The sequence below is a fragment of the Taudactylus pleione genome, unplaced genomic scaffold (assembly GCF_031769625.1).
Source record: "Taudactylus pleione unplaced genomic scaffold, aTauple2 ptg000788l, whole genome shotgun sequence".
Lineage (NCBI taxonomy): Eukaryota > Metazoa > Chordata > Amphibia > Anura > Myobatrachidae > Taudactylus > Taudactylus pleione.
The window spans coordinates 778,433-850,521 of NW_028285190.1; the positions used below are offsets into that span (position 1 = coordinate 778,433).

Sequence of the window (72,089 nt, forward strand, 5' to 3'; positions counted from 1 at the left end):
TACAGCAAAGTGCGCTTGCAAATGTTTGTAGACGCCCCCTTGCCACTTGCAACACACGTCATCTCCAGGAAATGAAGGTTTAATCGGGACCATCGTGAGCCATCAGAGCTGCTCGCAGCCCTTGGGGTTGCCTTACCCTGCCGCAAGCACAGCGATCAGTGCTGGCTGAAATACATGCAGGTGACGTGTACAATGATGCTACTTTGCTAACTATGCACACCCTTTAAACGCCGTTTTGGTGGTCAGACACGCCTGCATCCACAACACCACTCCCCCGTTTATAAGCACCTTCCCCTGTTACCTCTCACAATCTGTCACTCAAAGCAGCGACCTGATAGTGGCTTACGAGCTACCAAAATCAGATCGCAACGAATGGCTTGCGGATGCGCACTGCAAATTATACGCATGTGCAGATGGGCTCAAATCGCTCAGAGCGAGCGATCGCGCCTTAGCGAGCGGGTCTGAATCAGGTCCCCTGTCCTCTTGAGGCATAAGATTGCAAATCTCGGCTTTGTAAAGAGGGGACGGGATCAAGGTGTCACATTCTGTGTCCCTTTCTCATACATTTCACCAGGAAGTGACCATAAATTCAGGAGTCACCCAGACATAGGCAAGTAAGATAAAAATGATTCAGTCAAATACCCTATCAAACAAGCAATTTATAATTAAATTCTATGAGTTTTGATATAAAAATTGTGTTTTTATACATGTGTGCCTCCCCAGCCATTGACCTCACCACACATCACTGGGTTAGGGTGCGGGGAAGCTTAGGGGTAGGGTTAGGATACCTACCAACAGGTGTTGGTATCCTAACCCTGATGGGATGCCAGCATCTCGATTTTGACCACTCTGATCCCGACCCGAGCACAGGCATCTCTTACCCAACCTATAGAATTCAATTATAAATTGCTTGTTTGATAGGGTATCTGACTGAAGCATGTTTATCATACTTGCCTATGTCTGGGTGACTCCTGAATTTATGGTCACTTATGGTAACTTAGGGTTAAAGTTAAGGTTAGGTACTAGTGGGAGGGTTAGGTTTAGGGTGCAGGGAGGGGGTGGTTAGGTTTAGGCACAAGGGAGGGAGATTTAGGGCAGAGACGTGCAGTCAGGGTAGGCAGGGGAGGCAGAGCCTCCCCTGTCCTACTCCCTCCCCTATCATGATCAGTGAGATTGACAGAATAGCTCTTTTGCCTGTTCTCCGAAAATGGAATAAGCCAAGTGCAAAAGCACAGATCACTGCCGTATTGGGAGAGAAATGTTTGACATTAAGGGGTAAGTTTACGAAGCTTTTAAGTGTGTTTAAGCAGGAAGTGATTTATTATTTATTAGTTTATTAACAGTTTCTTATATAGCGCAGCATATTCTGCTGCGGTTTACAATTGGAAACATTAATAGAACAAAACTGGGTAATAACAGACAGATATATAGGTAGGAAGACCCTTCTCGCAAACTTACAATCTATAGGGAAATAGGCATTGATACACAAGGATAGGTGATGTAAACCGGTAATACTACATAAAGCCAAACATGTTTTTGCCAGCTGCCACTTAGTAAAATTACGTAAGACTCAAATCTTATTCTTTTAAAAGAAATGTTTTCCAATACAGGTGAATATGGAGCAACTATAACTACAGCTTATCCCTTCAACTGGGCCTAGACTGCTTCTTGAGTATGCCTGCCATGCGTCTGCATTTCTCTGCTGGTTAATCAAGGCATTATTACATATTACATATTGTATTTAGAAGCCCAATTGATGTATCTACTCCCACAAGGAACTTTGGCCCTGATTCAGAGCCGGACGCTCTGACCAGAGCGCTCGCTCTGAATCAGGGCCCACCTCCATAATTATGGAGCGTCCTCCTGGACGCTCGTATAGCTGTGGGTCACCACCCACAGCATATACGAGCGTGCAGGATGATGGTCGCGATGGTCTTGACCATCGCGACCATCGCCACTGCGAGCCGAATCCTGCGGTTGAGTTTCTCAAACGCAAGGCCCGGAGTGATTTTGGCTCTATCAGAGCCAAAATCACTCCCACTGACATCACTAGTGATGTCAGTGGGGCCGGCTTCTGACGGTAGGCGTTCCCTTGGGAACGCCCCCGTCTGGGAGGCACGCCCCCGGCACGCCCACCAAAGGGGGCGTGCTGTCAATCAACATCGACAGCACGCCCCCTTGGATCAGACACAACGAGCGAAGGAAAGTCCTTCGCTCGTCTCGTCTCGCGCATGCGCACCATCGACCCACTTGCGAGCAGACAGCCGCTCGCGAGTGGGTCTGAATGAGGCCCTTTGACAACACTCAGTGCTATTTTTCTGTATGTTCAGGAACACTGGGTCTGAGGGTGGAGCTAAATGATTAATATATATATACTGTATTTACATAGTATTTAGAGAACAAGGTAATGAAAAGGGACTTTAAAATAAAACTTATCTTAATGAAAATGTATTTTGCCCGTCCTGAATATGTCATAGCTAATGAGAGGTTCAGGAACAGCGTTTGTGGTTGTTCCTGGTAAAGAGCACTGACAGTACTCATCTGTGCATCTAATCAAACCAATGTTTTGTCTGATTTTATAATAACTGGATGTTATGATTTCAAAGTATGGAAATTGCAGCAATCCTACTGAATGGCAGTTGATTACCTTAAATCTTTAATTTAAAGCCCTACTTGCATCTTATAACAAACCAAGATGGTCGCCGTTTTGAACAGTCAGAGGGGGAGATGTATCAAACCTTGGAGAGAGATAATGTGGAGAGAGATACAGTACCAAACCATCAACTCCTGTCACTTTACAGGCTGTGTTTGAAAAATGACAATTAGGAGCTGATTGGTTGGCACTTTATCTCTCTCCAGGGCTTAGGTAGTACATCTACCAAAAAGTACCAACCAATCAGCTTCTAACTACCATTTTACAGGTTGTGTTTGAAAAATGATAGTTAGAAGCTGATAGGTTGGCACTTTATCTTTCTCCACTTTCTCTCTCTCCATGGTTTGATACATCTCTCCCATAGTAGTTTCAGCTCAGCTAATAATTTATTTCACCATTTAAAGCAGGACCTGGATGTCTTGTGCTTGGAGCAGACAACAGGGCGTAACTACCATACTGTAGGTGCAAGGGGTGCAGCGACTATGGGGCCCAAAGCTGAAGGGGGGCCCATCTTCTTTGTCAAAGTTACATGTATTATACTGTATACATTTCTCACCATTGGGTGATGCATAGGGGCCGTTACAAACTTTTGCTATGGGGCCATCAAATACCTAGTTACACTGCTGGAGCAGACTATGGGCCTGATTCAGATTTGGGAATAGAGTAAAATTGAACCAGTAACTGTGAACCTGGACAAACCATGTTGCAATGCAAGGGGTGCAAATACATACATTTTGTGGGGTAAATAGTGATTGCTTTTGCATGTAGCCCACAAATGCTGGACAGCTTTTTTTTTACACTGCAGTTTAGATGTCAGTTTGGACACACCCCTCCCAAATCTAAATCTCTCTGCACAGGGGCGTTTCTAGAGAGGAGGGGGCCCATGTGCAGTCTCCAACATGGGCCCCCTCCTCTCCGCCTGGCGGCAAGGCAGCGCACTGAGATGTGCGCGGCCAGCGCCGGAGTTATAGATTCTGGGCACTAGAGTGTGCCCAGAGTCTATAATGAATGCACAGGTCACCGGGAAAATGGCCGTGGTGGCCATTTTTCCTGTATTGCACATGCACAAACGACGGGAAAATGGCCATGACAGCTATTTTCCAGTCATTTTACAGCGCCGGCCCCCCGCGCCGACGTGGGACTCCGGATAGGTAAATAATATTATGGGTGCAGGGTGTCCGGTGCGGGGCCCCCCTCGACCCAGGTGCCCGTGTTCCCCGCACACCCTGCACCCATTATAGATACGCCCCTGTCTCTACACATTTTACATCTGCTCCACCTGCAGTGCAGCATGGTGTTACCAAGATGATCAGTTACTTGCTCCATCTTATTCTATTCCCAAATCTGAATCAGGGCCTATATATTGACAATTCCATGTCATACTTGCCGACTTTCTGGCAACCCCCTCCGGGAGGGGGCTGCCAGGTCGGTGCAGCAAGGAGGGTGGGGGTGGCTGTAGTGGGTGGAACGGGGCGTGTCTGCGTGATTGCGGCCCTGCCCCCCCGTTTTATATGCCGATATTACCGGCATTACATAGCAGGGGGCGGGGCTACAATGATGCCATTCTGCGCGAATTGCGTCATTGCCTCCGAACCACCCACTTTGACGTGCGGGCGCGTGGGGGAGGGGGGGCAGCGGACAATGGGGGAGACTTGCCTCCTCTCGCGGAGTGCCGAGAGTGACGCCTGATTTTCGGGAGGCTCCCGACAGTCCCGGGAAGGTAGGTAAGTATGTTCCATGTATGATATAACAGGATACCTTCTGGACACAGGCACAGCTGCTGATATAGTAGATAGGGTGCAGGGCCGTACCTGTCTAGTGATCATATCATGCACAGCTCATTATCCCAAGTTTGCAAATGTTATTTTAAATGGTTTGAAGAAAATCAAGCAAAGTCAGCGAAACCATTCCCATTAAATATATCCCTTGCAACCTTTGCGTCCTGCACACCAGTCTATGGGCCTGATTCAGCAGAGGACGCACTAGCTATCGCAGCTGCTAACATGGTAGCAGCTGCGATAGCACTAATATGGTAATGCAGCAGGAGGCGTCCTGCCTCCTGCATGCATTACTGATCCGAGTTGCGTTCTAGAATGCAACATTGGATCATCTGCAAGCCCATCAGCCGGCTAAGTGACCCAAGGGGTCACGCAAGCCGGTGCCGCAGATGGTAAAAAAAAGGCCAGGAAATCTCTGTGAGCAGATGGAGATCCTGGCCTCGTCACTCCCCCCCAAAGCGATGGCGACACGACTCCGTTAGAGAAAATGACCGGCAGAATGTAATTCTGAGAGCTCACTAAGGGCTGTGACAGTTAAACTCTTTCCTATGAGGTTTTCTCTTTAAATAGCCAGACGTTTAATAAGGGACTAAAACAAGAAACAATAGCAGAATAGATTCCACCACGACAGATTAGTTAAATGACTAAATATAGTAACATTGCAGCTCACTCAGTCTAAAATAAGGTCAACAAAATGACTAACTAATGTGTTTTGCTTAAATGCATTGTGAGTTGTAGCAAAAGGTGTCCTGTAACTAAATGCTTGGTAACTGCCAGCGGATGCTGACAAAACTGGATAGAATTTCCTTTTGGTTGTTATGTTGCTGTGATTGTCCCCTCCGGATCAAACTGTCGCCATGAAATGAAAAATTACACCACATTCCTATATCATTGAGATATTTATGGGCTCTATTCATTATGTTAATTATCGGGGTCACCTGCTTTTGTAGAAATTAAGTGATGATGAATCCCATCACTTAATTTCTATAAAAACAGGTGAAAATTAACATTTTCACCTGTAAGTGTAGAAATTAAGTTTTCGGGCCATTCATCAACACGGTAATGCAGGAGATAGCACAGATACTGTATCCCCTGCTTACCTTTCTCTCAATAAATAGCCCGTTGTCCATACACGAGCATGGGGACAGAAATTCATTAAGCTTCGAAAATATAATGTTTTCAGAGCTTGACTGCGAAAGCTTTCGTCATCTCCAGATGGCATTTGCTCCCACAACCCTCTACTTCCCTAAGGGAAGGAGTCCCGGGTTGTGAAGAGGGATCCTTCTGGATCCCGCTGCCTCTGTCCGGCTACTTCCACCGGACGCCGGGGCTTATGTTCGCCTGCGTGCCGAAGACATGTGAGAGGTTGGTGTGGGGGGGGACGAGGAGTGGGGGAACGGGGAAGGGGAAAGAATGCGGGGATGGGACACAGCAGAGGGGGGGAGAGACAGCAGAGTGCACACCCAGGCGCACAGACAGCTGCTCTGGGAGAAGAGGGGGCGTGACCTAGTAGCGTCTTCATTGGGGAAAAAAAATAATTTTTGCAGCGCTGCAAAGAGGGGAGGGTGGTGCTGCGAGCCCTCAGTCTGGTGCATAGCCAGTGGGGAGTGCAATCAGTGCGATGGCTTCCCCCACAGGCATAGGAGACTGCTGCGGCTGCTGCTTATCAGCTACGAGAAATCTCCCAGTGCTGTGATGTAAGAGGGAGGGGTGGGCGATGCTGTACCCGTCCACCCTCTCGGCTGAAACGCTGAAAACATGCAGGGGGGAGAAGAGACAGAGGACACCTGGAAGGGGACCAGGGGGAACGGAGTGAAACATGGGTAAGGGTACCAGGGTAGGACACAGCAGTAGGGGGAGGGGAGATGGGTGGGAGACAACTCGCAGTGAGTTTAAAACATAGGGCCTGATTCAGAGCCACTCGTAAGCGGCCGCTCGTTCGTTCCGAGCGATGTTAGCCCAACTGCGCATGCATACGGATCGTTATACGCATGCGCTAACCAGTCAGTGCGGACGAAATTCATGTGCTCGCAAAATAGCGAATGCCTGCTATTTTGAGTGACAGGAGGCGTATGTGGGTGGTAACAGGGGAAGGTGCTTGAAAATGGGGAGTGGAAATCAGAACGCAGGCGTGCTTAAAGGTCAAAACGGGCGTTTTATGGGTGTGCATATTTAAAACAGCAGCGTCATTGACCACGTCACTTGGTTATTTTATAGCCAGAACTGCTCGCAAGATTGTGGTAGCAAACACCAACCCCAAGAATAGCGAGCAGTTCATACCCTTGTCGATGTACTCGATTAATCTAATAAATAGCGGACATGATGTAGGATGCGAGCGGCCAGGGGGCGTATTTTGCCAAAAAACGACCGCAAGTTTTGTTCGCTCGTTCAGACATAGAGGCGTGAACAGACCTCAAACAGCGAACGGTTCATTTGAATAGCCACCCTTTGTTTTAGAACGAACGACCGCAAATAGCGAGTGGCTCTGAATGAGGGCCATAATTATCACAAGTAATAATTATGTCATGAAGAATAAACCCCTAACTTACACCCATATCTTGTAGCAAAGCCCCCCACCGATATGTCGTCTGTGTACATTTTATAGAAATCTCGGAAATATATATATATATCGAAAATAATTGTATTTTTGAACACACCATAATCTATGCATGCCTTCTGGATCACACTAAGCAAACAGCAAACTCTGCAATTAAAATGTTTGTTCACATGACAACTGTGTCTGTGCTACTAGGTACAACTGTTCCGTTGTCTATCAGAAATAAAAATAAAGTGGCCCTTAAGCATCTTAATAAGCACAAATGAAGGATGAATAAACCCCAATGTTGAACTTTGAAAGTAAAATACAATGATCTGTGTTACCCTGACATTACACTGTCTATATGGTAGGAATGGCCATCAACCATCAATGATTACCAATCATGGATGGTTAACTAACGATGGACGATGGTCTTGCCATCCAGTGGTTCACCGCCATCGATGGCAAAGAGCCCCCAAATGTTTTCTTTTCCTCATTGCGACGTCAAACAAGGAGCATAGGGCCTGATTCAGAGCCCCTCGCTAGATGCGATCGCTCGCACGATGTGTATGCAAATTCCATATGCAGTGCTACCGCACAACAATGCATTAGCACGCCCAGTATTTGTTAGAGAGCGATTACATAGTGTATGCAGACACCCACCAGCCTGTGTTAAGATGCCCACTTGTGCACGTCATGTCCAGGAAGTGTATGCAACCATCGGTACATCAGGTAACATCAGATGCGATCGCAGCGCTTGAGGCTGACCATACCCTGCCACAAGCACTTCGAGCACTTCAGTGTAAAAACAAGCCAGGTGATGTGTACTATGATGCTGTCTTTTAATTATACACACCTCTAAAACACCGTTGAGATGCTCAGGCATGCCCGCGTTTGCACCTCCACTCCCCCGTTTTTAATGGCCAGCCCTTGCTACCACCTACAAACGGCTGCACCTGTCACTCACTGCTAGCGAATGCATTGTGAACTTTCGCTAAGGTATGCACATGTGCACAATGCATTCCATCGGCAGCAGCAAAAGTATACATCTTAGTGTGGGGTCTGAATGAGCTCCTTTGCTCCATACCCCGGCGTGACCTGCGAATCCCCACCCCCATATCTGATTGGTCCTTTGCCCAGTGACTAAAAGAGCAGGGTTGGCCATTGGAGATTTCCCGATGATGGTTACCATAGGCAAACGCAGGGGGGGTTTCCGTCTGCCTGGAAACCCCCCTCCCCAGCCCACACCATTACCACAATAGAAATAGTAATATAGTAGAATATTAATAGTTCTGCATGTTCTTGGAATGGTGCCCACATCTAAAATAAAAACATTCAGCTCAGGCAGGATGGCCCTACTGCTGCATCTAATGGGTTACTGTGATCACTGGTCCTGTATATGCTGGAATTATGACACACAATACACTTTGTATGACACATTTTAAAGCTGGTTAAGTGCTAATTCTACCCTCTTCATGGACAGGTCACACTTACTGTAAAATCAAGCATTTGGAAACCCCCCTATAGAAATCCTGCGTTTGCCACTAGTTACACCCCATTGAGGTTAACCACTGATGGTGCAATAATGGTGACCTTTGATAGTTAACCTACTGATGGCCTTCTAAAACGGCTAAACCCGTCTTAATTTCTGGTTAGGGCGCATTATCTGTGGTTAGCGCACCCTAACCAGGGTGTTTCAGACACATTTCTGCTCGCGCACTACTGAGTGCGTGCAGAAATGCCGGCGCCGGCGGCTGTCGTGCCCTGACAGAGCAACAATTGAATTGCTCTGTCAGGCACCTTAAAAAAAAAAGCCGCCACCAGAACATTTGAATCGCCCCCCCCACTCAGTGGTAATTCTCTCATTGGTAACTCTCCCAGCAGCAGGTCACCCAGCAGGGTTCTCTCCTTCTGAGTTACTGAGGTGATTACTGACTGTGTAGGTGGTGGAGGATCCCCTTGTGTGGTTTTATAGTAGTCGTACTCTGAGTATTAATCCTACCTGTATATGTTGTATATCAGGGCTTCCCAACCTCGGTCCTCAAGGCACACTAACAGTGCAGGTTTTAGTGATATCCATGCTTGAGCACAGATGGTTAAATCAAAATAACTGAGGTACTAATTAAGACACCTGTGTTTAAGTGTGGCTATCCTTAAAACCTGAACTGTTAGTGTGCCTTGAGGACCGTGTTTGGGAACCTCTGTTGTATATATTGTATATATTACATAGTGTCATGACAATTTACATGTATGTTTAGCTTGTGTCTACTAAAGGTGCCTTTTGTTCCCTTGCTTTTGTATCCTTGCTGTGTGATCCCTAAAACCATAAAGGAACTGGGGTACCTTGCACAGTTATAAACCGCCACCTTTGTAAAAGACATTACTTGCAACCTGCAACAATAATGCACACATAAATCCTCACAAGCTGCAAATCTGTCTAGCTGTCAGCCATTGTCTGCTTATTTAGTTAGATATGTATAGAAAGTGGGTATGGGCGCCCACCTATCGATGGTTGAACACAACAGACAGCTCTCCTAGGGGTCTCCCAACACCCTAATTGAAAATTAATTCAGTAAGATAGATAACTAATGGATAGCGCCACAGTGTCTGTCCCAGACCAAAAGGACACACAATCCAGATAATCAAAATAATATTTTAATTAATTCAATGGTTAAATGTACTAAAAATGTACATATAAAATGAACATACAGGATGACAGCACAACAACAATTCAATACAGTAAATGTATATAGGTGTCAGTTTAGGATATTCGTCCTTATATATGCAGATTTACTGTAGTGTATTGTTTGTGTGCTGTCATCCTGTATGTTCATTTTATATGTAAATTTTTAATTCATTTGACCATTGAATTAATTAAAATATTATTGGGATTATCTGGATTGTGTGTCCTTTTGGTCTGGGACAGACACTGTGGCGCTATCCATTATTTATCTATTTAGTTAGAAAACCTATCCCTCATAATACGGCATCCTGCTACAGAGCAGAGAGCTTGTCAGACTTATTTAATTAAATATAGCCTACAATTATTTTGTATATACACAGCCATTGATATAACTTATAAATGGTCACTTTATTTCTATATCACTTCTGACATGAACTTGTCCAAAGGAAATTAGTCCATGTAAAATAACCTCATCTCGCTCAGCGTTATTGTACATAAATTGTGCGGGTGACAAATCTACAGCACCTGCGGGATCCTATCATGTCAGTGTGGACCAGAATCTGTTAGGAATGTTTCCAGGACCTTCTTGAATCCATGCCATAGAGAATGCAGGCTGTTCTGGGGGTAATGGTAGGGGCAAGGGGGCTGATGTCGACTGCTTTGATCACAGTCATTAAATTATGATTTTCTCCCCTTTATTCAAGACTGTTGAGTGCTGTCAATCATATATTTCATATATAAAGTGAACGATCTTAGGGCCCGATTCAGACCCAGTCGCAAGGCTTCGTTAGCTCGCTAGCCGCCGATGTTTTTGTTCTGCACATGCGCATAAGATGAAGTGCGCATACGCGAACCAGTTACTGCGATCGTGAAGCTATCGCAATCAGTACTCAGACTCCCCGCAAGCATGAGTCACAGGAAGTGGGTGGTGACGGGGGGAGGGGGTCGACTGTGCGTCTGAACACCATTTCATGGGCATGCATAATAAGATGCATCATCAGCCTATGTAGCAGAAGGTGTCATTACACACAGCGGCAGGGTCAGGTCAACCACAATTGGTGCGTATTGGTCAGATGTCAGCTGATGTTACTTATTATTAAGTGAACTTCCTATATATGACGGATGTGACAAACGAAAAGTGGGCGTCTTATTTCAGGCTGGTGGGCGTCTAGTTTCTTACCGCGATCTCACCGCAAAACATAGTGGGCGTACTAATGTTTTACTAGCGGTTGCCGGATTTGCATACTTTCACTGCGGACGGCTGCGTGTGTCATTGTATTAGCGAGCGGGTCTGAATCAGGCCCTTAATTTCAATTATTCACTTGCTTTATTGTTTAGAATTATCACTGTTTTGTCTAACCAAGAATGATAGGTAGCAATAGCCTTGTGTCCTGTCCGTGCAAATTTCTTTTTTGATTTCAAGTGACATCTGGTGGTTGATGAGATAAGTGCATTCCCAGCTGTATGAATGACATACCAACAACTTCTTGCTGGGAAAATGCTGCTTTTTATTGCTCACATTACAAATAGCACAGCAGAATGTTGTCAGAATGACATCAGATGACCCTCACGCCTGCTAGACACAATTCGGCTGCTTAGTTACCGGCCAACTAGCTGGCATCAGTGACGCTGAACACAAAAGTGGACAGTGCATTATTCTCCACCCAAGTACTACACACCGATCACAGAAAATGACAAATCAATCAGCCCATGTGGTGCACCTACTGTATGTGTGCTGCCAGTGTGAATTTAATCCTGTCTGCAGGCTTTTATGGATCCCCTCTTTGTCGCATGCCCCTCCCCTTAGCGCGTTGCCAACCTTGATGACGTGGACACCGCAGAGACCGCATCTCAGTGAAAAAGGACATTCGAATATTTATGCAGACTTTCTGGTCTATGGTCTCCTGCAAAATGGTAGGGCTGGGGCTTTTAATTTCCTGTCTCACAGCTCTACATCTAGCTTCAGGGATGCGGTATGACCTTACTCTCATCACTACCCCTGGAGCAGTAACTATATCGTGTTCTACAAGGGTGGTACGTCCAGGTACCTCAGAAAACACATCATGGTTCCTCTGAACCATTTCCTCTGTCGTCTCTGCTCTGGAGACACATCATCCCTTATGGGAACTTTGGTTTCCTGCACCACGGGAGAGGGAACTAGCGGGGCCCAGTAGTCTGGCTTTGGACATGTCCTCTGACATACCGGATATGTCCAAACAAAAACGAAAGATTGAATCACAACTACATACAGTACAAGGGCAGGTATTATTATTATTATCTGTTGATGGTGCTCCCCTGAGTCAGAATTAACAAGATTCATACATGGGAGAGGAAAAGCAGACTTTTTTTGGGGGGGGGGGGGGGGGGGCACTCTTATTGGTTTAAATGATTTACCTAAAATTTTACTTTTATTGGTATATCTTTACAATAAATGGTTCAAATATATTTGATAAAGATTAAAAGATTTGTAGTACACAAAAGTAATACGTACAATTCTCAATCACAAATAAATATCTGTGCCCCCCAAAAAAGAGTCTGCTTTTTCTCTCCCATGTATGATACCGGATTTGTCTGGCTTCAGCTTCAGACAACCCTGACTAATTAAATCTAAGTAATATATGCAGGGGCGCTGAGAGGGGGGGGGAGCGGGTACACTTTACCCAGGCCCGGGCTTCCAGAGGGGCCTGGCGGTGGCCCGGGTCTGGCGTCACCCCCCCTCCCTTCCTCCTGCCTCCCTCCCTCCCTCGATGCAGCCCAGCACGTGGGAGATTGCTAGCGGCTGCTAAGCAGCAGCCACAGCAATCTCCTCTGCCTGAGGGGGGGAGTGATCACACTGATCGCGCCCCCGTCTGGCTTTGCGGCGGGCTGAGGGTCTCACAGTGCCCCCTCTCCGACGCGCAGCGCCGCTTCGCGGAGTTGCAAAAATGTTTTGTTTTTTTATTGTCTTCTTCAAGGGGGCATGGCCACACCTCCCGCGATTAGGCCACACCCCCTCCTTACCGGGGCCCCGCGGCGCTCTCTACGGCCCTGAATATATGCTCCCGTGTTTTGTCTTCTCCCAAGCGTCCACCACACAGATTTGTGTGTGAAACTTTAAGTACGAGTTTTACATGGATTTGCGGCACCAACAATTGTTCTACAATTTTATCTTGATCTTTAGCAATTCTATACAGCAAATCATTTTTCAAGATACAGATGTGTTCACATCCATTTATCCTCCATGCGCTACAAGTCACGTTACACATAACGCGTGAGCGCCGCGTGACTTGGTAGCGCCAAACGTCTTTTTGTGCACATTTTTTCCTTCAAATGTATCTTAATCGCACAGCGATACAGGACGCACAAACAGCTTCTGCTGATTAAAATTATATGCGACATGCCTATGTTCTATGTGCAACTGTGGGCAGTGCTCGAAGTTGGAATTTTGAAGTGGGGGTATGGAAATTTTTGTTGAATCCCCCCCCCTTCCCTCAAGCTTTAGGGATATTGATAATGAGAATTAGTTTCTGCTTCCCTCTCTCACCCTCTGCACCTCACAGTACCTGCTTCCATCTCTCACCCCTGCACCTTACAGTGCTTACACTACCTCACCCCACAGTACCTCTCAGTCCATGTCCGTTGACTGCTCTGACAGAGACAAGCTGCTTCTCTTCTTCTCCATCACTCGGCTGGCAGTGGGCATTGCACCAATCAGAGGCACATCTTTGATCGGTGTTTGCTGAGACAGCTGCTGCTCCTATTCCCCTTCCCGCTGGCAGTGGGCTCTCCACAGCCACCTGGCACCAAGCAGAGGCACAGCTTTAATTGGCGCTGGGACAGAGTATCAGGTCTCAGCGCCAGGGAATGAGGGGGCAGATACAGTGACAGGTTAAGCTTTGATCTGGCCATGAACCAATCATGGTGCAGACCAGCAGCCAATCAGAAGCAGCGACGTGGCTGCTTCTGATTGGCTGCTGGTCTGCAAGCCGTGATTGGCTAGCGGTCGGTTCCAAATTGAAATGGCCACATCCGATGCTTCTTTTTGATTGGCTGCAAAACTGCGATTGGCTCACATGGCCGGCGACATGTTAAAACTAACGCCGCATATGCCCTGGTGCCGGCCGGACCTGATGCTACAGTGGGTCAAGCTAGTGCACACATCTCCAAGTAATGCGGATGCTCTTTTGGTGCTGGGATCCCATATTTGCTCCCAGCTCCAACTTTCAATCGGGACACTGACTGAAGTGGTGGTATGGCATACCGCCGTATACTGGCTCACTTCGAACACTGGGCCTAATTCAGACCCGCTCGCAAGCGGGTCAATGTTGGCCAAGTGCGCATGCGCACGACAGAGGCGGCTCCATCGTGCGCATGCGCGAGCCCCGAATAACGACGGCCAAGCCGTCGTTATGGGTCTCGCACCAAAGGGGGCGTGCTGTCGATGGTGAGTGACAGCACGTCCCCTTTGGTGGGCGTGCCGGGGGCGTGGCTGCCCAGACGGAGGCGTTCCCATGGGAACGACTACCATCTGGGGCCGGCCCCACTGACATCACAAGTGATAGAGCCAAAAGCACTCCAGGGCTTGCGGCAATGAGACCCTACTGCAAGGGTCTCGTCGCAAGCCCGATGGTCGCGATGGTCTTGACCATCGCGACCATCATTTTGGCCGCTCACTATAGCTGTGGGTGGTCACCCACAGCTATGTGAGCGGCCAGGAGGCCGCTCTTAAATTCAGAGGGACGGCCCTTATTCAGAGCGAGCGCTCTGTCAGAGCGTCCGGCTCTGTATCAGGGCCACTGACTGTGGGTGTATCGGCATGCAAAATGCTATGTTACAGTGTCAGCTTCACTTAGCGACAGCATAAAACCTCAATAAACATAAAAAGTCTCCATAGTACAGTATATTTTTGTAAAATATAAATATTTATTCACACCACAAGATATATATGGAAAAAACTTTCCAAAAGAGGTTTTAGCTTATCTGTGATGATCTGGTCATGGAGTATGTAGGTACAGTAGTCCCTTGTCAAATTCCATGAAAGTGGTTCCAAAGATGTCTCTTTCAGGAGGGTAGATTGAGGAGGGTTCATTTCAACGCGTTTTACTACTAAACACCTTCTGTAATTCAATTAATTTTGGCCTTTTGTTATTTCCTTTCATAATTGGTTCAAATGCCTTACACACCGTTTTCATCTATGGACCCTTGGCATGCTCAAACAAATACCACCTGTGGTGTCCATCAGATAGTTTTTACCAGCCCACATGGAAAGTTCACCAGCTCATTTACCAAAACGGGCGCCACTATCTCAGGGCATCCGTTCCTTTTTCGATGTCTTAGATTCTTATTTTGCCATCTTCTGTTCTTCTTATAGTATGTAGTGTCTTGCACACAGTTCCAGGACTTTGGCTTCTACCTCTTACTGCTTGGTCATCAGACTGGACCTGAGGCCATCATGACAGCTGGGATTTCAACAACCTGCCATCCTTATGATTTGTCTGGCAATGCCATTGTTGCTAAGCTGCCCGAGTGCTCCAGACCTGATCGCCTAGTGTCTATTGTCTTCCTCCAGCTACACCTGGTTTGGAGGGTCATCACTGTGGCCTCCTGCTCTGCTTTCTTGTAACTACAAGATTACGGGCAGACTCTCTGTAATTTTGCCAGAGCCTGCATCTTGCAGCCTATTACATAAGCCCCTAGGTCTTCACTTGAAACTTTGGAAAAATAAGTATTTTTATGGGTGCAATTTACATGTAGGATTGTTATATAAATTGCTCCCCACTCTACATGAGTGCCAGCATATAGAGTTATACACAATAATGCATAGTGATAAACAGTTGTACACTAATTTTTAATATATAATTATACCTAGTAATATGCAGTTGTACAGTATACACAGTAGTAAATAATCATACACCAAAATATACACTTATACACAGAAATGTATAGTATAGAAATGTACAGTAATAGAGAGTTAGCTATAGTTATGTAAAGAGTGCGGTGTGACTCTTACCTGATCCACCTGCTCCTACCTTCCAGGTGTTTGCTTGTTGGCCAGGTACCAAGAATGCAGATCTGTTGGCTCCGCAAAGAAAGAGATGCACTAACAAATGTTACCTTTATCCAAAATGAAGGGGGAATCTGGCTGCAATGTCCAAACTATTTAATCTAGTGTGGTTGCTACGTCATCACTGACAAGGTATACGTTTATGAAGCCGACGGACGGAATGCCGACCGCCGGCTGCTAGACTACTTAATCCCGGTGAGGGTTAAATGACAGGTGTCTAAATCTAGACGCCTGTCATTTTACCGACGCCGAGAGATCAGCACCCGGCATCCCAATCGAAGGGATGCCGGGGGCAGGTAGCCACGGGGGGGCGAGGGGGGAGGGCTTAGGGCTCCCAGGGGGGATTTAGGGTTAGGCACCCCCCTGGGAGGTTAGGGTTAGGCTAGGGGGAGGGAGGGTTAGGGTTAGGCACCCCCGGGGGGAGGCTAGGGTTAGGCACCCCCCCGGGGGACTTATGTTTAGGCGGCAGGGAAGGGGGGGTTAGGTTTAGGCACTTAGAGGGGGGATTAGGGTTAGGCACAGGGGGGGGTTAGGGGGTAAAATTAGGTTAGTTTATACTTACCTGGGAACGATTGGGATTTCCTCCTTTGTCAGGCTGACGCTGCCAGGATTTAAACCACCGGCGGTGAATCATTCCGATTCCACTGACAGAGACGCCTCAGATACCCATTTTTCGTCTATATATGAAAAAACTTCTTGCATCTATCCACTGATGCCCGGCAGGTACCTGCCTTTGACGCAGAGACTTACATTCATCGCATTGTACAGTTTTCTCCTGTCCATTGCTGAGGATGGGGATGATGTGACCATTGCCAACTATCGAGAATTGATGTAACTCCAGCCTGCCTTGTCTGTCTGTGTATGGATCTGCCAGCACACTCTCTCAATCCTGTGGATCTACCATCATCATAGTCTCTCTCTTGCCTCGCAGAGCCCCATTCTACTGTGAACAGCGTACTGGCTCTGACTAATTCATTTGTATGGTGAGTTCATCTTCTGACATGGTGGAACCTGTTTATTGCTGAGGTCTTTATCTTGTTTCATTAGAGCTGCCCTTGTTGCTCAATTTGATAGCATCCCTATGGTTTGTATGAAGAAGTCACTCAGCAATTGCTAACTACAATGAACTCTATCTGGCCTTAGTCACTAAGATTGCAGTTCCGATCTCAGTGGTCGGCTCGTGTACCTGCACTGCGATGCATACGCATGCGCAGAACGCAATAATCATCCCATTGCATGTGTATTAGCAACTGTGATCTAAGCTGAATCAGGCCTTAAGGCAGCAGAACAAACTGTGTGTTCACAAACGTCACATATTCCTTAGGAGAGGCTACGGGTGTCCACAAGGGGATGCAGTCAGGAAGCCGACGGTCGAAATGCCGACCGCCGGCTTTCTGACTGTCTAATCCCGGCAGGTGTCTAATGATAGACGTCAACATCCCGACGCCTATCATTATCCCTATGCCAGGAGCCCACCCACCATAACGAACGAAGGTAAGCCGAAAGGTGGGCGCAGACAGCTCAGCGGAGAGGCTGAGCTATTATAGTCCTACCAGGACGTATCATCTTACTAATACACCTCTGCCGGGTATCACGGATATCCCCGGACACCACGTGGAGAGGCCGTGCAATGCTGGGAAGCATCAAGCGAGCCGCAGCGTGGAGAGTGAATGCCACAAACAGAGCCAGTGGAGTTGGGGATTTGTTTCCTACTACCATAGGACATTACAGATACCACCCAGGGCAGCACACATAAGCGGTTGATTACCGGGTGTCGCAAGCCGGGACTGAGTTTGAGCGAGAGGTCTCTGCCAGTAAGGCAGTCAGGACCAGGAGGCTGGTGGTAAGAGCTTACATTTTTACCAGTATATGGAATAATTTTATTCTCAAAATATTCTCCGTGCAATTTGCAGTAAGATCTTGCCATTGTTCATTGGAATTAATCAATTTCTCCATTGGGAGATTTATATACAAAGAGGAACATTGAAACTGTGAAATTCATTGAGACTTTTTATTCCTTTGTGCTCGGATTCAATATAAATTATAAGACCTATTCAGTACGAGTTTGGGTAGCTGATTATCAGTGTTACAAGTGAATAGCAATCAGCTGCTGGCTGATATTAAGTCTCTGTGGTGTTTTAAACAATTTAGGATATTTGCTACAGTGTCATTCACTGATTACTATAATACAATGTATATTTTTTAGAAGTGTCTCATTGGCCAATGATGTATGTTGTTTACATGTTTATAATTTATTTTTAGTAAATAAAAGAGGTAACACTTTTATCTGCCATAACTGAATATTTTTTGTATCCATATATTATCAATTTAGCTGCAGGTGTCCCACAGCGCTGTTGTTTCTTCTTTTTTTGTATAAACAGAATTTATGTAGAATGTACCTGAAACCTCTCAGATTTCATGGTCCTCGTACATTTAAGAAATAATACCAGTCAAAAATAAACTGTGATAGCATGATGTGGATGGGATTGAAAAAGACCACAAATACTCAGACCACATAATGTAATTTTTTTCAATTTTATGTGTTTCTGCATAGGATGATCCAGTGGGTTTGTTGGGATAGACATAAGTGGCAGCATAAATATCTCACGATAATTTTATATACTGATACAATACATGCATGTTATACAAGGTTTTACAGGGGGGAACAAGTAAAGGTTGGAGCCATGTACATATACTACAGTCATCTCAATTGGTCTGTAAAATGCCAATTTTCAGGACTAATAAGTGGTGGATCATTGCAATATGGAGGTGGACATACAGTATCACGGGTATGGCCTAAATGTCCTAATTCACAAAGCAGCAATGTATAGAGGAATACATAAAGCCATGTGATAATGGAGGAAGTGTGTGTGGGGGGGCGTAAGTTTTAATAATAAAAAAGTAATAGTAAAAGCTCAATAAGTACATTAAACACAGCAATCAAACAAGAAATAATAACTTAAAAATGACAATGTGAAAATCAGCAAATTAAAACATTAATGGATTTCAATAAAGAATGGTTGGTACAGCTTGTTCCCATGGCCATACCAGTATTTCTGTAAATGGTTGCATGGAGTTGTGCTTTTTCAGGAACTGATGTTCATGGCCTTGTAATGGGTACCATAAACAGTCCTTACAGTGACTTGTGCAGTCATTATCCTTGGACAATGAAAATCCATTAAAAAAATCTCTAACGGCACATTCCAAAAAGCTGCAGCAGAAGCAGGAAGAGATTGATAATGTCCACGTAAATGTTGAGCGCTGCAAAGACATATTCCTCAGGGCTCACAGAGTAGCGGTGTTTTCCACCAGTAATTAATTGTGTATCAATAACCAAGTACTGGAAAGGAAACACAGTTATTATAATGTAGGTGCCAGAAGATTTAGATATATATGTTAATTATGAGTAAAAAAGACTTCTAAATATATTAAAGTTGAACAGTTTTAAATTCAGATTAAGACAACACTTACCATTCCGAATACAAATGTCCCAATACATGCATAAACAATACTCAGCCACTGGAAGAGGAAAGACAAAGGCCAAGTCAGGAACCATCAAATAATACTGATCATATCATTCACAGGTATGTAACCTTGGGTATCCAGCTGATATTCCCCTACAAGTCCTGGCATGCAGGGCAGATAAAGACTTATGGGACATTACAGGTGCTAGAGAAGACAGAACTGGGTATATTACAATTATCTGCACTTTCAATTATAATATAGAAGAAGGCAATATGCTGTATAATAAAATAGAAAGATTAGAGTACGCTTGGAAATAAGCCTAGAAAAAGGTAATTTAATGGTGTTACTTTAATGATACATTGTATAATCAGTAGTGATAAAAGCAGAATGTAACTAGATAAATAATGACTTTCAGTGATATGATTAACTGTGAGTACATCAGGGGTTAATGAAGAATCAAACAGGGAATAGAGAAATGTTTATAGAGAGATTCGTCAGTCTCTCAGCTACATATAAGATCACCATGTCATATAAGGTTTATAGCAATGACCACATGTTGTATCCTCAGAGGACAATGGTTGAGTTTCTCCCCAAGGTATCTATAGTATTCCGACAGGTTACATAATCTATCAAATTCATATTTGAGGAAATTTCTGTATAGATTTTTATTCTGAAAACTCAGGCCCATTACATATGTTTCAACCACAGGAACTAACCTATATATCTTCACAAGGAATAGAGATAACATAGTCCTGTTTCATGTGCCTATATGCAGAAATTCATATTCTGTTCATCGGATTTAATATTCCATTTCCATAATTTTCCAATAAAGAAACGTGTAGAATATATTCAAAATTAACCTAGTTTTGCCTTGAAACTAATTGCTGTTTTAAATCCAGCTGACATTACTGTTGTAATCATGATGGGACAAGCAGATCGGAGGCTATTACATTTGGGCCATAGTCTGCTGATACCTTCAGGTTTCTTATTGTACAGACTGACTGTTTCTTCACCTAATTTTGTTGTATGGAAACATTTAGTTTTGGTTCAACCATTGGAACTACATTAGTTGGTTTACCTGTCAAATGTGTTTCTCCCACACACTCAGTGGCGTAAATTCATCCCAGAAGCCCGGAGGCAAGATATAATTTGGTGCCCCCCACCCCCGGTCACAGCCGCTGACACTGTAGTCTAGCAATTAGCATGCAGACAGGCTATAGATAGACAAAGGCAGCAGCTGATGGTCTGACATGGAGCTCTCCACTAGTGTATGGTGGCTTCTCAGGTGCCGGGAAGGGGTGCCATGCATTGGGCGGCCATGACGGTACACTCCGGGTACATAGTTACAGCCCTATGTGGGGTGAATATGATGTGGACAATGAAGGAGGTGCCCCTTTAGAGCTGGAGCCCGGCGGCATGCATCTCCCTTGTCTCCCACAGTTCTGCCTCTGCGCACACTTAATCCCTGAGATAGTCTGAATCTTTATATTTTGCTGTAATTAAATTAAGAACAGATCTGCTCATGCTTTGATTTTTCTTTTTCTTGGTATTTTTTGGGAGATATTGAAAGGCTGTTTAGCGTAAGAATGTGCTGGATGAGCTAGACTACTATTTGCAGTGCAGCAAGAATTAAGGAATGATCAACCTGAAGATCATTGATCCCTAAACAATACTTATGTTGAGGTCACTGGTCACAGACTTCCTGCAAAACACATTCTTCCTTTTTTTTTGCACATTTTTAACACTTTACTGTTTGTTTTTATTATATTTGTATTTTCACTTCTATTCTATATATGCATCCAGAGCTGCTCTTATCTTTCTTACTTCACACTTCACTTTTCTTATTAGAGCGATGCCCTGGGGTGGCTCAGCTGAGCTGGTTTGGGGGTGTCCTGCGTCCTGGATTTGAACCCCTGCATGTTAGGGACCTACCCTACAGAGATTACCTGGATATGGTGGGTATGCCCATAACCTTGGCCATGATTATGCTAAAAACCTCTATTTATTGCAACATTTTATTGTATAATGTATTTATATATATAATCAGTAATTTGGAGTTGTGCACCTGTGATCTGCCTTTTTCTGTGCCTATCTTTATATATATTAAGCATTGTGACTTTCTTTGTCATATGAAACTCCCTTTAATAAAGGTCTGTCATTGTGTTAATAAATCATCTATGTGCCATGTTAGCTTGATTGAAAAAAAAAACCAAGAACCTTAATTTAAAAAAAATAACTGCAAGTGTTACAGTAACAATGTTTAATTTATTCAGTGATAGAGAAAGGAGTAACTGAAGACTTCCTGTGGTGTCAGCTTCCGGACCAACTCTTAGTGGTGGTAAAACTGTGTAGATAATTGTAAGTATGAGCAATGGTTTTTTTGGGGGGTTTGAATACCTTTAATATTAACCTTTGTGCACCCACACATGCACAGAGTGACCTCAGGACTTACAGTAGTATGGGGACCAGCGTGCCACTTTTTGTGGAACAGTGAAAAATAAATGAATATTCATTTTACAATGCGAAATACAGTAATTGAAATGAATGAACAGGTGGAGAGGGTGAGTTTTTATAACAACATCCATAGTCACTCCGTTCAATCATAAATTTACATCCACTCAAAGGTCATCATTTACATTTACAAATAAAAACAGAGAAAGTTCAAGCGCTCTTTTTTGGGTATGATACACAGGCTAAAACCAAAAATACATTTATCAATGTGATAAAAAACACAATAAAATGGCTGCGTACCGTAAGGGTACGCAGCCATTTTATTGTGTTTTTTTATCACATTAATAAATGTATTTTCGCTTTACACTATATGGTGTCCTCATCTATGTCTTACATATGCTTATTCAGCTATTACGTGGTTAATGAGGGGCTGGAGCAAGATTCTAATTTGTATCAACTCGGGACTAATTATCCTGTGTATCATACCCAAATAGAGCGCTTGTACTTTCTTTGTTTTTATTTGCAAATTTATTGTGATTGGTGATAGACACATTCAGTTTGAGCTGCCTTTTGTAGCGTGGAGCGCAAATTTGTATTTTTATTGTATTATCATTTACATTTAGCGGGGGGCATTTTGCACTTTTATGTTGTCAATCCAGAGAAGTCTGTCATAACTTTGTGCACTCAAAAGTGACTTGTAATAAAAAGAGTCCCCATTTCACCTCCTGATTCACATAAGTCATAAATGTGGTCATTCCCGGCAGTCATTTAGGTGAAAAACAGAAAGGTTCAATTTAATGAAATGGGTGATTGTAGAGTGGTCAGAGGTTGGACTTGATGTTTCCATTACTTTCTTGATAAATATGTCTTTAGAGATTTTTCCACCTCTCACAATTAGGTGCATTTCATGGTTGCAGACCCGCATCCCGAGGCATAGACATGGAATGCATTGGACACACAATCTAGGCGTAGTTATATAAGGAAAAGGGTTGTGTTTTTGTTAGTACTTACGTAAGATCTGAAGATGGCAGCAAATATCCCAAAAGACAGTAACACCAGCAGGAAAACAGACAGACCCCCAGATAAGATGGTGAAATCCCACTAGAGATGAGAGCAATCAGTCAACTATAACTTCTTAAAAAATTAATTAATTCAATGTAATTAATTATCTAATTAATTAATTAATGACAATTGAATATGGTAGATTAATTAATAATTCCACAGGCAGTTACTTATGGTTCAAAAATACAATGTTTTAAAATGCATTAAAAACAGAACTACTTCCAGCTGGCACCGTCGAACGGTCTTGTAGATTTGTTACAACAGATACCATACAGCACCTAGGTCTGCTGCAGGTTTGTACATACAGTATATGTTTTCAGATTTATTTCTTATCATTTTAATCAGTATTTTTAAATCGAGCTACTAAACAGGATTATGATCCCCAATTTCACTGGAAAATATATTTCACTGCAGGGGCATTTTAAGACATGGTGGCCTTGCCCGTGTGTAATACCCTCCCCTCCCCCCCCCAACTGTGGAGTGCCATCTTTCAGACAATGTATTCAGAAAGATGAGGCATGCAAAGAAGATAGCAAAGACTGAAACAGTGTCGGAGCTTTTGCTATCACCCGTGCCTTTGGCATCTATCCGAATACAACTCCATAAAGATGGCAGCAGGGGTAGAATATATAGATGAGAGGGCGCCACACTGGCAAATATCTCCTGGGTGCAGGGTGTGCAATGCAGGGCCGTATTTGAGCCATGTAGACCACAGCCCAAGAACCCATAATAGATAAGCCGCTGACACTTGCAGTACTAAAATTTTGTGGTCACTGGTTACAGTACCAGCAATGTCAGTTCTCTTTATATAGTTCTCTTTATATACTGTATTGCTGAAGTTATACTCTTACCTTTGTCTGCAAAGCAAAAATTGTCAGACCCAGCGTGACAAGTATGGTGGCTCCAGTGGCCCACATTACAGCATCAGCATCAAAGAACCTGGGGAGAAATTGTGGATATACTGAAAACAACTGCACAACTTGATTTACAGACTCTCTATTATATTCTCTAACAGAAGAAAATGTAAAGGGGGTCTCCACGTTCAGATGTGATTATTTGAATGGTTTCCAGATATCCTCATTCAACATTCTGTGGTGGGTGTAAAGCAAAAAAGAGCAAGTAACTGTGCACCTGGACAAACCATGTTGCAATACAAGGGGTGCAAATACATACATTCTTTTGCATGCAGGGTAAATACAGGCTGCTGTTGTGTGCAGACCAAAAATGCTGGGCAACTTTATTTTTATACTGCAATTTAGATATGAGTTTGGACACACCACTCCCAAATCTAAATCTCTCTGCACATTGAAATCTCCCCCACCTGCAGTGCAACATGGGTTTACCAAGGTGCATAGTTACTCTCTCTTTTGTGCTTTACTCCTTTATGTGCTGTTGGTGACCTTACTCCTTTAACTATATAATTAGCACTCTGATTTCTTGCCTACCTCTAGTCCCCTCCTAACATCCTGACTCTAGATAACCACCTACAGTAAGTTTTCTAGTAATAGCTAAAACCATGATTATGGGCTAATCAGGAATTACTGTAGGAAAATAACATGTCGTCAAAATTACTCCCAAAGCTATGAGTACCTTTGACATCACTGTGGGTTAATAAATCAGGGGAGACAATCTAATTTTCATTATTTATGTAAGAGACCAGTCAACTATGGTTTATAGCACCCCCAAGATTTCAGAAACTCCGTTCACCTTAATGTCCAGTTAAGGATTGAAGGAAGGTGGGGAATATTCCAAGAGCATTGTGATTTATATAGGAATCTACATGAATCAAATCAATACTTTTTAATCCATATATGAAGTAACCTGATTATGTATACAAGACACATAGGGGGAGATGTATCAAGAACTGGAGAGAGAAAATACAGAAGTTTCCTAAAGCAATCAATCGGCTTCTGTCATTTATTTAGCATAGTCTTTAAAATTACACAAACTGATTGGTTTCTTTGGGCAACTACTCCATCTCTCTTCAAGATTTGATACATCTCCCCTATAATCAGTAAGCCTAGGCACAGACCAACAATTTCAAGAAGAAAGAGAGAGGTCAGACAGTTTTCCAGATTTACTCTAACAAATCATATTAATTTGCGATGAATTGCATCATCATGGCTCCGCCTCCTGCTCCACAAGCAGGTAATCTCGGCATTGCATAGCAGAGGGGGGCTACAATTACGCATTTTCATCATCAAGCCCCAGACCTGCCCACTTCTGCCGAGCCCCACCCATCGCCAGCCTTGACCCGCCCATTTCCACCGAGCCCCTCAGTGCCGACCTGGCTGCCTGGTTGCCAATAGGTTGGCAGCTATGATGAAAATACTGTAGCTCACAGCTGGGAGCTTTTTTAAGGAGCTCAGGGCCTGATTCAGAGCCGCTCGTAAGCGGCCGCTATTTCGCTCCGAGCGATGCTCGCACATCTGCGCATGCATATGGGTTGTAATACGCATGCGCGAACCAGTCAGTGCAGTTGGAAATCGTGTGCTCGCAAAATAGCGAATGCCTGCTAATTTGAGTGACAGGATGAGGCGTTTATGGGTGGTAACAGGGGAAGGTGCTTGAAAACGGGGAGTGGAGATCCGAACGCAGGCGTGCCAAACGGTCAAAACGGGCGTTTTAAGGGTGTGCATAATTAACAAAGAAGCGTCATTGAGCACGTCACTTGGTTGTCTTTTAGTCTGAACTGCTCGCATGATTACGGTAGGAAAATGCTACCACAAGAATAGCGAGCAGTTCATACGCCGTTCGATGTACTCGATTAATCTAATAAATAGCGGAGATGACGTATGATGTGAGAGGCCAGGGGGCGTTTTTTTCAAAATAGCGAGCGCATGTTTTGTTCGCTCGTTCAGACATAGAGGCGTCAACAGACCGCAAAGAGCGAGCGCTTAATTTAAATATCCGGCCCCTTTTTCAGAACGACCGTCCGCAAATAGCGTCCGGCTCTGAATCAGGCCCTCAGCTTACTACTGAAAATCTAGCCATACCCCAGGCAGCAGTCACATGAAAATGATGTGAGCTTCTTGTCTTTATTACTGTTTCATTTAAGAAACTGTGTTGGAATTGTGTTTCTTTAATTCTGTATCATTTTTTAAGATAAAATAGTTATTGTAACTTTCTTCATCATACAATTATTTTGACAGAAAAGCTTTATTGTTTATAATGCTAAATTTCATGCAGGTTGGGTTTACGATAACTCTTATTAAATCAAGTGGAGTGTCACCTTTGAAACCAAATCTTAAGCTGCAAACACATACAACGATTTTGTTACCAATGATTTTATGAACGATTTTATGAACGATTTTCTGTCAGATTACCTGTCAGAGGCCCTCATTCAGAGCCGCACGTTACCAACAGTACGCTCGTTGCGTTCCGATGTTGACTAACCGCGCATGCGTCGGTGTTACACTGCGCATGTGCGTACGGCAAATTGCAAGCTTTTTTTCTCTCGTTCCTAAAATAGCGTACAGGAAGTGACATGTCAAATGTGATTGACAGAACAGGGCGTTTTTGGGTGTTGACGGGGGTGGAGATGGTAAAACGCAGGCGTGGCGAGGCGTTTTTGGGGCGTACATACATTAGCAGATGCGAACGTCAAATGTGTTCGGACCGTCACATACGTCACTGGAACATCCTCTTTCCCTTCAAAATGCTCGCACAGTTTAGGGTCTGGATTACTCGACCACATTGGCGATGGCCTTCTCCTCCGTCCCGGGACTCCATGATGTTGCAGCGATTAATCGCGGATGGTCACAAAAGCAATTAGTGTTGTATTGAAAACCGGCTTGGTATGTGTTTGGCAAGCAGTTTATTGGGATAGCACAAAACCGTACGCAGGTGGAAATCATACCTGCTAATGTCAGGATTACACAATCAATTGGCGTACATTTTTTGGGGTTTTTTTTGGCCTCAATTTGTTGTTTATGGCCTATTGTGACAATAATGTCATCATGTTTTAATTAGCTCCCCTTTTTTTTTTTAATGTGGAATTTGCATCGTTATGTGATTTTTTAAACGTTCCTTCAAGAGGCCTTTTTTTTTTTACAAATGAAATGGTTTTTTGTGTCCTTTTCTGCCTTTAGGGCCAGGATTAAATGTAACCCATTTGTACAATAATGTCACAATACAATGTCAGATTTTTATCATAAATTTATTGTTTAAACACAAACCAATTGGCATAATATTTTGTTTTCTTTTTTTCTGGCAAAGATACTTTTTATCAAAAATAAATAATCAATAACTGCTAACATAAACGTACAAAAATAAATTAAAAACATTTCACAAGAAAGGAGAGGGAAGTTTTGACCAGAAAGGAATATGAGCCAAGCACAGAAGGAGTGTGGGAAAAGTCGCCATTGCTGTCACCGTTTTTTCGCCCGTTTGGATGGGGGAGGGTGGGCGCCAGACCGGGTCCGGGATGCCATCGGGCTGGCCTGTCCAGAGGCAGATGTTGTGGCCTCTGGACTAGGCACAGGGCTAGGCACATTTGGAGGATTGGCTGATGTTGTGCCAGAGGTGGAGGATCCTGATGTTCCGGCAGGAAGGGAGGTCGGCTCCACCATGTGCTGGCGAACGAGCTGCTCCAGGGCATTGGCGATGCGGATGTTGGCCCTGGTATTTTCCGCCAGGGCCTGACCAATGGTCACGTTGGCCGCAGCATTTTGCTCCAGGGCCTCAGCCACCCGTATCAGACTGGCGTCCATCCTCTGCAGAATCTCCGTATGGAAATCCGATTTTAAATTGAGTTCTGTGAGGAGGCCCACTGCCTGCGAGGGGGCACGCCCTGGACTGGCTTCTGCAGGGTCCTCAGCCGGATGTACTGGTTCCTCCCCTGCAGAGCCAGCAGAAATTCTGCGGCCAAGGCTTCCCTCTGGAGCAGACTCATCCGCCTGTGTCTCTGTTGGAAAAATGAGAAAAGAGTCACATTAGAATCTACATATTGGCACAATAGCATTTCAGAGTTGGTGACATCACAATACTTACCTGGGCCAACATGAGGAGCCGCAAAGTCTGGCATGTCCGTATCCATGTTGGACACGCCAAACACCTCCACAGGCTGCACACACCCCTGTGCCAGCTCTTCTAAATCCGTCAACTCCAATGACACAGGGGTGGGACCCCCACCTGTCCCCCTTGCATGCCTAGCCCTGTCCGCGAGTTTTTGCTTTAGGCGATATTTGAAGTCGCCCCATCTGTGGGGAAAAATGGAAGCCATTATCCTTTGGTTTAAAATGGGGTTTGTTTTTAGGGGGGGCAAGGGTTTACTTACCGCCGTTTGACATCCCGGGCTAGACGGACATAATCACCCACTCTATTGACAGCAACGGCTACCTCTTCCCACATTCTCCACTTCTGGCTTAGACTCATATTCCTGTCTGCCTGTGGCAGGATGTCCACACACTTCTGGATCAAAACCTCCATCTCCTTTCTTGTGAAATGTGGCTGCCTTTTTTTTTTGGCAGCTTTGGCCGGAATACTGGGCCCAGCAGCCTCTTCCATGTCATCCTCCTCGCCTATTTGTGTAAATTTACAGAATTCACAAAATCACAACTTGCCTAATCTTATGTTTCAAATTAATCGTTGATAGAAAATGCATGAAAGACTTACCGCCTGACTCTTGGGCATTTTTTCCCTGGTCTGTCGCCATGTCTGAGGTCCAAACAAGAAATACACCAGAATTTGAATGTGTTTTCGTGACGTATTTATACATGCGTCCTTATTTTGCGGCCGCATCATTGATTGTGCGGCCCTATGATCCCTCCTTAATTTGTGCGGGAAACGAAACACTATTTATGGCTTCGAGTCGAGGTGGCGTTTTTGGATTGTTGGAGGTTATCTTGGCTGGAGTTTATTGATTGCGTAGAAAGGAGTTGGAGGTTGGAGATTCGTTTGTTGGTTAGATTTGCGTTTTTTTTTCCGTTATCTTTGTTGGTTTATATTTTTGGGACCTCGTTTCTTGATTTGGTAAGTTTTGTGAAGTCTAACTTTTGTTCAATTGTTGTTTCATTGTGTTTCGTATATTTTGTAATTTTTGGATCCCTAATTTCTTCTATTTTAGATTTTGTTTATTTTCGACCCCAAAGACCTTTTGATTTTGCATCTTAGATATTTGCTCTTGGTAAGTCCATTTTTTATCTTGTATTTGCAAACTAATTAGCGCATTTTTAGTAGTTACTCTTGTGACTTGTATTAGCGAACTAATTAGCGCATTTTTAGTAGTTACTCTTGTGACTTGTATTAGCGAACTAATTAGCGCATTTTTAGTAGTTACTCTTGTGACTTGTATTAGCGAACTAATTAGCGCATTTTTAGTAGTTACTCTTGTGACTTGTATTAGCGAACTAATTAGCGCATTTTTAGTAGTTACTCTTGTGACTTGTATTAGCGAACTAATTAGCGCATTTTTAGTAGTTACTCTTGTGACTTGTATTAGCGAACTAATTAGCACATTTTAAACAGCTTAATAATCATTCTAACTTTTGGTGGTTTATCTTTCGCTTTTTGAGCCAACATTTCGACCCGTTTTGATGTACTGTGTTAAATGTCGCTTTGCGGTTTTGCTAAATGGGTGTTTGGCATATTTTAACTTTGGTCTAGCACAAAATTTATAAACAAAAATGCACAGAGTGAAATGTGTCAAGTAATTTTGGTGTTTATTTTCAGTTTGGACGTATCATGACAATACCCCGGCATGTAAGCAGCAATGGATGGTATCATCAAGCTAAGTTGTTTTAATATAGTTTTGGGGTGAGTCAAAAGCCTTACTTTGAAATCTTTGAATTTCAGGTTGATCTGGGGCGGATTGTTCTGGCCATGCTCCCGGAAGCCGACCAACCTCAATCTCATCCCAGGCGTAGGCATCGTAGGCATGCAATGCCCCAGATATTTCGAACACGTGTCACCCTTTTTGGAATGCCCGATGATGAGGTTTTAAGATGCTACCGTCTACCTCCCAAAATCATCATAGACACTCTCTCATTAATAGAAAGTGATCTTGAGCGGCAAATTGACAGTCCAACAGCAATACCACCACTGACGCAATTTATGGCGGTGTTACATTTCTGTGCCTCAGGATCGTTTCAAACAACGGTGGGAATAGTGGCGGGCATCTCCCAATCCTCCTTTTCCCGGATCCTGAGGGCAGTGATGGAGGCACTTTTCAAGCACCTCCATCATTTTATTCAAATGCCTTTGGATATGGGTGCCCTTAGTGTGGCCAAGGCCAATTTTTACCAAATAGCTGGCTTCCCACACATCATAGGGGTTGTGGATGGTACTCACATACCACTTCAGCCTCCAGCACGGCTGGAGGCAATATTTAGAAACAGGAAACACTATCACTCCCTGAATGTAATGGTGGTATGTGATGCCTCCCTCCAGATCCTGTCCCTGAATGCTAAATTACCAGGAAGTGCACATGACTCCTTCGTCATCCGGCAATCAGGGATATGGCAGAAATTAACCAACCTACAAGCTGGTGATGCGTGGCTTCTGGGTAAGTGGAGACCTTTAGTACATAACAATGTTAAGCTTGATACACAGTGTTCCTGATGTTGTCTCTTATTTTTCACAGGAGACAGTGGATACCCTTGCATGTCCTGGCTGCTCACTCCTTATTTGGCTCCCACACCAGGCCCACAAAGTGAGTATAATTCCGCACTTACAGCCACCAGGCAAGTGGTGGAGCGCTGTATCAGCCTTTTAAAAGGCCGATTCAGATGCCTCCACCGCTCTTGTGGCGAGCTCATGTATTTGCCGGATATGGTGTCGAAAATTGTGGTCCTGTGTGGGATATTTCACAACATCGCCATAAGGAGTGGTGTCCCAATGCAGCCAGAGGATGCCTTACCTGAGGATGGCCCCCCCGAGGTTGGTCGGAGGTCAGTATGTGGGGGGGCCATACGCGATGATGTGGTGGCCAGATTTTTTAGGTAAGTTTGACCAAAACTACAGTATTTATACCTAATGTGTTTGTGTTTGTTTGCGAACATCTAATTTATTTTTATTTTTTTCACCATCTTCTGTTTGTTCACATAATCTTTGCCACTCCAACGCTCACTACTTCCTGCTACCCTTACCAAACCTGGATCTGGTGATTTTGGGCATATATTCTGGAACCAATATCGCAACGCCATGTTTGTGGAATCATGTTGGCATGGTCCTTCGTCAACCAGTTCTTGATTGTTTTTTTTATTTAAATATTTTATTTGTATGTGTTGTATTTGAGATTATCACTGTTTTTTTTTTTTTGGGAGTGACCACTTTGATTTCTCATTTATGTTGTGAATAAATGTTTGGAGAGTGAAATGGTCTTCCTTTTTTTGGACGTTAACAGCAAGTGTAACCAGGTTAACACACCTTACATTTGACTAAGGGGTAATCCAGTACTGACACCAGTTGATGTAAACTGAAATATGTTTTCAGGTTCCCAACCCACACCAAAAGGAAGCCTGTCCAAACCTTTGGATTTTGAAGATTGGCCTAAGCAGCTTGCACACCAACTAGGAACCTGTAAAATGTCGAAATATCTAATTGACACTACACCCAAAAAGGGAAATGACATTGTTACTGTTATGTGTTTCTTGTGGCTGTTTAACATACAAATACAAAACACAATCTAACTTTTAAAAAAGGGAAATCCTTGCAGGAACAGTCTACTTATGTCAGGGAAAACTATTTTTGTTTTGGAAAAAAAGAATGAGCCAGAACGTATATTAGAACTAAAAAATGTATTTAGAAAACGAAAATAAACAAAAAAAACTACTGGCGAAGGATGCCAGACAGCCGGTCAAGGCCCACAAGAATGCCAATGACATGTTGGCGCATCTGGCCAACACATTCGTCCACCTCTTGTCGACGCCTCTGTTCCTCTGTGGGTGAGAAAAGTGTGTGGATTAATAAAACAATAGGGAATCCACATTAAAAAAACAAAAACACAACGAAATCACTCCTAAACCTAAAAAAAAAAAAACCAAAACAAAAAGGGGGTGCTGCCAAAAATACAAGGCCTATGTACAAATTCCCACAGGTGTGATATGTGTATGTTGAAATCAGCAGGAAGAGGTAAAGGCAAACTGCTAAATCACCAAAAGTAAACCAAACAAGCACGAATAAAGGCACGACACATGATTACATACAAACAGTTTGTGGTTAAAAAAAATGTGAAAGAAAAACATACCGGGAGCCAAAACGGGAGCTCCGGAAGTCCCTCCATGTTCTTCCTCGGAGGAGCCTTCATTCCCCAAAGAACGGGGAGGGGTAATGACGGACTCCGGGGAGGGGGTAATTGGAAGAGGGGTGGGTGGAGGAGAGGGGGAAATGGGACGGAGGGGAAGGAGGCCCGACAGTTCCGGGAGAGGGTCTTGGAAGGCTGGGGAGGAGTGGGGTATAGGGGAAATATTTGGGGTGGAGTGTTGGCTGGGGGTTGGGGATAGTGGCCGGGAACGCCGTCTGGCCGGACGGTGACGGCGTAGTCTTGGCTGTCCTCCTAAAATATGTCAAACAAATTGAGGTTAGTGTCTGGGCAAATCCGGGGCCCAAATGAAAAAAAAAAAACCACCAACAAAAAACATGCAAATAGGAGTAGAATGAAAAAAACAGAAATAGAGGGAAAACAAGCACACGCAGATATGAGGACAAATAATAAATAGGACAGACAGGAAAACATGCACACGCAGATATGAGGACAAATAATAAATAGGACAGACAGGAAAACATGCACACGCAGATATGAGGACAAATAATAAATAGGACAGACAGGAAAACATGCACATGCAGATATGAGGACAAATAATAAATAGGACAGACAGGAAAACATGCACACGCAGATATGAGGACAAATAATAAATAGGACAGACAGGAAAACATGCACACGCAGATATGAGGACAAATAATAAATAGGACAGACAGGAAAACATGCACACGCAGTTTGCCCCACAAACACAAACATGAAAACCACAATACATAACACTTACTTTCCAGGATCTGCATGCGAAAGCATGCCAGCAAGCGGGGCGTTCGCCGTTGCAGGTCTGACCACCTGCGCTCCAGCTGCCCGATGTTGCGGCGTGAACCCAAGGACCGCAGGCGGGACCGTGCCTCCGCATACGCGGAGCGCTTCTGCCGGTTGGTGATGGGTGGAGTCTGGCTGGTGATACGGCGATCCATCACCTCCGTAAGCACCAGCAGCTCGCGCCTGGTGAATGCGGAGGCTCTCATGATGGCAATGGAGTTTTTCATACAAAACAGTTTTGATAAAGTGTGCAAAAAATTTCTGATTAGCTAATGTATTTTGGAAATTAACAGGAGCAATTTTATTGGTTAGTGTATGAGTCATGTGTTCAACAGGGCCAGAAATCTCTGGAGAGTTATGATAGGCTTGATGCAGTGACATGCGTTTGCAAATTTAAATAAAGAAATGAACCCCGGAAAATATGCGGGGATCCACAGCAATAGAACAATTGTTTAATTGTGGTTCACATGTTTTTTGAACAATAAAAGCGAATGTTCCATCCGTACGTATTCTGCGGGTAAACACAAACACGGACAAGAGTAAAGTTTCTTGCATTGTGTTGAAAAAAAAAAAACAATTAAGCTAATTGATACATTGATTGGCATGATACGATTGAGGGAGGTAGGCAGAATAAAGGAGCAGGTAATCGACATCTGACAAGGCCACTTCCGGTTTCACTTGTGCGTGCGTTCCCTTCAAGCCATTTCGGGGATGTACGCTCGCTATTTCGCACGCTCGTTAGTTAGAGGAGGGGTCGCCTGAGTTTAGGGAGGAATTTTAGATGCGAACGAAAATACGAGCGAGCCATTGAATTTAAATAATTTTGTACGTACGCCTAACGTACGTGCGCCCGCTTGCGAGTGGGTCTGAATGAGGGCCAGATTTTTTTAAAGTTTAATGAACGATTTTTTTGAACTACAAACGATTTTTGCGTATTCCCTTAATGAAAATCATTCATTTGACAAGTCTGACTGAACTACAAACTACAAACTTGAACTCGCATAAACGATAATCGTTCATTGTTTGACTCAGAAAGTGAACGATTTTTTCAAACGATTATCGTTAAACAATATCGTTAAACGATAATCATTCAAAAAATTGTGTGTGTATGCAGCTTTAGTAGTTAATAGTGAGTGGTAGATATAATTTTGGGTGAGTTTAATAATTTTTAGACAGACCAGGTGATTTTGCTTTGATCGACCCTCCCTTGATTAACGCCTTTTAAACCTGCAACCACACAAATATATGTTTTCTAGTTAAGAATACTGATGAGACATCTGAAACTATATAACATTCAAGTGCTGCCAGAGAGAATCCTAACAGGGCATTCACCTAATTACAACTTAAATAATAAGATGTTTGTTAAACGTACGCTGCAAGTGATCCCAGTAGGCAACCTTCAAGCACCGTCTAAAAGAAACAGACAGATCGGTATTATGTATATTGAACGAGCAGCATAAACTTTCCATTAAATATTTCTTCACTCTAAAAAAAAATAATATACTCTTCCACTCAAGAATCTGAATTCTAGGAATGTAAACATCAAAATGAAGCATAAATAATGGGGCTTGGATACATGATGGCCCTTTCTTACCATTTTAAATGAAACTCATGCGCAGAAAAAGACAAAAATAAATAGATATGGACGTATCATTGTCATTTAAAAAAGACAGTAAGCTAGACTCTGCATCGCCTCCTACTGGCTGCAACGTCTTACTGCTCTCTGCTTCTAGTGCTGCACACCCAATAAATGTATTTCACTGGAAAAATGAACGACAACCTTTGCAAATCATCCTATTATATTAGATTTTTTTAATAGTGAAAATGTTACAGGCTACAATGGTTTAATGATAACATAACTGCTCCCATCATTAGACTTACAAATATTCCAAGGAGAATAAAGTTTAATGGAACTTTCCGACGTGCTTGGTTACAGCAGGCAAGCACCATAACCAGGATAAATGTACAAGGTCTGAAAGAAAGAACACGAATCTGATTAGTAATTAGCCTAATACTCATCATGATTATACTAAGAAAAACAGAACCAGTCATTCAGTATATGTCACATTTCCCTTTATATTAGAATAGCAAATGCTGCACAGTAACAATCCCAGACAATGAATGTCATATTTACTACTGTTCTGCATGCATGCAAACCAATTAGTGCTAAAGGAGCAATAGATGGAGAGATCCAGCCTTATATTCAGTATCTAGGGTTGTACGCATGATGAAGCACATGTGCAGTCTGATATATTCGCAGGATGCGTCTGCTTTTGGGCTCCTGTCCGACTCAGAATCAGGCCCTACATTGGCCAATAGGGTCACTGTTCCATATGATTTTGTATGATGTTTCTATAATAAAAAGAACCTAACGTGAAAAACCAGCTTACACATCAATAGGCATGGGTTTTCTTTCATGGTGTATTGACCTCATTTAGGGGCTGATACAGAGGTGGAGGCAGGAGCTCCCTATTTCTGTGCCTGCTGGCGGTCACCTGTCTGCATATTTGCAATGTAAACGGAATGAGACGCCCACTGTCAGCGATCGTACACGCAGTAATACCGATTGGTGCGGCCTAGTAACTTACACTGTGGCAGATGCAGTTTCTCCTTCCATGTAAGCGGTCGAACGTCTGTATACACAACCACTAAAATGCCCGAGACATTTCCATAACACGCCCATAGGACAGACCACCTTCGCGCGTGTGCTAAGACTGAGTGGACACAATCGGGACGCATGTATGGTGCAACTTAGAGTGACTCAGACACAGCTGTAAAAAAAAACTGCTCAACTACATCCGACATGGGCAGTGCGTTCACCTCTGGACCAGGCCCTTACTGTTTGTGGTTCCGATTAATAAAGGCTGATTAGGTACTTGTGTAAGGGTTGAGTTTGACATGTAATAGTAACCAGTGCTTGCAGCTGAAGGAGAGACTCAATGGAAGGCGCTAGAGAGTAAATAGAGTGATTAAAGACACTACTGTGCTTATACCACCCATGACCACAGGGTATATATTCCCAATTTATACTTTTACTAGTTCTAAAAAGTGCTAGTAAAAAACATAATCTAAAACGTACATGGATAAGGGATTAAGGGGTCTATTTACTAAGCAGTGTTAAGAGACAGAGTGAAAAGTGATAAGAAAGTGATAAGGTGCCAGCCAATCAGCTCCCAACTGTCATTTTTCAAACACAGCCTGTGATATGACAGTTGGGAGCTGATTGGCTGGCACCTTATCACTTCCTTATCACTTTTCACTCTGTCTCCTAACACTGCTTAGTAAATAGACCCATAAAGGTTTTTAAATTACTTACATCAGAGCATATACAATATATGGGTAAGTCCATACCCAATTCCTCAAAGTTTTCCTAGAAGAGAGAGAAGAAAACAATACCATTGTGTTACATATACAACCATCAGCTTTATAATATTTTTCTAGTAAACCGAAACAGGCAAACACAGACCTTCCATTAGTTTTAAAGGGGTTGCCCAACTTTAAATGACTTCAAGGTATTACCATGTGCAATAAGTTGATACACTGGGAGAGTGGCACTTGGCTATGATGTCACAGCCCAGCATCGTTCTCTCAGTCTAACACAAGAGCAAAAGATAACTAAAGAATACATTTAATCCAATGCCGATAATATCCAAACACAAGGCAAAATAACACAAAAGTCCATCACGCAACAGCAATATAAATTTGATACTAAGTAATACAATCTGATCACCATTTTTTCAGAGAACTGAGAGTTAACAATAAGTCAACCATTAATACAAGAAATGTACAAATCCCTATGCTTCTCCAGAATGATCACGGTGCCCAATCCTCTTTGCTCTTTGCTGCCTATCTGGCCAATCCCTACTTCTGGCCTTCACACTAAGAGACTGCTCTAGCTCTCCCATACATTTCAATCAGGGTCATATTAATAAAGGTAGAAGGGAGACATTTGCCCACTGGTACAGGAAAGTGACCAGGCCAGGCTTTATGCCTCAGCACCCAAAACAATTGTCTTGGGCCCCAGAATTTTCTATGTAACAAAATGAACATAGAAATGTTCAGTTCTTTTTAGATCCAGAAGACAACCCGAAGTCATACTTTAAGTTAATTAATATGGACATACTAGAACAATGTGCATGTAACATTAGATACATTGCAAGGCATTTGTTTTGTTTTGCTAAGTAAAACTTCATACTGTGAGCTAGAAATTGTCTACAAAGGTCCAAAAAACAATGTTTGCCTTGGGTCAAGCACAGGCAAATACAGGTTCTGGAAGTGACCATTAGACCAGAGGTACCCTTAGGGGGGTTTAATGATGCCAGACCCCATCCCTTCCCAGGTGCTGAAAATGATTGTATACCTTCCATGTCATGCATGTGTTAGGGCACTGCAGGAGGCTGTCAGCATAAGCGAGGGCGGCTATCAGCATAAGCGAGGGGTGGGACGAATTCTGGCGGCTGCAGAACACAGCAGTTGCGCTGAGTGTCTCCTTTATGTCATCAAGAGACTCCCAGCACAGGGAAGAAAGAAGTTTGTAAATGTCTGATTTGCAGGTGAAAGAGGGTGAGCACTAAAGGTGTATCTGTGTTACCTGTAAGTGTGTTTGCCTGGGAGCCTGCCTCCTAGCACGTCGTTGTGACTGTCCACCTGTCCTGTCAGTGTGTCTGTCTGACCTGTCAATGTGTTTCCCTGTGAGCCTGCCTCCTAACAAGTTGTTGTGACTGTCCATCGGTCCTGTCAGTGTGTCTGTCTGACCTGTCAGTGTGTTTGTCTCTCTTAACTGTGAGTCTGTCTTATAGATCTGTCAATGTATCTGTGTCTCAGTCCTGCTTGTGTTTCTGTCTGTCCTGACAGTGAGTCTGGCTCCCAGTCCTGTTTGTGTGTCCTCAAGTCCTTCCAGTAGCCCCTGTCCAAGCTAGGTTGTTTTTGTGATGCGGTGTGGCAGTCCATCACCAAGCATATATGTAATAATGACTTCCCACCACTGAGCATGGGTATCTGTAATACCAGCTGCCCACCACCGAGCATGGGTATCTGTAATATTGGCTGTGATGGTATACTTGTAAGCTTATAGTAGTTGCTTTAAGGGCTCTGAGTATGGCCTCCTATTGAGTGGTTGAGCGCCTCTGTAAGTAACTATTTTCAGCGACACGCCAGTGACACTATCAGAACACAACCTATAGAACGCTATCACCTCGTGCGCCTTTCATGCCACCCTCCCGTTACCTCCCAGTCACCACCCAGTAACGCCACATACTTTGCCTAGACAGTGAGACTGAATCGCCACCACATATACATCAACTTAAAATTGCTCAACTACATGAACAACGGCAATCCGTGGGACACGGAATCACACCCAGCATATCCCTCTCACCCTGGTGTCACATTTTCCCGGCACAAGGGCACGAAGGACATGTTGGGGGGTATGAAATAGGTGCTGTAAGCCACAGTAGCAAGTTATTTCCAGTGCTGTTAAAATATGAATGCATTCATGTGACTTACTAATATGCATTATAGCACCTAGGGCCTGATTTAGCAGTGGACGGAGTTGCAAAGCTGCATTCAAGCAGTCCTTGTAGTTATGGTAATGCAGCAGGAAGCATCATGCCCCCTGTATGCATTACTTATCTAAGCTGCATCCAAGAACGCAGCATCGGATAATCTGCGATGTGGTCACGCAAACCGGCCTCTGCAGATACAACAAAGAGGCCAGGAAATCTCCATCAGCCGATGGAGATCCTGGCCTCTTCCCACCCCCCCAACGGCGATGACACACATCCGTTTGGGGAAACGGAGGCTGACGCTGCCCCCTCCCATCCACAAACGGCAGCAGACAAGCGCAGTACAGGTCCGGAGCCTACGCAGATTCATTGGGAATCTGTGTTCAGCAGTGCACTAGCGTGCAATGCTGAATAAGGCCCTTAGTTACTGTCCACCAGTTTTCATACATGCAACTGACTGATGGTGATTTATTAGTTGGCTTCCAAACAATCCAGCTTCGGTAAAGCAGATAAAACATCATCCTCATATGGGTAATATAAAATATCATCCTCATATGCGTAATATAAGATATCATCCTCATATGGGTAATATAAGATATCATCCTCATATGGGTAATATAAAATATCATCCTCATATGAGTAATATAAAATACCATCCTCATATGGGTAATAGAAAATATCATCCTCATATAGATAATATAAAATATCATCCTCATATGCGTAATATAAAATATCATCCTCATATGCATAATATAAGATATCATCCTCATATGGGTAATATAAAATATCATCCTCATATGAGTAATATAAAATACCATCCTCATATGGGTAATAGAAAATATCATCCTCATATAGATAATATAAAATATCATCCTCATATGCGTAATATAAAATATCATCCTCATATGCGTAATATAAAATATCATCCTAAAACAGGTAATATAAAATATCATCCTCATATGGGTAATATAAAATATCATCCTCATATGGGTAATATAAAATATCATCCTCATATGAGTAATATAAAATACCATCCTCATATGGGTAATAGAAAATATCATCCTCATATAGATAATATAAAATATCATCCTCATATGCGTAATATAAAATATCATCCTCAAACAGGTAATATAAAATATCATCCTCATATGGGTAATATAAAATATCATCCTCATATGGGTAATATAAAATACCATCCTCATATGGGTAATATAAAATATCATCCTCAAACATGTAATATAAAATATCATCCTCATATGGGTAATATAAAATACCATCCTCATATGGGTAATATAAAATATTATCCTCAAACATGTAATATAAAATATCATCCTCATATGGGTAATATAAAATATCATCCTCATATGGGTAATATAAAATATCATCCTCATATGGGTAATATAAAATATCATCCTCATATGGGTAATATAAAATACCATCCTCATATGGGTAATATAAAATATCATCCTCAAACATGTAATATAAAATATCATCCTCAAACATGTAATATAAAATATCATCCTCATATGGGTTAAGGTGAACCAATGTTTCAATACTCCAATTTGGTATTTTCGTCAGGGTATCTGCACCCTGACGAAAATACCAAATTGGAGTATTGAAACGTTGGTTCACCTTAACGACTGAGTCTCATTTTTATCTGAGTGCCGCCGGTTGGTTGTTTGCATTCGGGCCACCCAGCAGTTGTGGAGCCCATTGGAGGGCACCTGACAGTTTATTTATTTCCAGTTTCTACTCATCTATTGAGGAGTGCCGCTTCTGAAAATACTATCCTCATATGGGTAATATAAAATATCATCCTCATATTGGTAATATAAAATATCATCCTCATATGGGTAATATAAAATATCATCCTCATATGGGTAATATAAAATATCATCCTCATACGGATAATGTAAAATATCATCCTCATATGTGTAATATAAAATATCATACTCAAACGGGTAATATAAGATCAAACATCCTCATATGGGTAATATAAGATATTATCCTCATATGGGTAATATAAGATATCATCCTCATATGGGTAATATAAGATATCATCCTCATATGGGTACTATAAAATATCATCCTCATATGGGTAATATAAGATATCATCCTCATATGGGTAATATAAAATATCCTCATATGGGTAATATAAAATAGCATCCTCATATGGGTAATATAAGATATCATCTTCATATGAGTAATTTAAGATATAATCCTCATATGGGTAATATAAAATATCATCCTCATATGGGTAATATAAAATATCATCCTCATATGGGTAATATGGGTAATATAAAATATCAGTCACATATGGGTAATATCCCCATATGGGTAAAATGTATTTACGCACAACTTATTTTTTAATTAAATAAAAAGAACTTACCAAAATGTAAACATAAAAACAAGTCCAAAGGTTATGATGAGCTGTATGGTCAATGTAATATAGACCTTCCGAATAAAAGCTGTCAAGAAAAGACATGCAGGTTAAAATACTGTATAGAAAACATATTTAAGGAAAATGACTAATGTGTCAGGATATATGGGAAGAATTGAGATGCATTATCATGGAAAGTGACCAGAAAAAAAGAAATCACAATATTCCTCACCTTTATATCATTGGGTAATATGCAGAAGTGACATGTACAGTAATCTACCTGGAGCAACCCAAAATATTAGTTAATAGTATAAACATATATACTGAACCTTCATTAAAACGCATATGACATATAAAACTATATTACTCAATACATATAATTTAAGAAATAATAATTAAAATTGTAGCAATCCCTTTAATTTATCCACTGTGAGGGGTGTGAGACATGTTTGCGCCTAGGGTGATCGAATAATTTTTCTTATTCTTTACTACATCCAAACTAACTTTATAAAAATGTTCAGGACAGATAAGGCTACATATGATTAATTGAATATATTGTTAAATGTATATGTATGTAAAAAGTTAATAACCAAGAATTGCATAAAAGAGAAAGACAGGCACTAGTTGGAGATGACCAACCAATTCACATAAGACATGAGAGTAGTGCAAAGGACATGTGGGAGGCGCTACAGAAGCTACAGGAAATATCCAGTTTAAACAGAAGTTATTCCTGCCTAGAAAACTATATCAAATGAGTCTTAGCAAAGAAAAGAACTTGCAGGAACATATGAGTGGAATGCTGGAGACAGTAACACAACTCCAGTTTATAAGGAGAGCCACAGTTTTGTGGGGCGTGCCATGATGTCAAGGGGATGTACTGTACCTAGTGCTGAGTAATGCGACATGACAAGGGGATGTGTCCACATCCCTGGGTAGGTTCATGCAGCTTCCATTCATTTCTGCATAAATGACTCATACCTCTCAACTACCAAGAAGATTAGGACAAAGCAATCCTAATCATGACTGCGGGACAGAGCCTTCAAATAGGGACTATCCTGCTGAATGGTTGGGATCTATGCATGCAATGCTCTCATAAATGCTCCAAAGACAAAGACTGAACCTGGGCTGACACTAGACTTTGTGAAAACTAGGCATGGAAATGAGGGGCTTATTCATTATAATTAAGGTACCAACCCACTGTGAGTTGCGTTGGGGGATACTTAACTACCAGAGCAATTCAGCATTACTCCAGTTCGGGGACAGCTGCACCGAAAAGCAGCTGTCCCCGTGATCCCTAACACCTGCAGTAACACCGGTAACATCCTGACATCTTGAGGTCAGACACAGCCCCTTTTATGCCTTCAACCTCCTCCAGATCCCCTTTATGTGCCATCAGACTCCTTATATATGCCCCTTATGTGCTATCAGAACCTTCCACATGCGCCTTATGTGCCATCAGAAACCATCACATGTTCTATGTTCCATCAAACACCCCCACATGCCCCTTATATGACATCAGACCCCCCACATGTCCCTTATGTTCCATCAGACCCCTCCACATGCCTTTTATTTTACACCTGATCCCTCTACATGACTGTTACAGTACGTGCCATCAAATTTCTCCATAAGCCCCTTACATGCCCTCAGATTTATACTAATTTATAGCAGCATAACTTTATACTGCAATGTCTGACCTTCAGATGCCCCTTAAATGCCATCACACCACCCCATATGCCCATTATGTGCCATCAGACCCTTCCACGTGCTCTTTTTGTTCCATCAGATATAACCTTTACAGATGCCCCTTATGTGCTATCAGAACCCTCCACATGCCTCTTATGTGCCATCAGACCCCCCACACCCCTAATGTGCCATCAGACTCCTCCACATGCCATTTATGTTCCATCTGACCCCTCTACATGCCTTTTATGTGCCATCAAATCTCAGCATAAGCCCCTTATGTGCCCTTACATTTGTGCTAATTTTTAGATGCATAATACATGATTATACATGCTCCTTTTGTGCCAACATAACCCTCCATATGGAACTTATATGCCATCAGACTCTTTCACATTCCTCTTATATGCCATCAGTCCCCTCCATATAAGCAGCATATATTGAATAATATGCACTGGTGTGTAATATTGTCAAATTCCGGACTTAGGGCCTGATTCAGACCCACTCGCTAGATGCGATCACTCGCATCCAGCGTATGCAACTTTGTCAAAGTGACGACATGAGAAGCGATCGCTCGCCAAGGCATAAGCACACCCACTTTGACAGTGCGAGCGATCGCTCTGTGTATGCAGACACCCATTAGCGTATGTTGAGATGCACACTAGCGCACGTCATCTCCAGGAAGTGTATTAAAACATTGGTACATCGAGCACCATCGGTAGCGATCACAGCGCTTGTGGTTGCCTTACCCTGCCGCAAGCACTGTGAGGACTTCAGTGTAAAAACAGGCATGTGACGTGTACTATGATGCTGACTGTTAATTATGCATGCCTTAAAAACGGCGTTGAAACACCGAGGCATGCCTGCGTTTGCACCTCCACTCCCCCGTTATTAGTGTCCTGCCCCTGTTACCACCCACAAACGGCCTCTCCTGTCACTCATTTCACTGGGCTGTCTTTGCTGGGCAAGCGAGTGGGCTGCAATCACACAGAGTAGTTCTCGCATGTGCAGAACAAAGCATACGCATGCGCATGCGCAAACCATCCTGCCGCTTGCGAGCGCACAGTGCTAGCGAGCGGGTCTGAATGAGGTCCTTGGTGTATTTTTCATTTTATGTACCCCCATTCTAAAATTCACCTAGGTAGAAGAAATAAACCACCTGACCTGTCCCAGCGCTGTAGACACACCATTCATCAGCCCAACATGAAAGGATGGCAAGTCAGACCTTCATGTAGATAGTTTAAGGTACATTATATATATATATATATATATATATATATATATATATATATATATATATATATAGTATTATAAGTAATGTTTAAAAATTGGAAGCAAAATTATATATTTGTTCCAGGACAGGAGATAGTGGCAGGGGCGCCAGTGTTCTCTCTTACCCAGGGCGCTATAATATCTAGCTGCAGCTCTGGAACAGATTATTATTCAGAATAGTGGTGAAGACTCCATATGAACTTTGGCATGGAGGAATTGAGGCCTCAGTAGGGTTGTCTATCGAAGGCTTCAGCATCGATGGGACTCAGTTTTCCATCGATGTTATAAAGCCATCGAAGGGAACCATTGATGGTTTGTAGCCATTTATGGATATCACTACTTTAGATTAATGTAGCACTTGCATTAACTGACACAAGCAAGCCTGAGAGAGGTGGCTGTAATGCTGGGTACACACTTTGACGACGGATCAGGCAGCCGACTTGTAAGCTATACACACTTACTAATCGGCCACTCAATATGTCTGTACAACTGGGTGGGCATTTAAATTTGCACGCCCAGTTGTGATGTTAGTGTCGGCGGGTGTACACACAAACAATATACTGTATCTACAAGTGTGTGCCCAGTGATTAGTGAGGGAGCAAGCCATTCACAGCTTGAGTATTAGCTAGTCCTGCCTGTCTTAGCTACAGAAAGAAAGTTCAGAGTTACTCTGCCCCTGACCTCAGCAACCGCAATAAAAAAAAAAAAATAACAAACCATTGCAGCTTCACTATTGAGCCTCACCATCGATGGTGGGAAAACATCGAACTTGCACCATTGGTCATCGGTAGTAGACCACTGATGGTTGCAAGCCATCAGTGGGCAATGGCCATCAATATGTATCAGCAGTCAAAGTACAGTGAGCCTGATGCATCCTGGCTGAACCCTCACTGATTCCAAGCATGCCACTCCGCCTCCTTGTTTTTGTGTGTGCCCTGGTTCGTTGGTTCCTGTTTTCTGTCACGGGGTGAACGGCAGATCAGCAGTTTAGTGGTAGATAGTTGTTATACTCATATAGTTGTTATACTCATATACCTTCTCAGTAGGTCTTAGCTGATATCCCGTGTCCTGTGTCAGTGACACCATCTGGCCAGATGGGACTTCGTTGTAGGCATGGTAAAGTAGGGGAAACCATTTGAGCTCTGCACCAAGGGCAGGATGCTGCCAGCCTTGTCTGTTTCCTCTGGAGCCTGCTGCAGTATGGCAGCGCATGATAGTTGGATACTAATCTACCAGCCCTCTCTTACCTGCGACCATTTTTCTCTGCTTTGTATTTTTCCAATGTTATCAATAAAATGATGACCAAATTTAAACCGCCAAATCATATGTGTTGTGTATTTATTTAACGTTTTGATGATTAGAGGGCATACCATGGTAACCGGGATGGCATCTGCCTTTAAGAAGGTTATGCAACTGTTCAGTATGACAAATGGCCTGATTCAGACTTGGAAATAGAGTAAGATAGAGCAAGTAACTGTGTGCCTGGTCAAACCATGTTGCAATGCAAGTGGTGCAAATACATACAAAAATTGCATGTGGGGTACATACTGATTGCTTTTGCATGCATTCGGTATGAAATACCAGCTGACACATGGCCAGCAGTTTGATTCCCGGCAGTGGCAGCCCGACAGATGCAGAGATCCCGGCAGCGGCAGTCCGACAGCGCTGGAAATCCTGATCATCCCTAGGTAAGTACAAACTAACCTAACCCCCCTAACCCTAACCCTCCTTAGGGGTGCCTAACCCTAACCTCCCCCCCGTGCCTAACCCTAATCCCCCCTCTAAGTTCCTAAACCTAACCCCCCTTCCCCGCTGCCTAAACCTAATCGGGGGGGGTGCCTAAACCTAACCTCCCCCCGGGGGTGCCTAACCCTAACCCCCCTTTCCCCTAGCCTAACCCTTACCCTCCCGGGGGGGTGCCTAACCCTAAGTCCCCCCCGGGTGCCCTAAACCTAACCCTCCCCCCGCGGCTGTACGCTCAGGGCGCCCGACATCGCTTCGATCGGGATGCCAGGCACCGGTCTCCCGGCGTCAGAAATATGACAGGCGGCTAGATTTAGACGCCTGTCATTTAACCCTCGCCGGGTTAAAGCAATCGGTAAGCCGGCTGTCGGGCTTACGTCAGCCGGTTTCCCGATTGAATCCCTTTTGCATGTAGCTTAGAAATGTTGGACAGCTTTATTATTACACTGCATTTTAGCTTTCAGTTTGGACACACCCCTCCCAAATCTAAATCTCTCTGCACATTTTAAATCTACCCCATTATGCAGTATGGATCTACCAAGATGCACAGTTATTGCTCTTTCTAACTCTATTCTCAAATCTGAATCAGACCCAAAGTTTATGAACTTGTTTGCAACATCCAATCAATATATTCAAATTACTTTTTGAAACATGACAATGGTATGTGAGATTAGATATCTAATCTATATGTAATATCACTGTACTATTCACCGGGAATGTCATATATCCAACTAAACATAAAACATAAACTACTGGTAAAACATTAAACGCTAAATTAATCAATAGAACATTTTCCAAACCGAAAGAGAATGTGGAAAACTCACTGATAGTAATCACTCAGTATTGAATTGCCCTAATTTTAAGTCCATCACAAATTATATTATTATGTCACATGTTGGAAAAATACATATGACAATATTCTAAAATATATTGCAGCTGATTATCTAGAATGAAATAGTGAACGCAGCTTTAGAAATACCAAAGTTTACAGATGGAGAACCGTAAAACAAATAGTTACCTTGTGCTCAACGGGCGGTGGCAAAATCGATCTGTGCCTCTTTAGGAGCTAGGAGTCTGGGGAGGTGTAACCCTGCCCCAAAGATGGCATGGCCAGCCCCCCTCCCGGTAGCCACTACGTTTGGCCACACACTCCTATAACTTGGTCACACACTCCTATGACTTGGTCACACACTCCTATGACCTATAAATATATTTAAAACTTATTATTTCTATTTTATTATTTGAGAAAATTTTGACAGATGAGTCCATGCCGCCAATTAGTCCAACTAAGGCATGTTTTGGGTGATGTAGTAGGTAAACAGGGCTGGCCACACAAAAATTGTGACTGTTACCAGGTATGCATTCAGTTGAGGTTACGTGATTGCCTTGTGTTCATTTTAGTCCTGCTTCCCACTCACCAGGGCCAGATTAAAATTGGGCAGATGGGACTACAGCTCCAGGCCTCCACATTAAAATAGGCCCATCATCATGATCACCAGCCGCCCAGGTGGTTGGCCATAAATCATAAATATTAAAATTGTACTGCTATTTTCCTCACAAAATGGAACTGGCAATGGCCACACCCACACATCACTTGTCACACCCACATGGCACTGACCACACCCACACATCACTGGTCACACCCACATGACACTGGCCACATCCACACAGCACTGGTCACAGCTCCACCACTTCTCACAATAGGCCCGTAATTATTTTCAGCCACAGACTCATGTGGCCCTTAATCCAGCCTTGCCACTCACCTCGTCTGATGGAGCGCTCAGAGAAGGGGCTGCTATCCTGCAGTCCGGTAGTGTACTCAGGGGGTGTTTCCACATCTGGTTTGGGCACATTCTCAGGTTCGAGGAAAGCAGAGTGTGGCTGGTCAGGAGAAGGGTATGTGCTGAACGCTGGGTTCTGCTCACTATAAGGTGGCGGATCTGGCATGGAATTCTGGTAGTTTGGTATTTGGGGAGGGTAGGCTGGGTTTTGTGTGGTGTAAACATAGGTTATCTGAGGGTTACAGTTAATGGTGTTGACATTCTGCCCATTTTGCTGCATTTTCTTTTTTTCTGTAGAAAATAAAAATAAGAAAATTATAATCGCTTGCGTGAAACATTGTACAACCTGAATTGTGCTCTAAAAAGTCATCTAAACGGAGCAGGAAAATACCTGTTGAAAATGTGCAAGTGTCCCACCAGTACTTTTCCCGCTGCTACAGTATGGCCTACCTGTAGCTCAAATGTGATAGGATGTTTTAAAAGGAAAAAAAAAACAAAGTATTAAAAGCATTTGGAGTCAACAGAGGATCAGTGAAGGTAAGGAATGGATCTACTATACATTGTCTCCATAGTTGGTTTAGAAGTTCTGTGTCGTGTTTAATTGCGTCAGGAAGATGGAACAAGTTTTTTACTAGCCTATTTTGTGTTTTCCGTGGATGCCTGGGCTATATCTATAAAACATTGCTTATATTGTCTACTAATTCAGTCTGGTAGACCAGGTGACCCAGGTGACCCGGTGAGAGTCCATTGCACCCTTTCTCTGTTTATATGTCTTTTTATATTTGTAATAAATGCAGTTTCACACTATTGGAAATTTTTCCATTTATTTGTATGACTATGCTGGACCCTTGATGATATTGAGGAGGAAAACACTATCAAGACTCACACTGGTGTATTACTGACCCTCTCACCCCGATGCTTATCTGTCAACCTTAAAAACATAGACCATCAAATTTGGTAAGAGAGTCTGTATTATTGGTTTAATATTTTAAGTCTGGATTTACATATTTCACTATAAGAAGTTGTTTTTGTTATGTTTTGGAGGTATTAATAAGAAATTGAAGCACTCCAGTGCAAGTTTCATATTTCGAGTACCACATTTGAAGTTCATCCTGATTGTTTTCATCTGATATAGCACTGAAGGACCCTTTGGTGTCATGTTTTCTTTTGTTTGATTATCCCAGCATTTTAGATCACCGGTATGTGATTACCTTCTTGCCTGGACAGCTCTTTGGATATAAAACTGTCCTGGCAATGCACTGACTTCCGGCTTTCTTATCCAATGGTAGAAATTTGACCAGCAATGGAGAGAGATCCAATGGATTCTTCTCTGTAATTTTCTGTGTATAGAGAAACCCATAGTCTACTATAGCCAACACCTTCTAATGATGGAGTTAGTTGGTGGACACAAGTACCAAAAAAATTACACCTTCTGGAGATTGATGTGTGTGGCCACTTCACGTGCCCATAGGAACCTCTGGGAACTGCTGTGCCACATGAACGCAGCAGATATCTCCAATACCCTTTTCATACATAGACAAGTGATGCTGTAATCCGCTGAAAACAGCAGTTTTAGGAGGATTTACAGCATTTAGGAGGATTTACCGCATTTTGATATTTGTTACATCTCACACTGAGCCATATTCATTATGTTACATATTGAGGTCTCGGGCGGACCACGATAATTAACATTATACCTCGTGAAACTTTGCACTGCCGTGAACTAGAGTTCATGCAGGCTAACAGAGACCCGGCGATAGGAACCGGACAGGGGCGGAGGGATCCCAAAGGATCCCTCTTCACAACCCGGGACTCCTTCCCATAGAATCTGAAGATGGCGAATGCTTCCGCAGTCAAGCTTAGAATATATTGTATTTTCGGAGCTTGATGAATTTAGGTCCCCATACCAGTGTAGTATGCGGACCTAAATTCATCTTTATGATGAATCGCCCCAAAACTTAATTTCTCCAAAAGTAGGTGAAAATGTTAAGTTTCACCTGCTTCTGTAGAAACTAAGTGATAATGATTACAAAAGTTAACTGCGCTTGGTGATACATAATAATCCCATTAAAAAAAAAATATATGAATAAATCAATTTTTGCTTGGTATTCTGGACTCAGGAGGCTTGTTTAAAATGCACTAATGTTTAATCACAAAAATATCTGAATGACATAAAAATATATAGAGGTGCATAAAAATAAAAAAGATATAATCAATAAAGCAGCATAATATAGAACAATAATGAGCTCATGAATAATCAAATTCAATAAAATTAGTTGCTAAATAAACTGGTCATAAATTGCTGTTCAATCGCCACTTGTATATAGGAATGGTCAGTGTTCACAGCTGAATAAATGTTGCTACAAATGAATGTGTCAAATGGCTTGAAATAAGTAACCAATTGTTACAATTACAATATCCTCCAAGAGCAAACCTGAGGATGGCTCTCCATGTTAAACAGTGATGTACTGGCATCCAGCGGTGTAACTACAGCCCCCGCAGACCCCGCGGTGGCTTGGGGGCGCGGGGGCTTGTGGGGCGCGATGGTTGCAGATTCCATGCGGACTAGCCGTCCTCATGGAATCTGCAGAAAACGGCCCTCCAAAAATGGCCGCCACCTAGGAGGAGACAGATGCTAGAGGTCCTACTGGACCTCTAGCATCTGTTAGTCACCCAGGCAGGCCGGTAGTTTGGACCGCACATAAGTGCAGTCCACACTACACTAGTATAACAAACACACAGCCGCTGGCGCCGGCAGCTGTGTGTTTGTTTTAGCAGCCGATGAGAGTCAGACAGACTCTCATCGGCTGCTTGTCTTGCACCCACTGCCGGAGTCGGGCTCTTCTGGCTTCCGCAGAGGCTGATGGGAAAGACGTCATGATGTCTCTCCCATCATGCAGAGTGGGCCAGCCCGGGAGGACGCCGGACGGAGAAGCTGATGCCGGAGCGTTGATCAAGGTAAGTGGATTTTTTGTGTTCCTGTCTGTCTGGGGGGATTGTTGTTTACTACTACTGGGGGCATTGCTGGGGGGGACTACTACTGGGGGCGTTGCTGGGGGGGGACTACTACTGGGGGCATTGCTGGAGGGGGGACTACTACTGGGGGCATTGCTGGGGGCTGGACTACTACTTGGGCATTGCTGGGGTGGAACTACTACTGGGGGCATTGCTGGGGGGGACTACTACTGGGGGAGCAATAGTTATTTTGTTAACATTCTTTTCAATGTATTTTGCTGTGCCCAGAACTTTGTGGCTGAGAAAAGTGCCTTAGCCCACCTCACAAGCACATCCGTCAGAATATATAATCACATAAAGTATCGTATTTGCATTACTACTTTTATTTTTACGCAGTCAGCTTCACATTTCTATATTCAATGTAAGTAGAACCCATTGAGGCTGACCACCTCCACTGACCTTCCCAAGTCCAGCACAAGTGTTCATTACAAGCAAGTTCATGAACATACAATATAACCAGTGTTTGAACTTCCGTAGTTCAAACATCAGTAGGTTTCCAGCCTAAGGTGCAGTAAATACATAATAAACTTATTGCTTCATTTTGCCACTTTCATTTCTTAAGCCAGCAAAACAAATCAAATAGAACCAATACACTCTAAACGCTTATCAGTTACTAATCAGTACTTTTTAGACATCTACAGTAGATTTTCCGAGATGTTAAGATGATGATAATAATAATAATAATAATAATATAATATTAAGTTCTACGAATGTCTACAGATGTTATACTCACAGATTCACGGCTTAAACCCTGGCAGTCCTTCAGTGCCTGTCTGTAACAGTCGTCCTCCCTTACACAGACTAATAATGAAATGCTCTTTCAGTGCTAAAGTCCATGTACTTTTATTAACCAGTATTTACACTCTGATAAGAGTGACACACTATAATATCACATTATCATTACACAGTTCCTCTGTCTGGATTTCCCCTACAGTAGCAAGGAAACACTAACATGCCAGTTTATGGTGCCATACTGGCATTGTTTTATGCCCTCTATACAAACATTTAACCATTGTATAACAGCCAATAATTTCATTTCAAGCTTATGTTGTCTGTTAAAAGAATGGTGTAGAATATGAACCAGGGTCATAACTAGGGGGTTGCGAGCTGTGCCATTGCACAGGGCAGAGGGTCCTGGGGGTGGCACCGTTGCTGCCCCATGACCCCTTTGGACACTCTGGGCATGCACCCTGTAGCCTGGGCAGTTGCTCAGAGCATCTTCTTTGTCGCCTGCCAGCATCGCAGATCCAAATGCTGCATCCTAAGATTACTCAGACTGGCCACCAGAACTGCTCAGCAGGGGCCAGGAAATCTGCATTGAAAGACGTAGGCCCTGGCCTTGGACCCTGTCTGCCCCCATATGGCTGCAGTCTGTCAATCAGGCTGTGGCTTAGGGACACTGCGAAATATCTTTCAGATCCTGTACATACTGTACGCAGTCCTCTTGCGATCGGATATGTACGCAAACCATCAGGTTTGCGTATATCTCTGAATCAGGCCTTATATAACAATCAAAGAAACAGATGGTGAAACTATCACCATTGAGGGCACAAATATAATTACAAACAACATATTAGACATTAAAAATTTTAATTTATTAAAAACATAACGTTGAATGAAATATATAAAAAAAACTCCCATGGGAATAAACCTCTAATGTATACTTCATCACTCAGTCACATCAATATACATCATCCATTAGGTTCAGTCTTATAAGTTAGTGATGCCCATTATATCATGCTGATATAAATATACTGCTGAGTAAAGTAAGTATAGTCGAAAGTCAGTGACTCAGAGGCTATTAAGTGTGCAGTTTTCAAGCCCCTTTGATAGAATAGCTGGTTGTGATTAAGGTGTATACATCACAACAACTATTCAAGCTAAAGGAATAGCTGTTAGTAGTAGATAGACATGCAGGGAAGGGTGTAGGAAGCTTTCCAATACATCAGTAGTGCACTTTGCTCAATCCTGTCAGTTACGTAGAAAGAGGGGATTTAGTACCCGCACAAGAGCAGTTCAATTCTTTACATATTATATACTGAAACGCGTCGTCGGCAGGTGTGTGGACTACTAAAGAACCCCCCATTACTTTTGTATGCTTTGGGACCCTCTGTATGCAAACCCCTAGAAATATCCAGAATTTTATGGGAACCAGTGACCTAGGGGTCCCACTGCACAGCACTTGGGTATGTTCATATTTACTTATGCTCCTTTCCTTTATATAAGGGTTATTGTGATTATATCCATGTGTCATAGATCTTGATTGACATTACCATCACATTCATGTTTGATCAATTTTGCTAAGATCAATAGAAGCTTTGTTTGGATATACAGTACATGAAATGCATTTTTACTGTTGTTTATCTTTTTTTCGAAGAATAAATGTTGTTCTAATTTTATAGAAATTTTCCTCTGATCTATCCATCCGAGCGCTAGGAGCACTTGCCCCACACACATACCTTTTTGTCACTATTATCTGTCCTGTGGTGAACAGGACCTGAGGCAGTGCCCAAGCAGCTAGGATCCCCAGCACTCAGGAATGCCCAACCACTTTATTATATATTATATACTGCATCCATACATATGGTCTAATAAATATATATTTAATTTCTCATGAATAAATATCACATGCAAGAATAAAAGGGGTACTATTCTAAAGTGGGGCACTCAAATAAGCAGTATCTCCTAAAAAGCTATAAAAATGAGAACATTAGACAGTGATCAAGCCTCAGGAGGTGAAACGTGCATCTGTTGTCACAAGGTGGCTCCGTCCAGTGCACGGACTGCACCGCTCTGGATCATACACTGGTATCATTAACATTAAGTCATGTTACTATTACAGTGATGCTTATATTGTAAGATGCTATTACCATTGCGTTGCAATTTTTTAAATGGAGATTCACAGGACCGAGCTTGACTTGTTCTTTTGATTTATTCCTGTGACTTGAACTGTGTTTGAGAACTACAGAATTATATTATATTTCGTGGGAATGTGGTGAATAACATAATGTGTGATCTCCCCAAAGCAGTGGTAGCATTAAGCATGTGCTAGATTTTGAAGGAACTGTCATGGAACGGCTGCATGATATGAGTCAGCACTGTATAGAAACATATTGTATCTGATTATTATTGCAAAGCAGAAGCAACACTGTTTCTAATTTTATCTGTAAACTATAACAATATGTAGCAGCTGTTTCCAGCTCAAAAATCCAGCTTTAATGGTAACGGTATACGTTCAGGAAGCCGGCGGACGCAATGCCGACCGCCGGCTTCCCGACTGCTTAATCCCGGTGAGGGTCAAATGACAGATGTCTAAATCTAGATGCCTGTCATTTTACCAATGCCGGGAGACTGATTGAAGGGATACCGGGTGCCGGGCGTGTACAGGTTTAGGACTCCCTGGTGGGACTTAGGGTTAGGCACCCACCCGGGAGGTAAGGGTCAGCCTAGGGGAAGGGGGGGTTAGGGTTAGGCACCCCCAGGGGGAAGTTAGGGTTAGGCACCCCCCCAGGAGACTTAAGTTTAGGCGGCGGGGAAGGGGGGGTTAGGTTTAGGCACAGGGGGGTAGGTTAGGATTAGGCACCCTAAAGGAGGGTTAGGGGATAGAATTAGGTTAGTTTATATTTACCTTTAGGACGATCGGGATTTCCTCCTCTGTCGGGCTGCCACTGCCGGGATTTGAACCGCCGGCCATGCGGCCAACAGTAAATCATACCGTATGCAATGGTAACATATATATGTGGAAAATTGATGGAATGTAGATTTGCTAACAGTCTGAAATAATACAAAAACGGATATGTATAATTTGATGTGATGATTCGAATTGCAGATATGTGCAAACCTATGAAGAAGCTCAAGTGAAAATCACAGTGTATAATTATGTACCAATACCAACCTATGAAGTAATCATATTTAATGTGATTTCACACATCTCATTAATTCTCCTTTCTGTGTTTAGTAGAACTCTCATTGCGATCCCTGACCTTTTGAGCTTATGCACTGGAATTTTCTATCCAACAGCAGATTCCACCTATGCTTTCTTCTTTCTGAGCTGAGATACCTAATACACTCTCTCACTCAAAGGTGTTCACTGTATAAAGCACACACCTGAGCAACAGAAGTGTCTCACACAGCCCAGATGAATCCTTGTCTATGAAATAATATAATACAATTAAGTACTATAATAAATGATTTGTATATGTATGATAACTTGCTGTTGATAGTATTTACCACAATTATTAAAGAAAATAAATTTAATATTTATAAATATAATAAGGTCTAGAGATTAACTCTTGCAAAAAATATATATTTTAAAAATTACCAGGTGTGATATATTTAATTCTGGAGAATGGCGATATTTATATCACGATGAGATTATAATTGTAATAATATTTTTCACCGGCTTTTGTTTTTGTCTCATGTTTTTGTGTTTAGGGTTAACTGTGCATAATACTTCTACCACCCGATCACATATGTGGATAGAATCGATCCCTATTCATCACGCGCAATTTATGCGATTGAGGATCAAAGGGGTTGAATAGGATAATACATTATTATATTATTTAAATGAGTGCCCCAAAAAAGAGTCTTTCCTTTGTTTCTCAAGAGTTTTTTCTCCTAATATGTTACCTTATTACATAAATTAAAAGCATTATAAAAATAGAATGTGAAGTGATATGTACTGTAACATGTATGTAGTTTATATTGTCAGTTAAAAAACAGACACCTCAAATATGGGGTATTTATCCCAGTCCTTAGAATGTGGGCCTTAAGCTAGAATGCAGCTTTTGGTAGTGGGGGTGTATTATTATCCAGGTCAATTATTTATTACCATTTATTTATTTATTTCCAGTTATTTATATATAGCACACACATATTCTGCAGCGCTGTACAGAGAATATTTGGCCATTCACATCAGTCCCTGCCCCAGTGGAGCTTACAATCTATATTCCCAACCACATGCTCACACACATACACACTAGGGTTAATTTTTGTTAGGAGCCAATTAACCTACCAGTGTATTTTTGGAGTGTGGGAGGAAACCGAAGCACCCGGACGAAAACCCACGCAAGCACAGGGAGAATATACAAACTCCACACAGTTAGGGAACACTTTCACTCGATCCTAGCTAAATGGCAGGAATGTGTCTGGTGTCACTCTGGCCAAAATATAATTACAGAAAATTAGTGGGTGAGTATATAACCTTCTCAAACATATATACATATTATAGCCCTTATATTTGTGGAGTAGTGATCTATACATCAGATCTACCGTTAGGTTCATTCTATTGCTGTGTCAGCTATAATCAGAAAGTGTCACTACAGAGTATATTATCCCTCCTGTCTGTAAATAAAGTTGCTGCTATGCCTTCTGGTGATTTGTTATTAAGTTAAATATAAGTCTAGATGATATAGCCTGTTAATTAAGGCATTCAGTATGTCTGAGGATCCTCCATTCAACAGGTACGTTGATCTAGGTTCACCTACTAGCAATTTCTGAATAAAGTTTCATATTCACTAGTATATCACTCTTCTACCTCTCAAGTACAACATAACCCTGTATGTTACACTATTCTAAAAGCAATGTTTCAATAGTGGATTGCACATTGGAGAGTGTCATTGTATTACTATGTATTTCACATAGCTGCTGCTGTCAGAATTGAAGATAAATCCCCTTGAGGGCTACTCTCCACTTAGAGAGTCACACTGCACAACAGGTTTAAATACACATCAACGCCATTATGCACATAGTAGGAGGTATTGCTGCAAAATAAAAACCAATGTATTACTAACTGCCTAAACAGAAACTAGCTTGGTCATTTTTAGCACTAAAAGGAAATATAGGTGTCCATCAAACTGGGTCCGTTTGACGTACGTTTCGCATCCAAGATGCTTTATCAAATGGAGTGGCCAGAGTGTGGCTACTACCTCCTATTTAAAAGTCATTCCATCAATCGGACTACTCCTCATTTAATTACAACAGGAAGAGGTGAGATTACCCCCGATATCCCTGAACTTACATTACAACAACAATTATTCAGATACACAATACTTTAATTGGAAAATTAATTACATAGAATGAATATGATATATCAAATACGAGCGCTAATGAATAATAATATCTATATGACAATGCTGGATATGTAAATTGTTAAATGATAGCTAGTGTATTGTTGAGAATATGTGCTCTACATCACCATATATCGTGTAACAGTAGCACCTGTATGTGCTGAGTAATGTGTAAATGATTAAAGGTGAAATAGGAGCACTAGAACCACTAGAACCACTTGGGGTATCAGTAACAATAATTAGATGCCAGTATGACTTGTTATTTAGTAGCTAATGTGTTTGCTGAAAGTGTAGGCTCTGCAACAATGTATCTCATTCACCTCTGTGTATGATCAGTGATGTGTATTTAATTGTATATAGAATGGGAGCATTTAAATAAACTTTAAAAGCAATATATGGAACACAAGGCTAATTTTAAAAACAAACAGATCCACTTGGATTAAGATATTTATGTTTATAGCTCTGATGAGATATTTTGTCGGGAGAGTCCATCAGTCTGTGAGCAGCTTGTATGCCGCTGATGGATGCCGCACCTAACAGTGAGGCCAAAAAATGGAGGTAGCGTGGCACACTAACTGTCCCTATCTTACCTCCTAGGCTTCTTCTGTAGTGCGGCAGGTCTTCTCCTCGGAGCGGATGCAGGAAGGGAGCCGCCTGTGGTGTTGCTCTGCCGGGACGGGTGATGTGACGTCTCCCGCTTCCGTGCCCAGTGCGTCTCCTCTATTATCGGACTCCGGTTCTCTCTCCACCTTCTCCAACGCGTTTCGTACTACGGCGGGTACTTTTTCAAGGATAAGGTGTTCCTGAACTTTTTTCATTAATCCCACTTTTTTCACTTTTTTCATAGAATGAATATGCAAAGTAGATAGTTATACAACCACAAAGCCTATTCCTAAGTATTGATTGTTCCTATTTATCTGAATGTGTCATTTCCTTGTATTCCATATATTAATCACATTATTGGTTGTGTCCTGCCTTCATCATTTGGTGCCTTTCTTCCCTATTCATTATTATTATAACTCCTCATGAGTGCCGATATCCATGATAGAGTATTAATAAACCCTTCAGTGTATTCTGTGACTAAAAATCACCATAAGCCATACAAAAATGAATTATACATGTGAATAAAATGTCACAAAATCTGTGAAGATTATAATGGACATCTGTCATAATTAGAGATGAGCGGGTCTGGTCCCTCCCCCATGGTGATCGGCGCCATTTGCTTGCTGAGTCCCGGGCTGTCAGGGCTGTGCTTCATCCAAGAGAGACTGCTGTGTCCATCCTGGGTCTGCTGTGTCCATTCAGGGGTTGCTGTATCCAGGGGTGTATCTAGGGATCCAAGCGCCCCTGGCAATGTAATGGACTGGCACCACCCCCTATGCAGTGCCCCCAGTAGTAACCCTCCAGTAGCAATCCCCCTATGCTGCATTGCCCCCATTAATAGCCCCCCTATACAGTGCCCCCAGTAGTAGTCCCCCCTATACAGTGCCACCAGTAGTGGCCACCCCCCTAAATTACCCCCAGTAGTGGCCACCCCTATAAAGTGCCCCCAGTAGTGGCCACCCCTATACAGTGTCCCCAGTAGTGGCCACCCCTAAACAGTGCCCCCAGTACTGACCACCCCTATACAGTGCCCCCAGTAGTGGCCACCCCTATACAGTGCCCCCAGTAGTGACCACCCCCCTAAATTGTCCCCAGTAGTGGCCACCCATATACAGAGCCCCCAGTAGCAGGCACCCCCCATAAAGTGCCCCCAGTAGCGGCCACCCCTTATTTCAGTGCCCCCAGTAGTGGCCACCCCTATAGAGTGCCCCCAGTAGTGGCCACCCCCCTAAATTGCCCCTAGTAGTGGCCTCCCCTATAGAGTGCTCCCAGTAGTGGCCACCCCTATACAGAGCCCCCTGTAGTGGGCACCCCCCCATAAATTGCCCCCAGTAGCAGCCACCCCTTATTTCAGTGCACCCCCCTACACACACATACACACAAAGAAAAAAAGAAACTTACCTGATCCCCTCTTCTGACGCGACCGCCGCTGTCCGCTCAGTCCCACCCGCTCTTCTCCTGCATGGGAGAGACATCATATGTCTCTCCCATCACATGCTGCAGAGGGAGCCAGAAGACAGAGCTCATTAGTGAGCTCCAGCCGGCTCTCTCTGCAGACGATGCAGCAGCAAATGAGAGTCTGTCTGACTCTCATCGGCTGGCTGCTATTACAAACACACAGCCGTCGCTGGCGGCTGCGTGTTTGTAAACTGTGTAGGCCCGGGCAAAACCGCTCTCACTGCAGTATGCCCTACACTTGTGGAGCCGAGGGACTTGTCCACCCCTTGGCTACTGGTGGCACTGCTGGGTGGCGCCCCCCCTTTGGTCGGCACCCCTGGCCAGTGCCATCCTGGCCAATGGGTAGATACGCCCCTGGCTGTGTCCATCCAGGGCTGCTGTGTCCATCCAGGGGTTTCTGTGTCCATCCAGGGTCAGGGGCTACTGTGTCCAACCAGTGATGCTCTGTCCATCCAATGGTTCCCAGTGTATAAAAAAATAAAAGCTAATAATAATATAATTAATAAAAAAATAATATATTATATATTTTATTGTGCTGTATCCCAGTGTACTATATTATTATTATTATTATTTTTACTGCGACGCTGCCTGTCAGACCGCAGTGTAATATTCATACACGTATTGTTTGTGACACTGTAAGTGGTAACGCAGTGTATAATAAATATTGTCACACTGTAAGTGGAAAATGCAGTGTATTCATAAAAAATATTGTCACACTGTAAGTGGAAAATGCACTGTATTCGTAAAAAATATTGTCACACTGTTAGTGGGAATGCAGTGTATTTGGAAAATATATTGCCACATTGTAAGTGGAAAATGCAGTGTATTCGTAAAAAATATTGTCACACTGTTAGTGGGAACGCAGTGTATTCGGAAAATATATTGCCACATTGTAAGTGGAAAACGCAGTGTATATGTAAAAAATATTGTCACACTGTAAGTGGAAAATGCAGTGTATTCGTAAAAAATATTGGCACACTGTTAGTGGGAACGCAGTGTATTCATAAAAAATATTCTCACACTGTAAGTGGAAAAGGCAGTGTATTCGTAAAAAATATTGTCACACTAAGTGGAAAACGCAGTGTATTAGTAAAAAATATTGTCACACTGTAAGTGGAAAATGCAGTGTATTCGTAAAAAATATTGTCACACTGTTATTGGAAATGCAATGTATTCATAAAAAATATTTTCACACTGTAAGTGGAAAAGGCAGTGTATTCATAAAAAATATTGTCACACTAAGTGGAAAACGCAGTGTATTAGTAAAAAATATTGTCACACTGTAAGTGGAAAATGCAGTGTATTCGTAAAAAATATTGTCACACTGTTATTGGAAATGCAATGTATTCATAAAAAATATTGTCACGGTGTAAGTGGAAACGCAGTGTATTCATAAAAAATACAGTCACACTGTAGGTCATTCATACTGCAGTGTAATATTTAAAATTGGTACAAATTGATGTGTGTGCTGTACCCCACTTATTCGTGTTTGTTAATATGGAGAACGATCAGTTGAAAGGAGAGCAGGAACCACATACTAGTGGTGGAGCTGCTGCCAGTGCCACCAGTCATACTCATGGCGATACTAGTCCATCTACATCATCTACTAAAGTCAATGCCCAAGAGCATACAGGGCTTAAGTCAGGGCATCTAAAATCAAGCAAGCAATGTTTTACAGTGTTGAAGAAAAAAAATTAAAAGCTAAGTTAGCTGCAGAGGAACAACAAATTGGCAATATGCCATTTACTACACAAAATGGCAAGAAAAAGATAAGGCCTTGGCCTTTATTTTTGACTGGTGGTTCTACATCTTATGATGACGTAAGCCCTTCTCCCTGTAGAAGTGTAAAAAAAATGAAAATCGGTAAATCACGTGAACCAACTGTGTGCTCAGAGTCCAAGTGTGTCTGCGGTTGCCATGTGTGAGCCTGACCTTCTAATACTGTACTTGAAGAGAATCCTCCTTCCACCATTTGTGTGCCCTCTGCAAAAGTGGGGATGAGCAGCACAGGTCAACATGCTGACGTAGAAATCAAGGATGCTTCTGTGGAATTGTACCAGGAGGATGAGGATATTTCTGTAGTTGGCACTAACAAGTATGATGAGGATGTTAATGATGATGAGGATATTGATGTCGAGGATGTTTGTGTAAGTCAAGCAACAGTTGTTGCCCATTGTTGTCATGCCTGGGCATTTCCACCCAAATCCAGACAACAGTTGTCAAGCCATCTGTAATCTTTGCCAAGCAAGAGTGAGTAGAGGCAAGGACCTTAACCATCTAGGAACCTCCTCCCTGTTACGTCACTTGCAGTGCATTCATCAATTTGAAAAGTGTTTTTCAAATTCAGAAACTTTGGCTAAAAAAAATGTAACAATCAGTCCAGTGACACCTAGCTGCTCCCTTCTCTCTGTTAGATCCAAGCACCTGCAATCTCCAACACCAACACCTGCATCATCATCAACATCCTCAATCGTGATCGGAAGTAGTCCTGCATCCAATTTCATAAGAATGACTGACTCCTCTCCTATCTGTGATTCCTCAGAAGGATCCTTGAGTGCTACGTCTGTTGCTGCTGCTGTGAGTGGATCTTCATCCCAGAAGGGGACCAGGAAGAAGACTACTTTTAGTAGTTTAACAAAACAATTGACTGTCAAACAATCCTTTGCAATGGGGAACAAGTATGACAGCAGACACCCAGTTGCACAGCGGATTACTGACGCCATAACAGCTATGCTGGTACTAGATGCTAGATGTGCGTCCAGTGTCCGCCATTAATGCAGTGGGTTTTAGACAGCTAAATGAGGTCCTGTGTCCCCACTACCATGTCCCTTCTAGATTCCACTTCTCTAGAATAGCAATTCCCAGTCTGTACAAGGACATTTAAAAAAACCTTATTAATGTAATCCGAAATGCCGTTGTGCCCACTGTCCACTTAACCACAGATATATAGACACGTGGGACAGGGCAAACTAAAGATTACATGTTTCTAACAGCCCACTGGGTAGGTGTATTGCCTCCAACAGTGCAAACAGCAACAGCAGCAGCATCTAACAAATGCCAGCTCATTCAGAGGCAGGCTACTCTGTGAATCACCGGTTTCACTAACATACAGCTGAGAACCTCTTAGAAAAACTCAGGGAAATCATTACGAAATGGCTTACCCCACTTGGACTCTCCTCAGGATTTGTGATTTCTGACAATGCCACCAATATTGTGTGAGCATTACAAGTGGGCGAATTCAAACATGTCCCATGTTTAGCTCACACAATTAATTTGGTGGTGTAACATTTAAAGAAAAATGACAGGGGCATGCAGGAGATGCACTCGGTGGCCCGAAAGATTTCGGGACATTTTCGACATTCAGCAACTGCATGTCGAAGATTGCAGCACCAGCAAGTACTGTTGAATTTGCCCTGCAAGAGGTAGTAGCTCGGTGGAATTCAACCCTCTATATGCTTCAGCGGATGGAGGAGCAGCAAAAGGCCATCCAAGGATACACAACGGCCTATAACATAGACAAAGGAGCGAGAATGCACCTTAGTCAAGCGCAGTGAAAAATTATTTCTGTATTGTGCAAGGTTCTCAAACCCTTTGAACTTGCCACATGTGAAGTTAGTTCAGACACTGCCAGCTTGAGTCAGGTCATTCCTCTAATCACAATTTTGCAAAAGCAGCTGGTGAAACTGAAGGAGGAGCTGGAACGGAGTGATTCCGCTAAGTGTGTCGGACTTGTAGATCAAGCCCTTCATTCACTTCGTCAGGATCCAACGGTCGTCAATCTCTTGAAATCAGATCACTATATTTTGGCGACCATACTTGATCCTAGGTTTAAGTCATACTTTGTGTCTTTCTTTCCGACGGACATATATCTGAAAAGGTGCAAAGAGCTGTTGGTGAAAAAATTGTCAGCTCAAGCGGCACGTGATACGGCAGTATCTCCTCCTTCAGTTTCTGCGGCTGCCAGGAAAAAATAACATTTTCCTAAGAGACCCACTGCTGGTGGTGAAGCAGATCAGTCAGCAAAACCTAATGACATCTGGTTGAGTCTGAAAGAACTGTCTACAATTAGTGACATGTCTACCGTGACTTTGGCCCTCATTCAGAGCCGTACGCTCTGAGCAGAGCGCACGCTCTGAATGAGGGCCGTCCTCCATAACTATGGAGCGTCCTCCTGGACGCTCGTATAGCTGTGGGTCACCACCCACAGCCTATACGAGCATGCAGTTTGATGGCCGCGATGGTCTTGACCATCGCGACCATTGAAACTGCGAGCCAGAGCCTGCGATTGAGGTTTTCAACCGCAAGGCCCAAAGTGATTTTGGCTCTATCAGAGCCAAAATCACTCCCACTGACATCACTAGTGACGTCAGTGGGCCGGCTCCTGACGGTAGGCGTTCCCTTAGGAACGCCCCCGTCAGGGAGGCACGCCCCCGGCACGCCCACCAAAGGGGGCGTGCTGTCAATCAACATCGACAGCACGCCCCCTTTGATCAGATACAACGAGCGAAGGAAAGTCCTTCGCTCGTCGCATCTGGCGCATGCGCACGACGGAGCTCCCTCCGTCGTGCGCATGCTCAGTGCAGAACATCGACCCACTTGCGAGCCTACAGCCGCTCGCGAGTGGGTCTGAATCAGGCCCTTTGTCTGATATGGTCACCATTCAGAGAATGTGGATAATTATTTTAGGGATAGCATCCAAATAGGCATGTCAGACAGTCCGTTTCACTACTGGCAGGAAAAAGAGGAAATTTGGAGTCCCTTACACAAACTGGCTTTGTTTTACTTCAGTTGCCCACCCTCCAGTGTGTACTCTGAAAGAGTTTTCAGCGCAGCCAGGAACCTTGTCAGTGATCGGCGTAAGACATTACTTCCCCAAAATGTGGAAAAGATGATGTTCATCAAAATGAATTACAAATTCCACAAGGAAGACCTTTACCAGCAATTAAGTAAAAAAATTACAGAAGCGCCTGTAATGATGGATTCCAGCGGGGATGGATTAATTTTGTGTGAAGAAGAGGATGTACATACTGATGGGGAAGATGATGGGCGATGACAATGACGACATCTGATCTTACCTATGTTGTAAAGCCAGTTTGTGTATGGGATCATTGCCACCAATGTCCACTGTGCATTGGAAGCTTGGTTTGTGGGGGGTCCAAACAAACCAATCATTTCAGCCACAAGTGGCAGTCCCTGAAGTGATTGGTTTGTTAACCTGTGAATATCCTGTTTCATATATACTACATAAGGGTGGGTTGGAGGGCCCAAGGACAATTCCATCTTGCACCTCTTTTCTTCGCATTATGTGCTGTTTGTGGCATTGCTGCCTGACATTTTTCATTTTATGGTTTATGAATGTCCAGAAATTGTAATGGCCACAGACAGCATCTCCTTCATACCCCTTTAATTTTTTTAGAAGAAAATTCTGAACCATCAAATTGGTTTTTAAAATTCTTAGGGCTCGTATAGTTTATTAAACTGCCATCCTCTCTATGGCACTCTGTGCCATGTTTGAAGATGAACTGCCACATGTTAGTGCTGCCCACTGCTGTCGCTTAACTTAGTCAGCCAGCTAGCTGGATGCAACCTTTTGGCCCTAAACTAGATGAAAAAAATAAATATTGTGAGCTGTGAGGTGATCAAAATTGACTGGAAATTACTGGAAATAAATGTTATTGGGGTTAATAATACTGTAGAAACAAAAACAGGCCCAAATTATGTGATTTTAGCTGTTTTTATGATTTAAAAAAAAAAATACAGATCAAACACCGAAACAAAAAACAAAACACGCAAAGGGTCGGTTTTGGCAAAACCAATCCAGATCCAAAACATGAGGAAATAGAGATCCAAAACCAAAAGACAGGGGTCGGCGCACATCTCTAATACATACATATTCCCCCAGCCTGCTTACCTTCTCCTAATGTCCTCAAGGAACAACTTTTGTACCATAGACTGCGTAAAGAGCCCACTAGTAAAGAGAGAGCACACCAGGCTGCAACATCTGTGTGCTCCCTCAGAGGCTCAGGGGTCAGCACAGGATGGGAGGAGGGGCACAGCCACGCAGCCAGAGAGCAGGCAGACGGGAAGGGGATCTATCCACTTTCATAGGCTGATGGTAGAGACGAAGCGGCATAGTGAGTCGGCCGGTGATGTCACTGGAACCGGGCTAAGGTGCTGCGGGTTGCGACTTGTCTCCTGCAGCTGCTGGGTCTAGCTGCGTGGGGGGGGGAGTGATGTAGACGGGCACCTGCCATTGGGGAAAGCAGCCTTCACCAGGTGTTTTCAAGTGGCTTCCAGGAGAGGCAAGATCATGCCCCTTCTAGGAAGCAGCTTCAGCAGGCCGCCCATCAGGGCCTGGCTGCCTAATGGAAGCGCCGGCCCTGTTGTCCAATTAAAATGCAATGCAGCAGGAGGTGTCTGTGGGAACTAGACATCTCCTGCATGTAACTGCGATCCGAGAGCAGTGTCTCTCAGTTGAGTGATTATTTGCTCTTGTGCATGTGCGAAAAGTCCTGAACACTGCTTTGGCACATTAGTACCAGTGACTGTAGGCAGAGACCGCTGCTGTGTATGGATTCGCTCCTATTTGTGCTAGTGGCGAAAAGCCATGGGCATTCCTGGGAGGTAGCTTGAAGTGATTGCAAAAAAAGGCTGTCTCATGGGCGTGTTATGGGAGTGTAATGGGCGTGTTATGGGAGTGTCATGAGCGTGTCACACTGCCACTGATAGACAGGGGAGGAACATGGCAATACTGGGCCCCATGGCAAAGGGGGGATAGTCTGTTTATGCCCTCCCACAGTGCACATGCATCAGGCCTGTGTATGTACAGATCATAGCAAACAGGGCTGGCTTCATGGGTTGGAGCACCCTGTGCCGGCCCAGAACAAGACGCCCTTAAATCATGTGCGGCGACCAAAATTGTTGGCGTGGCCAAATTACCATAGGCCATGCTCCCTACGTGACGTTATTTGGAGGCATGCCCACATGGCACGCCTCCAAATAACGTCAGGCTGGGGGTAAAGCCCAGCCCTCCTTCACTGGCTGGGCTTCCCCCAGCCCTATCCAGTCAGTGAATGGATGCCACGCGCATGCGCGCTGCATCCATTTACACTCCGGGGGTCCGGCACCACCGCCCAGCTGCAGCGGTGGGGGTCCCCAACCGCCCGATTTGGCCACCCGTGGGCCACTTCGAGCCACGGGTAGAACAGCGGGACAGTGTTGTCCTGCTGAAAAAAGGGTGCTGGGGAGGGGTGCGCTCTCTACGGGTGGTGCCCCTGTGCGACCGCACTGGTCAAACACCCCTAGAGCCGGCCCTGCAAACAATGACAGATCCAGGGGGGCCATCACATATATTTTCTGTTCGAGCTGCAGTGAGATAAGCAGGCTGAGCTCTGCTTGCTGTGTGCAGCTGCAGCCAGAGAGTCGCAATCCGGCTCCCGCTGCCCTCAGGGTTGGAGTAGCCACTGGGGAGATCCCCAGATACGCTGCCTTCCTCCAGGCCACCAGATGGATTTCATGACACACAGACTGCGCCGCAGCCGCGCTGTTACAGGGTACGACGATTCTGTCATACCCAGTAAATGACTGCTAGAATGCCGATTGGTGGATCCTGCTGGCCATTCACCAATCACAGTGGTGATTGTTCTCCACACACTGATTGGCGGGTGGCAGGAGCTATCCACCAATCAGATTGCAGGAAACTGTCTAAGCATACCGAGGGACAAGGAAAGGTTGAATATTTAGGTCATCCCATACTAGATCTGAGATTTGTTTAATAAGGGGGCTGGGGGAGGCAATCATAGCATTAAAACACAATATCTATTCATACAACTTATGTAGATGCGTATATATATATATATATATATATATATATATATATATATTAGGGGTGTGCACCGGCCACTTTTCGTGTTTTGTGTTTTGGTTTTGGATCTGGATCTTTCTTCGTGTTTCGGATCTGGATTGGTTTTGCCAAAACCACCCTTCCGTGTTTTGGGTTCTGGGTTTTGTGTTTTGGATCTGTATTTTTTTGAAAAAAAGCATAAAAACAGCTAAAATCACAGAATTTGTAGGTTTTTCTGCTCCTATGCTATTATTAACCTCAATAACCTTAATTTCCACTCATTTCCAGTCTATTCTGAACACCTCACAATAGTGTTTTTATGTCCAAAAGGTTGCACCGAGGTAGCTGGATGACTATGCTAAGCGACACGAGTGGGCGGCACAAACACGTGACCCATCTAGGCGTGATACTGCAGTGGCAGACAGGATTGCAGTTTGAAAATCTAGGCCCCAAACTGTACATAATGCAAAAAAAAAAAAGAGGTGCAAGATGGAATTGTCCTTGGGCCCTCCCATCCACCCTTATGTTGTATAAACAGGACAAGCACACTTTAACAAACCAGTCATTTCAGCGCCAGGGTCTGCCACACGACTGTGGCTGAAATGATTGGTTCGTTTGGGCCCCCACAAAACAAGCTGGCAATTAATCTGTCCCTGCACAAACTGGCTCTACGGAGGCAAGATGTCATGCTCATCCTCCTCATCCACCGATTCCTCACCCTCTTCAGTGTTGTGTACATCCTCATCCTCACAGAGTATTAACTCGTCCCCACTGGAATCCACCACCACAGGTCCCTCTGTACGTTCTGGAGGCTGGTCTCCCTGGTAGAGCTGATAATTCATTTTGATGAACATCATCTTCTCCACATTCTGTGGAAGCAACCTCCTACGCCTTTCGCTGACAAGGTTCCCGGCTGCACTAAACACTCCAGACACCACATAGGCTTTAAACCTAGGATCGAGCACGGTGGCCAAAATGTAGTGGTCTGATTTCAACAGATTGACCACCCTGGAATCCTGGCAAAGCGAATGAAGGGCTTCATCCACAAGTCCCATATGCAGAGCGGAATTGCTCTGTCTTAGCTCCTCCTTCACTTTCTCCAGCTGCTTCTGCAAAAGCCTGATGAGGGGAATGACCTGACTCAAGCTGGCAGTGTCTGAACTGACTTCACGTGTGGCAAGTTCGAAGGGCTGGAGAACCTTGCACAACACGGAAATCATTCTCCACTGCGCTTGAGTCAGGTGCATACCCCCTCCTTTGCCTATGTCATAGGTGGATGTATAGGCTGTATGGCCTTTTGCTGCTCCTCCATCCTCTGAAGCATATAGAGGGTTGAGTTCCACCGCGTCACAACCTCTTGCTTCAGGTGATGGCGGGGCAGGTTCAAGAGTGTTTGCTGGTGCTCCAGTCTTCGGCACGCAGTCGCTGAATGGCGAAAGTGGCCAGAAATTTTTCGGGCCACCCAAAGCGTCTCCTGCACGCCCCTGTCGCTTTTCAGAAAATTCTGCACTACCAAGTTTATTGTGTGAGCAAAACATGGGACGTGCTGGAATTTGCCCAGATGTAATGCCCGCACAATATTGGTGGCGTTGTCAGATATCACAAATCCCCAGGAGAGTCTAAGTGGGGTAAGCCACTGGGCGATGATTTCCCTCAGTTTCTCTTAAGAGGTTGTCGGCGGTGTGCCTCTTACTGAAACCGGTGATACACAGCGTAGCCTGCCTTGGAACGAGCTGGCGTTTCTGAGATGCTGCTACTGGTGACGCTGCTGCTGTTGCTGCGTAAGGTGATACATCTACCCAGTGGGCTGTCACAGTCATATAGTCCTTAGTCTGCCCTGTTCCACTTGTCCACATGTCCGTGGTTAAGTGGACATTGGGTACAACGGCATTTTTCACGACACTGAGGACACTTTTTCTGACGTTTCTGTACAGTCTCGGTTTCGCCTGCCTAGTGAAGTGGAATCTAGACGGGATTTGGAACCGGGGACACACTACCTCCATCAATTGTCTAAATCCCACTGCACTAATGGCGGATACCGGACGCACGTCTAACACCAACATAGCAGTCAAGGCCTCAGTTATACGTTTTGCTTCAGGATGACTGCTGTCGTACTTCATCCTCCTCGCTAAGGACTGTTGGAGGGTCAATTGTTTAGTAAAAGTAGTGGTGTTCCTACTTCCTCTCTGGGATGATGAACGACTCCCAGCAGCAGCAACAGCAGCAGCGGCAGCAGGAGGCGTAGCAATGCAGGATCCTCCGGAGGAATCCCGGATAGGAGAGTCAGTCATGCCAGTGACATGGCCTGCAGGACTACTTCCGATCCTGACTAAGGAGGAAATTGACGAGGAGGGAGTTGACGGTGTGGTTTGCAGGCGCTTGGATACAACAGGACAACGGGATTTAGGTGTCCCTGGACTGCTTACGGTCTTAGCCAAAGTTTCTGAACTTGACAGTAACTTATTATGAACACGCTGCAGGTGCCGTATAAGGGAGGATGTTCCTAGGTGGTTAACGTCCCTACCCCTACTTATTCCACCTTTACATATGGTACATATGGCAAGACAGTTGTCCGGATTTGGATAGAAATATTGCCAGACCAAAGAGGTGGAATGTTTGGTCTTCTGCCCAGGCATGACCATGATGGGCTTTTTCATCCCACGGACAACAACTGTCTCCCCCGGAGCCTGATTTAAACAAACCACATCACCATCAGAATCCTCCTCGCCAACTTCCTCCTCAGCGCCAGCTACACCAGTATCCTCATCCTGTTGTACTTCAACAGTGACATCTTCAATTTGCATATCAGCAAGTGGACTGTGGGTGCAGCACTTGCAGGGGGCGTGCAAAAGGTGGAAAGAGCCACCTCTTCCCGTCCAGTGCTGGGAAGGTCAGGCATCGCAACCACCATCACACTTGGACTCTCCTTTGGGATTTGTGATATCTTCTTAGAAAGCACAGTTCTTCGCTGTGCTTTTGCCAGCTTAACTCTTTTGATTTTTTTAGTGGGAGGAGGGCTTCCATCGTCATGTGAAGCTGAACCACTAGTCATGAACATAGGGATCGACCTTAGCCGTTCCTTGCCACTCCGTGTCGTAAATGGCATATTGGCAAGTTTACGTTTCTCTTCAGATGATTTAAGTGTTTTTTTCAAGGTCATTTTCCTGAACTTTGTCATTTGGGATTGTATGTGCCCTCTACTATGACATTGGGCATCGGCCTTGGCAGACGACGTTGATGGCATGTTATTGTCTATGTCATGACTAGTGGCAGCAGCTTCAGCACTAGGAGGAAGTGGTTCTTGATCTTTCTCTATTTTATTTTTATCGGAGAAAGTTTGGTCCTCCATTTATGTTATATCGATTTTATATATACGTGCGGCTAAACACAGAAAATATTTTTTTATTTTTGCTGGAGAGTAGTGCACTTTGTGGGTTACACCACCCTTTAAGAAATGAGCCAGCCGGCTCTATACTTATGGGACACAGGCGCACGCTTGGCGCTGCTCCTTTGTTGATGCACGTGCGGCTACTGCGCACACAATTCACAAACACAGAAAATATTTTGTTATTTGGTTTGGACTGGAGTGTACTTTGGGGGTTACAGCACCCTTTAACGGTCAAGCCAGCCGGCCCTTTACTTATGACACAGGCGCACGCTTGGCACTACTTTGTTGATGCACGTGCGGCTACTGCGCACACAATTCACAAACACAGAAAATATTTTTTTATTTGGTTTGGACTGGAGTGTACTTTGGGGGTTACAGCACCCTTTAACGGTCAAGCCAGCCGGCCCTTTACTTATGACACAGGCGCACGCTTGGCACTACTTTGTTGATGCACGTGCGGCTACTGCGCACACAATTCACAAACACAGAAAAAATATAATTTTTTTAGCACTTGGGGGGAGCACCCCTGATGGACAGAGCACCCCCTGAACAACACTACAGCACCCCTTTAGGACTGGGACACTGCACAGGACTTTGGAGTGGACACAGCCCCTATGGAGAACTGACTGCACAACACAGTCCAACCAGCCCCTATGGACTTTGAAGTAGTGGACACAGCCCCTATTAACAACAGCAGCACAGCACAACACAGGCAGCCCCTATGGACTTTGAAGTAGTGGACACAGCCCCTATGGACAACAGCAGCACAGCGCAGCACAGCACAACACTACTCTGCACTACACTACACTACACTACACTACACAGCCCAGCCACCCCTAACTCCCACCCTCCCTCTTCACTGTCCACAGCCGAGTGAGAAAATGGCACCGACGCGGGTACCTTATATAGGATCCAAAACCCGCGAGACCCAGAAGGCGGGATGATGAAGTGTTGCCTTGATTTCAGATCCGAGTCAGGCGGGAAAAGTCGAGCCTGACTCGGATCGGCCTCGGATCGGGGAGGCTCGGGGGGGTTCGGATTTCAGAAATCCGAACCCGCTCACCCCTAATATATATATATATATATATATATATATATATATATATATATAAATATATATATAATCCGCCTCTCCTAAATGGAAAGTCTAGATCTGCTCCTGATAGCAAAGGCCTCAGATTGGTGTCAGAGCGGGCATATGAAAGGGACCCAGAAGTGGCTAACTGAAGGCACTTTTAATAGTCCTAAAAACAGGAAACATGGTATGCATCTGACCAAGTCTTCCACCACAATCACTGCCTCATGTCACACATACCTCCCAACAGTCCTGTTTTTCTGGAACTGTCCCGCTGTCCCACCCGCGGGCCGCAGTGTCCCGCGGTGGGGGGGAATTTGGGGGGAGAACACACATTGCTGCTCTGCTATGAAAGAGAGAGATGCGCACGGCATCTATTCACAGTACGGGGGGAAGCCCGGGGCAGCCCACCATCTCGGAGATGCTGGGCACACTCCATAGTGATGTAAACGGGGTTGTGCCATCAGGTCATGCCCCCTTTCCTAACAGGCCACACCCCTTTTTTGGCCGCGCATGCCTCCACCGTGTGGAAGTCCCGGTTCCCTTAACACAAATGTTGGGAGGTATGTGTCACATATTATAATTTTGTGAGGTATCCCTGAGATATACTGTATGTAATTATAAATGTCACTATTAGTTGCCTTATGTAATGCAGCAAGTGAGTTGTAGTGGCCCTTCACGTCTGGTGGTCACCATGGCAACGTCAGTTTGTTTTCAAACTGGCCGTGAGCTCTGATGGTGACGCATCTGCCTGACCACTGAGGAGCTGCACTACTTGGCTAAATATCTCCATATACTTATAGTATATGTATAGTATATACATATAGTATATTTATCTCTTTTTCTTATCTATTTTTACATCTCATTATATCATTTCATTATATCACTTTTTATTACACAACTAATAATTAATATAACATTTGTATATTATAACATATATATATATATATATATACAGTATATTGCTGTTTGGTGGGGTATAATATTTGTATATATTACTACATTTTTCTAAGATTTAAGTAAATTACACAGTGTTAATCAATTTAAACTATTGAGATTTACACTATATTTGTTGATTTTAAATTTACTTCTTTATTTATTTGAAATTGTTACCCAAGACTTTTTTTTTAATAAGTTTCTTCTGTTTGGAGTTGTTCTCTTCTAGGTGTGAGGGAGGACAGTAGCAGAGACTTGGACAGCGGGTGAGTGCAATAAGCCAGTGACTATATATAGTAGCTTGTAGGGTTATAGGAAGGGTAGTGGAGGGGGTAACGCATGTAAGTGGCTAAGGGGTCTATTTAGTAAGCCTTGGATGGAGATAAAGTGAACGGAGATAAAGTACCAGCCAACCAGCTCCTAAGAGTCATTTTTCAAACAGCCTGTGACATGGAAGTTAGGAGCTGATTGGAAGGTACTTTATCTCTATTCACTTTATCTCCATCCAAGGGCAAAATTTACTAAGCGGCGGTTTGACGGCGGTTTCTATTCTATTCTAAGCCCCGGTGGTTTGGTGGCGGTTTCTATTCTATTCTAAGCCCCGGGGGTTTGGTTTTGCAGCAGTTTCTAAATGACAGCCCTGTTCTATTCTATTCT

General features: G+C 43.6%; 1 protein-coding gene across 1 annotated transcript; it reads right to left on the reverse strand.

The window, feature by feature from the left end:
• Positions 1 to 18,883: 18,883 nt before the first annotated feature.
• LOC148475007 (protein lifeguard 1-like) lies at positions 18,884 to 47,332 on the reverse strand. The gene is made up of 9 exons (XM_088457826.1): positions 47,029 to 47,332; positions 40,583 to 40,661; positions 36,009 to 36,062; positions 34,574 to 34,664; positions 34,065 to 34,102; positions 23,523 to 23,610; positions 22,621 to 22,710; positions 19,165 to 19,212; positions 18,884 to 19,033 (listed from the first exon to the last, which is right to left on the reverse strand). The coding sequence occupies exons 1-9, from the start codon at positions 47,324 to 47,326 to the stop codon at positions 18,884 to 18,886; spliced, it is 936 nt and encodes a 311-aa protein (XP_088313952.1). The 5' UTR covers positions 47,327 to 47,332.
• Positions 47,333 to 72,089: the final 24,757 nt, after the last annotated feature.

Coding starts and splice junctions, on each gene's coding strand:
- LOC148475007 (XM_088457826.1), bottom strand. CDS start 47,326: ATGCAGCAAAATGGGCAGAATGTCAACACCATTAACTGTAACCCTCAG. Junction 34,103..34,573: donor TTATTCTCCTTGGAATATTT/GTAAGTCTAATG, acceptor TGTTTCTTTTAG/ACGGTGCTTGAAGGTTGCCT. Junction 19,034..19,164: donor GGACATTTGTATTCGGAATG/GTAAGTGTTGTC, acceptor TTTCCTTTCCAG/TACTTGGTTATTGATACACA.